This window comes from Lytechinus pictus, chromosome 1 (assembly GCF_037042905.1).
Source record: "Lytechinus pictus isolate F3 Inbred chromosome 1, Lp3.0, whole genome shotgun sequence".
Lineage (NCBI taxonomy): Eukaryota > Metazoa > Echinodermata > Echinoidea > Temnopleuroida > Toxopneustidae > Lytechinus > Lytechinus pictus.
In genome coordinates this window covers 21,327,954-21,400,042 of record NC_087245.1, presented here as the reverse complement: position 1 = coordinate 21,400,042, position 72,089 = coordinate 21,327,954, and the positions used below count along the sequence as shown (strand labels likewise).

Below are 72,089 nucleotides of genomic sequence, written 5' to 3'. Positions count from 1 at the left end.
ATATGTTTTGTACACAACCATATCGTGATACGCAAAGGTAAAAAAAGGTTGTTACTTACTCAGCGCTGTAGGGCTCTCTTCCCAAGCGTATCATTGTGCGCTCTATGACTATGTACTGTCCAATCTTCCCCTTGTACATGTACATGTATATAGTATCTTTGCTTAAAATCAGAGATAGAATGATTGTGGTGATAAATGCATTCATTTATTGCATTGGATACTATGGACGAATGGTCAACCTTCCAAATTGCCAGTTGAAAAAAACCCTCTTCAAAAACATGCTCAGTTAATACTACATGAGAAGGGATTTTTTTTTATAAGGGGTATCTCACTGAGCGGCGAATGATTAGGAACATTGGGTTGCTATTATTGGCGAATAAAAGAGAACTTACGCGATATTGTCTGTTTGTGGAAAAAGAGATTCTGAACATGTTCAAAATTTCTTTGTTTCAAGAAAAACTGTTTACTAACTTTGTTTTAAATTTTACAAACCTTTTACAACCTATTATGAACCCTGGCAAAATCTAGCTATGTTGGCAAGCATTTGCTGCTCAGTGAGATACACCCCTTTACTTGGTTTCAATTTTCATTATAAAAGAGAAATTTGTTTATAAGGCCTCTGCCTTTAACTGATCTTTAGCTACATCGTTACCCTGCTATTTTCTTTTAAAAAGGGTCCATGAATGATTTTCTTAAGTTTTTACAAATATTTTTGGCTTCCCTGTTGTTATTTGGTAAACGGCCAGGGCTCTTATATGATGGCCAGTATCAGATATCTGCTTTTTATTCCATTAATGGAGCAATGTGCTTAGATTTTAGAAAGCTACAATGTAACTGGTACATGACCATTTCCTAGAAGCAATCGTACTTCAACTTAATGCTAGTATATTGTCATTTCATTTGTAGCACAATGTCATCACTCATACTCATCGCCTTACATCATCCCAATAATAGCATTATATAGCTTATCTGCTGCCCTCTACTGGTGCCTTACAGTTAGGTGAACCTCTGCCTCGAAATGTCACCGAGAAGTTGTATATTGTAATGCACTGCAGCTGCAGGAGTGGTACTCACTCGTATTCATGCTCTGTAGTGCCAGGCAGTGCATGAATACACATAATCAAAGGGCCTCGCGCAGTGTGAGAATGCACATAATTGGACAGCTAAGTGTAATCACATACAAACACTATATGTGGTCCATATGTACTCACAAGTGTGGTCAAATTATGTTAAATTCAAATTCTTTTCAGTGTTATGCATCTTCACTATGTATTAAAGATTAGCTAGCCTGAAATATGATTTATGATAATCTCATCATAATGAATATCTTTGCCACTGCAGCTGTAAATGATAAATCATTATAAGTAGGTCTATATCAGTATTGAAATTTTTTATTTGTAATAAACAAATCAGACCAGTAGAGATAGAGAAAACAAATGTTCTTTATCAGCTGTAATCATTCAAATTTGCATTCTTATTCTATGATGATACAATTTACTAAGCCTCATAAAGATGGTAATTTTAAAGAAATTTGTTGCATCGATAATAGTTTAAAATTATATTTCACATGTTTTTAACATATAATAAGCTTATGCACAGATGTTCCTTTTTAACGTTTTTTAAATAGCATAGTTATAATTTGATTGTCAGTTTTACAAGTCATATTTAGGATGACTTTTATGAAAAGTAAGAGTTGTATAAAAAGAAATGTTTAAAATCTTACATATAAGCAAAGAAAATTGCCAAAGGTGGTTAAAATTAACTTCTTGAATCTGAACCAAGGTGTGTAGAATATCATTTTACAGGGTCTCTTTTCATTTTTAAATGCAGATAGGAGTCTCCGATATGCATTCATACCCTTTAAGCTCCATGCAAGTTCACAAATTCCCCTTTGTACGAAGAATGGGAATTATTGAGACCATCTGAGTCTTTAACAGGAAAGTAAAGGATTTCAGAATGTTTCCTGTAGGAAATTGTTGTTATTAAGTATTTATCCCTTTAGTCGCACTTAACATCAAGACGTAGATTCAACTCATTTAATCAAAACAGGAATGTAGGTTTTTCCAAAGTACTTGGAATTCTAGATTTTTTAGACACACTATATTGGGCATTTACATATGAGGCGCCGAATGTACCAATATTATATAGAACAATTATTTGTTATATAATCATTATTTATTAAATAATAACTATTATTTATATATAATTTACATTTTATTTGTAAATAACTACTATTATATAAAATATCATTTCTAATTATTTATATATAATTCCAAGTAATACTTCATTATTTGTAAATAATAATAGTTCGACATTCCATTATTTATAAATAATGATTATTTGTTTTTCATTATTTATAAATAATGATTATTTGTTTTTCATTATTTATAAATAATGATTATTTGTTTTTCATTATTTATAAATAATGATTATTTGTTTTTCATTATTTATAAATAATGATTATTTGTTTTTCATTATTTATAAATAATGATTATTTGTTTTTCATTATTTACAAATAATGATTATTTGTTTTTCATTATTTATAAATAATGATTATTTGTTTTTCATTATTTATAAATAATTTGTTGAGTTTTCCATTATTTATAAATAATGATTATTTGTTAAATAATGAAAACGTCTACTTCATTATTTATAAATAATTTTTTCGAGTGCACCATTATTCTCATTATTTATAAATAATCATTATTTAATGTTCGAGTTTTCCATTATTTATAAATAAAGATTATTTGTTAAATAATGAAATATCTACTTCATTATTTATAAATAATAATTTTGTTTCAATATCCCATTATTTATAAATAATCATTATTTATAAACAATTTTTACAGTTTGCCATTATATACAAATAATCATTATTTATATACAAATAACCATTATTTATTAAATAATGCCATTATTTAATAAATAATGGCATTATTTAATAAATAATGGCATTATTTAATAATGGAAAACTCGCTATAACATGCAAATGTGGGACCGCCCATGATATGAATATTCATGATGCGATTTCCTTTTTCGTGATTTTTCTTCACAAATTTTTGTCCATTTCCTCGTCATAATGACATTTCTTGAAGCAATTTTCTAGGGATATGGTCTGATTGTAATATTCTTCATTTTCTATATAACTTCGTCTTCGTAGAAATATCAAAAAGTGTAATTTTATACGATTTTTCCTACAGTTCACAATCCCCATAGGCGCGCGTGTACGGTAGGGACAACCGGTGAATCGACGGAGTGCTCTTCATCGAAATACTACGTTGGTTGGTCCCCGGAAGTGGCGGGCGGAATTTAGCCCGAATCCTCGATGGAAGTCGATCAAGTGCATATGAGCTGAGAGAGTGAAATATCAGTGTACTTGTACAGGCCCTTCTACTTTTTATAAATATTTCTTGTTGCTTTTTTTGTTAAGTTAATTTTTCCTGGTGTAGAGATAAGTTTCAGTTCTAATAATGCACTTCAAATACATTTTGGAGTGTCTGTTTGAGGCGTTTGGGGCGATTTCACCCTGGCCCCAAAATGCTCGCAACGACAATACGGGGGCATGATGACCCCTAAATTTTTAAAAACTTATTTTTCTATTGAAAATTATCACAAAATTCACCAAAAGTGTGCACGAAAGCCTTCGTATTTCACTTTTAAAACTCCGAAAAGTGCCCAAATGACAAGCTTGGTCGCTTCGCTGTGTCGCTTTCAACTTGAGAACGTTTACGCGTCTGCTTCCCCCCCCCTCCTCCGAAAGAAATTCTGTATACGGCCATGCTCTAAAGAGCCTGGCACATTGATTTATGTATACTTTCATTTTCATTATTTTTATCTCATTATCAACATGGCCTTACGCAGAATTTTTTCCAGGGGGGCCGGGGCCGGAGCATGACGCGCGTAAACTTTCTCAAAAAAATCTTGAAAGCGAGACAGCCACGGGACCAAGCCCAAATGACAAGCTTTGTCGCTTCGCTGTCTCGCTTTCAACTTGAGAACGTTTACACGCGTCTGCCCCCACCCCCCGAAAGAAATTCTGTGAACAGCCATGCTCAAAAGAGCATATGGCACATTGATTTATATGTACTTTTCATTTTCATTATTTTTATCACATTATCATCATGGCCTTACACAGAATTTTTACCGGGGGGGGGGGGGGGGAGCAGCTAGGACGCGCGTAAAGTTTCTCAAAAAAATCTTGAAAGCGAGACAGCGACGCGACCAAGCTCAAATGATAAGCTTGGTCGCTTCGCTTTTTCAAGATTTTTATGAGAAAGTTTACGCGCGTCCTGCTCCCCCCACCGGCCCCCCCCCCGGAAAAAATTCTGCGTAAGGCCATGATGATAATGAGATAAAAATAATGAAAATGAAGTATACATAAATCAATGTGCCAGGCTCTTTAGAGCATGGCCGTATACAGAATTTCTTTCGGAGGAGGGGGGGGGGGGAAGCAGACGCGTAAACTTTCTCAAGTTGAAAGCGACACAGCGAAGCGACCAAGCTTGTCATTTGGGCACTTTTTGGTGTTTTAAAAGGGAAATACGAAGGCTTTCGTGCACACTTTTGGTGAATTTTGTGATAATTTTCAATAGAAAAATAAGTTTTTAAAAAATTAGGGGTCATCATGCCCCCGTATTGTCGTTGCGAGCATTTTGGGGCCAGGGTGAAATCGCCCCAAACGCCTCAAACAGACACTCCAAAATGTATTTGAAGTGCATTATTAGAACTGAAACTTATCTCTACACCAGGAAAAATTAACTTAACAAAAAAAGCAACAAGAAATATTTATAAAAAGTAGAAGGGCCTGTACAAGTACACTGATATTTCACTCTCTCAGCTCATATGCACTTGATCGACTTCCATCGAGGATTCAGGCTAAATTCCGCCCGCCACTTCCGGGGACCAACCAACGTAGTATTTCGATGAAGAGCACTCCGTCGATTCACCGGTTGTCCCTACGATACACGCGCGCCTATGGGGATTGTGAACTGTAGGAAAAATCGTATAAAATTACACTTTTTGATATTTCTACGAAGACGAAGTTATATAGAAAATGAAGAATATTACAATCAGACCATATCCCTAGAAAATTGCTTCAAGAAATTTCATTATGAAGAGGAAATGGACAAAAATTTGTGAAGAAAAATCACGAAAAAGGAAATCGCATCATGAATATTCATATCATGGGCGGTCCCACATTTGCATGTTATAGCGAGTTTTCCATTATTTAATAAATAATGGCATTATTTAATAAATAATGGTTATTTGTATATAAATAATGATTATTTGTATATAATGGCAAACTGTAAAAATTGTTTATAAATAATGATTATTTATAAATAATGGGATATTGAAACAAAATTATTATTTATAAATAATGAAGTAGATATTTCATTATTTAACAAATAATCTTTATTTATAAATAATGGAAAACTCGAACATTAAATAATGATTATTTATAAATAATGAGAATAATGGTGCACTCGAAAAAATTATTTATAAATAATGAAGTAGACGTTTTCATTATTTAACAAATAATCATTATTTATAAATAATGGAAAACTCAACAAATTATTTATAAATAATGAAAAACAAATAATCATTTATAAATAATGAAAAACAAATAATCATTATTTGTAAATAATGAAAAACAAATAATCATTATTTATAAATAATGAAAAACAAATAATCATTATTTATAAATAATGAAAAACAAATAATCATTATTTGTAAATAATGAAAAACAAATAATCATTATTTATAGATAATGAAAAACGAATAATCATTATTTATAAATAATGAAAAACAAATAATCATTATTTATAAATAATGGAATGTCGAACTATTATTATTTACAAATAATGAAGTATTACTTGGAATTATATATAAATAATTAGAAATGATATTTTATATAATAGTAGTTATTTACAAATAAAATGTAAATTATATATAAATAATAGTTATTATTTAATAAATAATGATTATATAACAAATAATTGTTCTATATAATATTGGTACATTCGGCGCCTCATATTTACATGGGTTCCTTCATCCGCTTACAAGTGGAAATGTACATACGTATGATTACTACTAACTAAAATTTGATAAGAGTAATTTAAAAGCTTGAGAGAAGAAAAAGAGAAAAGGTGGAAATTGGAAGAGTATACAAGGTTCCATGTTCGGTGACTTATTTTGTGAGCCTTGTAAGAGTCAGCATTTTACCATATTATTTTAAGGAATCTCAATATATATGGATTGATCAGAATTTGATCAGAACTCTTTTCACAAAATCCTGACTTTTGCACTTGTCCTCTTATGGTGTAAATACTTACTACAGTTAGTAGAAAGTTAAATCTCTCACAATGAACAAGATCGAAGAACAGTGTGTTTATGATGTATCAGCCCCCCCCCCCAACTGTCCACCTTCATTTTTCTGTACCCATTCGGTTTAGAGGTCTTTCGTTTTCTGCCGGTACTCTCGGTATGTAATTTGATCCAATTCATTGGCCATTAAATTAACATGAAGGATAGTTTGTAAACACATACATGAATCTGCTGTGTATAGCAAGGTTAATTTCATAGAGAAGGCAGACTAGGGGGGCACATAAAAGGGTGACACCTAATCATTGGGCGTATGTCTACAAGCATAATACAGCATGTTCCCTAACACGAAAATGGAGCGTTTATGGTGCACGCTACCAATGATTCACCCATTAAGAAATAAGTATTCACAAAATGTTGACGACGATGATGTTGGTGATGATGATGATGATGGTGATGATGGTGATGATGATGATGGCGATGATGATGGTGATGGTGATGATGGTGATGATGATTATGTGATGATGATGATTATAATAATAATAATAATAATAATATAGGTATATTTACCCAGGGTAGCCACTTCAGTTTCAAAAACTGTTCTACCAGCGGGCCCTGCTATTATTATTACCCCGGCTTTAGCTGAGCTGCCTAGGCGCTCAAGCATTCAAGGAATTTCTTCCTACCGGGTACCCATTCACCTCACCTGGGTTGAGTGCAGCACAATGTGGATGAGTTTCTTGCTGAAGGAAATTATGATGGTGGTGATGATGATGGTGATGATGATTATGTGATGATGATGATTATGTGATGATGATGATGATGATGATGATTATGTGATGATGATGATTATGATGGTGGTGATGATGATGGTGATGGTGATGGTGATGATGATGATGATGATGATGATGATTATGTGATGATGATGATGATGATGATGATTATGTGATGATGATGGTATTTTGTCAAAAAGGTACAAGGCCCCACCCCAAAGTGACAACCATCTTGTCTTCTGTTTTTTGTCACTGAAAATCAACTGATTCAAAAGGGGAAAAATTGTCTTATTTGGAAAAAAAAATCCTTAAATGCATCTGAGCTATGATATAAAGTCATGTTTTGAACATGATCAAGTTCTTATGTCTGATGAAAACAGTAATTCTAGGTTGAGCACTAGTCGCTTACATAGAAAATTGCTAAAATAATACAAGTATGTGTACATAATTTTTCTATCTGCTTAAAACATGGAGTGTAGATGTATAGGGCCTAAACCTTCTTTCTGAATACCTTTTATCTACTCTGAAACAAAGAGTTGTCATAAGCCATGCAACAGTTGAAATGCAGAAATATGCTGAACCTACTAAATTGCAAAACTTAAATCTGTAATAATATATATCTCTGAAATATCACATTTATTAAGTCATGGTGTCTGATTTCTATAATTACACGAAAATAGCTTATTGACTAATTATCATTTGAAGTGGTTTGAAAGGCATGTTAAAGCCCTAATGATTTCATTTAAAGTCCCAATTCTTTCAAGGATGAAATATATAGATATTTGAAAATTTCTTTTTCAAGTATATTTAATTGTCTCTTAAAATTGATGCAGGATATAATAGCTTTCAAAATCAGATATTCAGATTTAGAGATGCATATAGCCAGAACATTTTGTTTGCATAAAATGTAATCACATTGTTCTTTGCAACACCCCCATTGTATGAAATGGTACTGCCTCAGTGAGACAGGCCTCAATTCATCTCCACAAACCCACTTAGTATGCACGTTATCAGCCGCTGCAATTCCTCATTACCTCCACTATGTGATGCTCAGTAATTCTGTATGCATTCAACACACACACAATACACACACACACACACTCATGCACCACCCTTTCAATTCTCTATCCCTTTCTCCCACGTTTTCTCATTTTCTGCCGGTTCCTCTCATGCTCTCCCTCTCTCTCGTACACTCGAACGCATACTGTCTGTCTCATACATGGGGCATCGATGATAACTTGGTGCACACATTGGATCTCCATTGCTATGTGCCATCATCGGGAGAAAGCTGTTGACATGATTAAATTCATAGAAAAGAAGATATTGCTGATGCCACTTTTTGGAATGATATCCAATTCCACTGTGTGAAAGTTGTTTTTGGCTTGGAATTTCTGTCCACAAGATTCTGTATCAGAACGAGGGAACCGCCTCTTCGGGGGAAAGGTGGTAGATTGGGGGGCAAGTGTGCCTCATGGGCATGGCATATGAGATAGGAGTACCCCGTCGTGGTTCCTCACGAATCACTCGCAAGAGGACGATACCTGCGCATTGGAAAACCCAAGGGGAATTGGAAGCCTACTGGTGCTAGCTGACATGTGCATGTATAATGAATGGAGTGACACTGCCTACGAACAGCTCTGGCATGAAGAATACATTCACATCTTCTACAGATAATTTGATGCGATTGTGGGCTCAGTCTTGCAACAGGGTCTTCAGCTCAAAGACACATAATTTCCTAATCCCAGGTGTACACCTACTGCTTGTGACATTAGTAATTTATCATCATCATCCTCCAACAAATTCCTTGTAACCGTTGCCGGCATTTTTGAGATCTTGTCAACAAGGTGAACTCAAGCGCAACATTCTTTTCTCTTTTATTCTGACTGTACCATTCCAGAAGATATTACATTTTTATTTTGAAATGTGCTACAGCGTTAGTGGAAAAGACTTTCATTTTATGGAGATTACATTTAGGAGGTTACCTTACATGAACATATTTTGCAGAACATCTCTCTCTCGTGACATGTCTGCAGCTTGATTAATTATTTCAAAGTGAAATAACATATGACGGATATTGACCACACTACCTGTGACATGTCATCTCCCAGACAGCAGTGAACTAACCTGAACCTAAGAAGTGAATATACATGTAGAAGGCCTCATATTCCAGTAGATACTTTTCAAGAAAAAAAGGCATTAGTAAATTATATTGCACATCCTCCAAAGAAGCTTTCATGACACAAGTGCATCTTATCGAGAGATAAAGAAGTGCAATTGAATGCATTTAAGTTATATACACTATAGAAAAGCAAGCAACAGATTTCTTTTACAATTGTATATAGATATTCATTTTGAATTTACTTCCAAAGTTTTTGCCTATGCAATTTATGTTTGTTTCTTTTTATTAAAGAAATTTGCGTGTATTTTTTAATTTTGAGAAAAAAAACATTTTTTGGTGCCTCATGATATATATATATTTCTTTTAATAGGGATTGATTTTGAAAAAAAGAAACAATTATTATAATTTTACTCTGCTGCTTGTTGATGTCTTTGTTAATCTTCCACTGAAGCAAATCATTAGGTTTTGCATTTGAGTTGATATGTATATCTTCTCATAAACAAAGACTGTGGCTTACATGTAAATGATGCACGTAATCACACCAATCCAGAACTTAAGTTCCATTAATTTTGCAAACTGCACTATTTCATGTTCATCATTCTGAGTAAAGTGCCCAGAGAACTCTTTGCATACATGCACAAATTGCAGACACCTGTGAACTCGCTGGAAAATAACTCTGAACACTGATTCCTCAGAGTTTTCTGGAAGCTCTTCAAAAACTATACTTTAGGCTTTAAAGCCGTTTGGATCAGTTTGACTCTGTAAGGTTCTGGATTATTCATCTAATCTAGTAGATATGGAAAGTGATACATCTATGCTGGAATAAGGAGACATTCCAAAACAATATTCTGGTTGTGTACATCACAATGACATGGGCAAAGCGAGACCGTGGATCGTATTCATCTGTCAGTCAGTTTGATCCCGATTACCACATGTCGACGGACGAGGTATGTTCTTCTATACTTAAAACAAATTCAATAATGCATTGTTCTGCTTAAACTGAATACTGTATTTATTTCTTTTAAACATCACTGACACTGAATGTTATGTTTAAGAAATCACTTGAGTTGGAGTTTGACTGCCCTGAATCTATCTTTTTTTCCCCTTCCATTAATTTTACAACAGCACATATTACAAGACAAATAACTTGCATATTCTCTTTTTTATTCGCAAACAATGATATTTTGCATTCAGCACTAAATATTGTAACAAGTTATCTTTGTAAACTTTTATTGGTTAGAATGGAGAAACTAAATATCGTCAGTAATTTTCATTCGGAATGAGAAAGGCGATGAATTTGAATTTCATGTATTGTAATGAAGGGATTGTCAAGCTTAATCCTCCCCCATATATTTTGATATCCAGCGCAGTCTGCAAAAAGGAAAAGAAAAAGATAATTTGTTGCTGTTACATAGTAGAAGTACATGTATGTGAATCTACAATACCCAATAATCAATCAGCTTTAGGTTTAATGAAGTTTTACTTTTGAAATAACCATTTTAAGCTTAAAAGCCGTCATTTTACAACAGACTATTCTAATTTGAGTAATTCTGTATGGAATTTTACCCCTGCCTCATTTCTGTTGATGATGAATATACCGTGATTAATTGCACAATCGTAAGTGCAGTTACTCCTACACATAAACAATAATATTGCTTCGGCAATAACGAGCTATGCCAATGAAGGAAAGAAAATCAATGATTACGACACTTCTGTTGGAGATACACCCATAGCCTAGAGTTATGAGGCTGTAATCAACAAAGGGGAGTATGTATTCATGGTGTGTGCTTGTGATTGTTTTGCTGATATCTTTGCAATGGCTGCTTTTTGTATTTGATTTGCATTACGAAAGCTGGTTGAACATGAACTTGCAATAAAACCAGGTCATTCATATGTATGATGAAAACAATAGATCGGAATAACCCTTTAAATTAATTTTGAGAAAAGAAACCACTCAAGTGCTTTGTTTTGTTTTATTGACTGCTAATTCTTGGGCTTTTTGTATTTATAATATGTGAAAAGATTGAGCTTGTTCTTTGAAAAACCATCTGCAGATTATACATGATATGTTTAAGGGTAATATTTACACATGAATCAAGATCATCAAAAAGTAAACACCAAGCATTTACACAAGAAATAAGTATTGATTGTAGAATTATGTTTTTGTTCACACTATTTTAGGGATAGGTTTATGATGGTGAATTGTGTGTCTAATCACACATATTTCTGAAACATTTGAAAAGTAGTTTGGAATATATATGTATGATCACAAAAAATACTTTCATTAGTAAAATTGGGAGTGATGCAGATGCAAAAAATCTAGCACTTTCTATCTACAATGTAGTTGTCATTTTAGAGGTGCACTATATATCATCCCAGACCCAGATGCTGTTTGTAGTGGTTAGTGCATTCAATGAAGATTACAAATTAAGAATTTTTTTATCCAAAGCATACAAAAGATTTCCGACTGTATAAGGCGATTCTATAAAATGCTGGTTCCTCTTATTTTATTCTCTCAAAGTTCCAAGGGGTGTTTTCTGAATGTTTTGCAGAAGAAAATGTCTTAGACCAGTGTGTGAATACTCTTACTTGTTCCAAGCAAGGATTGTAATTACCTTCATGGATGATTTCCGTTTAAAGTCTGCTTTGTGACAGCTCGCGTACGAAGCTAAAAACCAGGTGAAAGAGTAATGGGGTGGAAAAATGACAAGAACTGATTGCTTTAACAGACCAAAGAAATTTGAGATAAGCCAGTCATCCCAAATTTTGCGCTAAACAACAAAAAATATGCGAATCGGAATGGGTCATGATTACTGCAGGAAACTTTTGGAATTCATGGAACTTTATGCCGTTGGAATTATTAAAATTTTATGGCACTGAATGGTGTATCAAAAAAAAAGATGTGTTAGATGAGTAATTACTATATATATATATATACAGTGAGGAGAGATTATAAGAGTTCATTTGTGTGTATGTGTCAGGTATATGGCGTCATTCATAATGAGTGTGTCTGCTATGGTGACATGGGTGTTAGGATAGGAAAAGAAAATCTGACTCATGGGGTTTCAGACATGTATACACAGCTTATGGAGATGGAACTTGAAAGAGGAAGGGATGGGTACATGTAGGTGTGCGTGGGTAGCAGGAGCATCCGCTAATTTTGGTGTTATTAAAATTTAGGGGCTTACAGCGTGAAAGCTTTAATCTAATTAACAATTTTAACCAATTGATATAATAAAATTCCTTCTGAAAGATTACAAATTCACATGAAAATATAGATTTAATTTTTTTCAAAGAGTCTTTATTTTTGATTGGGGGGGGGGGGGTGATGGGGTTATTTTAAGGATGGTTCATTTGATGGACTTTTAAAATTATATTTGGTTCATTTTATTTTACTTGTTTAGCAGTTTTAGTGTATTAATTTGTTAGCTGATCTGTGGAATATTTCATGAAAATTTTCAGCACTGATAAATAATCATTCTCTGGCGGTTGTCATGGTTATTGTCAGAGGCCAATCCTTCTCAACCAATCCATGACCTCGAATTAAATCAGTAGTGGCAGTCGTTGCTGTAAAAATGATGATGTACCCCCTCTCCTAAACATGATCATAGACTTTTGATGCAGTAATGTATACTTCATCCACTTTAATTTTATAAATACATAGATCAGTACATTTTAATTGGCATTGATTGAAGTACAGTCTGACCTCTCTTATTTGGCCTCCCCTTATCCGGATCTTTCTATTATCCGGATGCACACTTTCAGAGATGTCTTTTTTTTCAATCTAGTACGTAAGGAAGTGAATTCTTAATCTAAAATCAAAATTCCTACGCAAACTCTGATTTTGATTATATGCATTTTCCAATATAGTCTACAACCACATTATTTTTTATGAAAATATCTTATCCAAATCACCAAAAGAAAATAGACAGGATAATTTTCCAGTAAATCAGGGCACATGCACAGCGGATTTTTTTGGGAAAAAGAAATCAACACGTCTCGCTCAGGCCTGGTCTTACATTTTGAAAGCGCAATCTATCATGTTTGAGCCTACAGTCAACATAAACAATGGCTGACTTTGCGAAGCTGTGATGATCTAATTTTTAAACTCAACTTCATTGAGTCATTCTCTTTCTTTCAAGGTATGCTCGATGTATTCCTCAATCATTTCAGCAGGTAAATTATCCACGAGTTTTGGCAACCAATCAATTACATTATTGTAAAAAGAACCGCCTATAATTTGCACTGACTGCAGTGCAATACTGTCTGTGTATGCCCACTAACAATAAATTACTTGTACCATTGGGGAGGCAGCTAGATGTATTTATTAATATTGGTTCGCCCAGATCTGGATAGATCCCTTATCCGGATTGGTGCTGGGTCCAACGTGTCCTGATAAGAGAGGTCAGACTGTACATATTACCTCTATAATTTCAGGTGGAAAGTCACCATTAAATGACATACAGACAATTGTATGATCCATGGAATAAGATGGCATAATGGTGGTTGTTAAAGAAGAAAAAAGATAATAACATAGAGGCACATTTTATCTTTTTAGATGTAATATAATGCAGTATTTCCAGCAGGTAGTAAAATGAAAGAGTTGAGGGTATGATCAAATGTCATTCCAGGGTCTATGCAAGCTGCGCAATATGTGTAGATCACCTTCAGTTCAGTCAAGAATGCATGCAAAGTAACATTAGCTAGAAACATGAGGCGATGGTAATGTCTGATTCTGGTTACGCCTCTGTTATATCCACTAATATTGGCTGACAGTATACGAAGGGTAAGCTCTGATGCAGGTATCCTTGAATCCGACCACAATGTTTAATTATCATCACATCCAATCTAATGGCGAGGGATGGGCCGCAGAGACTGAATTCAGACTCCCCATATAATGGGACAGTACACTCATGATTAACATAGCGGCAAGTCTTGTATTGCCATTACCTCTTCCCGTATCCAGGATTAAAAGAAAATTACACAGTCAACTCAAGCATTACTCATGATTATTTTTTGCTGCTAGTGTGTTAAAGAAATTTACATGTGTAGTGGTACTTCTAATAACTCTATTGTGTTATATTTCTGGGGTTTTTTCACTACATTGTTGTGCTTTGATTTTGGGCAACTTATCTCCATGTTTAGCACAATCAATTTCAGTCTATCAGCAGTAAATTAACAATTTTTTGTAAAGTTTGCCCATGTGCAGACCCCAAAGGGGACTAGTAAATAAATATTAGGTAGCTGGTATTTTGGACATATTCTCAGGTTGTAAATATTCCCTTCAAGAATTAAACAAGGCCTTGATAGCAATGAGAGTGCTAATTCAGGTTTTAATCCTCATCTGCATGCATAATCAATTATAGAAGATTATCTTATGAAGATATGAAACAACGTCCATATTTCACCATGTTTTCTGAAATGTGAATCTTTCTCTTCTTCTTCCATCAGTATTTCTTTAAAACTACAAACAAAATCTGTTAGTAATGTAATTTACTTTTTTACATTTCTTTATCATTTCTCCGCCAATTATGCTACAAACACAATTTCCGATTTCATTACATCTTTTCTTATCACCTTTCTATTACCTGGCTACTGCATGCCTAAGAAATATATGGCTATATATACATGTAGTTACTGATAAAGTATTAAAATGTTGAAATTAGGAAATCAGTGTGTGTGTGTGTGAGAGAGAGAGAGAGAGAGAGGGATAGAGAGCAACAAGAGACTATGAAACTTTGTTTATTCGGAGTAAATTTCTGACAATTAGCGGAGACATTGAAAGCAAGCTTGGCAAACCAATATTAGAAGATGAATACCAATGTAATTGAAAGAATTTGCATAATGATGTCAAGACTAACTCTGTGATGCGTGATGAGTGGGTTCAACAGACTACTTGCACGTGTCTGAGTCACATGTAGTCTCCTGTCATTTTTTCCATCAAGAGTTTTATTGGGTGATTGCGAAGTTGAGCTAGAGCATGCTAAGGTGTGGTCAGTTCCCTTTTTATAACGACTAACTGATTTATTCCCCAGGGAATGGAAAATGTGCATGTAAATATATATATATGTTGCCAAGACTAAATGAATCAGTTGACCAGGGTAGTAATAATAATACTCGAGTGCATAGCACCTCATATTGTCGGTGATTCTACAAACCAGCCTAAACCTTGGCTGGTCTCCAAGACACGATTTTCAGATAATCGTGTTCAAGGTTTGGATGTTTTTAAGACACCCATAACTTTATGTTTAAAAGGAAGCTGAGTAATTATTCCTACCAAGCATAAATTCCATCTTTTTATAATATGCAATATTTTGTTCATAATTCAGATTTACTTTTTTCTATATCTAAATTGAAGTGGAGGTAGGCATTCTAGAAACTATTTATTTTTATGAAAATACGGGTTTAGGTCACATTATTAAACTGCATATCTTCAGGAAATTACTGTAGTGTAGAAACAATGGTTTAGGAGGCTTTGTAAAATCAAAGGAGGGGATAATCCAATTTGAAAAAAATTATATTCCTCTCCTTTCCTTAATATTAATTCTTATTTGAAATTTGGTAAGTCATTAGAGTTGAAGACATGCATAATACAAAAAGCTAAATTTTTAATATTGACCGACAATTTTACCGATTTATGCCGGTTTGTGAAATTACCAATGACATAGCTGGATAATAGTTGTTATTATGGTAATATTGCTATTATTTTCATTTTAATTATTATTGTTTTGATTGCTGATGCCCAAACCCTTTTTACCTTATTGATGTCAGAAATAAGATTGATCAAATCTTGTTCAATATATTCAGATTACCCTCTGATCAAGCAGTAATCACATTATACATTTAGGTTATTGTATTGATAAACGGCCATAGTTTCAAATTGTTTCAAAATAATATCTTTCATTTCTGATAATACCTGGTAACATTAAATAGTGTGGATGTACAGAAGGTTTCACTTTCCAGATCATATTTGTGCTATTGATTTCTTAGATGTAAAATTGTGTTTTGTTGATTTATCCATTTTTCACTCTTAAAGATTAGAGTTAGAAGTTTGAAATTAAACATAATCAAAAAGCCTGAAATTCTTGCATGTATAAGCTTCTTTATAATTCTTTTCCTTTCTCATTTAGTATTTCCTGTCTGGATTATTGCTTTCCACCTCATTTCATAATAAATTTTCTAAGAATGGGAATCGTTTATGCCTGATTCTCCCTTTCACGGTCTCTCAACTCGAGACATCATGTATTATTCAAATTATTCAATTTGTCAGGATTAGAGTGAATGTATTTTGATACATTTTTAATTCCACCTTGCTGAAATTGACTATTAGTTGCAAAATAAGTTTCACTACATGTATGCATAATCCTTTAAGATTTTTCTATTTACATTGTTTGCATCATCTCCATTATGCATAGGCTCGTCTTGTCCTATTTTGTCTTTAAACCAGTTCCCATTCTATTTTCAATCAATGATCATTAGATACTTTCTATTCCATTATTCATTAGGTTTTGATATGAAAATCTTGTAGAACTGTAAGACTTTATAAGGTTTTGATATGAAAATCTGTAGAACTAAGACTTCATTGTTGAATAGATGCAATAGATGTATAGGTAACATGTTAATTCTTAAGTAATCAGAATATGGCTAATATTGAAGGGAAGCTTGGAAAAGATATTAGTAATTGTCTCATTGTGCCTAACAGTGAAAAGTCCATGTACAAAATGAATTTGAAAAAGAAAAGAATGCTAGTTTCTTTAGAAAGAAAACACCAATTATGAATTTACAAGAACTGTAATCCCACATGATTGCCCATGAGAGGTATGAATATGATGAGCATTTATGAATACAAGTTAAAACACTTATGGATAAGATGATACAGGTTCCATCACGCCATTATCAAATGTATTTAGTTTGTAGATTTGAAGTATTGGCGTCATTGATATGAAAACACTGAAGTCAAAAACTCATGGGCATGAATATTATGATCCATCTCTATAAATTCAAATGATGAAATTGCAAAATCATTTGACATGGATAATAAAGGAGAGATAGGTCCTTTATGAGTTGTAGGATTAGTTTTAGGACTATTGGATTTGGATGAAAAAAAGTAATTCATATTTCATAGGAAATCTTAACATCCAGGTTAAATTGGGATGTGTTTGAATGACTGTTCTACTTATTAAAATTCATTTTCTAAACAAAACATGAAGAATCAAGTGATCCGGTTCCTAATCTAAACCATTAACCTACAATGACCGTGTACATTATATAGGGGAATAATATGTTCAATAACAACACATCTGTCTCCTAATCCTGTTACTAGAACAACAAAAGCTAAAATGTGTCAAATAGGAAACCATTTCTGCACCTGTTTTTAATCTATTTTTAGGGGAGATGGCTTGTGTTTTCATATGGCCATATTCATTCTGTATAAGCTTATCTGATTTCACACAAGGCTTTGAATCTTGAATTGAAGTAGGGTACTGACCATACAATACATTTAACCAATTGGCTACTGCAACCAGAAGGTTCCTGTACAAAGTTTTGGGAATGAAGGAATGCGATAATAAACTGGCCAAATTATTATATATAAGGATTATCACTTAGTGTGCTTCATAATCTTTAAAGCACTCCATTTAAAACATTTTAATCCCATTCACTGGCTTGCACTTCCCAGGACAACTTGTCTGATACATTCAATGAACACTAATTTGTAGCAAAGAAATGTGTTTATTTTCAAGACTTTAGGTTTGAACCGTGGTTGCATTTAAGCAACTTTACATTGGTTGTAAATTGATTGTCTTTGAAAAAGGCAAATATTAATGTTAAAATCAATTTAACACGGCCAAGAACTTAATCATAGTTCTACAATGGGTCCTTTACTGGTTTAGATATGCATTGCATAAAATTCATATTAACGTATTTTATTTTGGAAACTGCACAGGGGGTTCGCTTGAAAATGGGAAGAATAAGCTTTTAAAAATGCTTTCACCCTGGCCAGCAGTGACTCTCTTCTGTGTTTACGGTATGATTTGCAGTTTATGCTATGATTTGCAGTTTATGCTTGTGATATAAGCTTAAGAAAATCAGTTTAGCTTATACCCCACATTGGATTAACCTCATAATATTCTTACTCTTATTGTAATGATAAGACGGTTAGCAGAACGAAGAAAAAATTTCTTGCCGATGTGTCCTTGATTGCATATAATTAAGTTGGACGCCGGTGACCCAAGTTATTTGGAAAGCATCACGAAGCGCATGAGTCATGATATAAGATTGGCACCTCCAACACCATCATGCAGATGAAGAAATGATATGAATAAAGTTCTTTCTATTCAGCTATCAGTGGTTTGCAGGTGTAAACCTTCCTTACTGTGGCTACTGAAATATATGTAGCCAATGACCAGACGTAATAACCAATAGGACTTTGACCTTACTGGAGAAAATGTGGGTTCAGTGTTCTGTGTGCTCTAACATACCAAACTATTTCATTCAGGTGTGAAAAATAAACATATTCCTTTTAATTCAAATGGTAAAAGGTTTTGTTTTGTACACATGCACATACACACACATCCTTTATACATATTGTTGTATGTTTTTTTTTTTACTCTTGTATGATTGTATGAAGTAGTTTAGAGATATCACCAAACCAAATATAACCAATTCATTTGTCACTCAGTATCACTAAGAAATCTATTTCAACAGGTTGACCAAATGTATCAATGTTCACCTGAATTTCTTTCATGAAACTGATGAGAATTGCTATCCTAACATCTTGTTATCTTAGAGGAAATGTTGACTGGAGCTTGGAATCTTTGACTATATACAGTTTTAACGAAGCACTGGTTTTGCCATGTAAAAACCAATGACACTGTCTTATATATTTAAGCATGATAACAATGGAAAATAATTCAATTTCTAATTTTTCATCACTAAACAGGAAAATCTTTTGTGTTCACTGAATACACTGTAAGGAAAGATTCATTCATAATGACTGCCTCTTAAAAACCTTTTGTGACCTATAGAGAATAGATCATACACTTGTCATCAAATTTTGAAAGACAGAGGGTGTGTAGAAACTCATACAAAATGAAAGATGTAGTTACCATGACAATGGATGAATCAACATAGTTGGCAGTATATTGTGCTGATTTGCGGCATCTAACTGTGAAAGCAGGATCCTTGACATTAAAAAAAGCCAGTTTGCACATGTAGAGAGCATGTAGAAGTGGTTTGTCAGTGTTATAACACTGCATATTGTGATTTGTCATTGTGTGGTGAAATAAAATAAAAAGTTGCAGAGTTTGGTAGCAATTTAGAAGTTCATTCACTGCATATAATCCCATGAGAGATTACACTACTGAAAACTATAGTTGGATTGACAAATCTCATTAAACAAACTCTCAATGATTAGAGTAAAGCTTTGTTTTTACTTATTTTGAAATATTAATGTTTTAAGTAAGTTAGCAAGTGCTCTTCATTTAATTTGAATACCCAAAGGCATCATCTTCTTTGAAGCTATCAATCAATCATATAGATTTAGGATTGTATATTTTGTTATTGTGAAGAAAGAATAATAATATGAAATATCTAATACATTATATTTAAAAAGAAAACATAAATACATTAAAGCAATGACTGCAAAAAAAACATTATTTGCTGTGTTCACTTTATCTCTTTCACTGATACTGTAGAACATGTTGTACATGATAATAGATTGCCATACAGTGCGTCCCAAAAAAAACTATACACTTTTGAAATGGCTGCCAAATAAAAAGTATATCACTTTGGGGGGAAAGACTTATACATATGGAAAGCCGATAAAGTCATCTTTCAAATTACACCAAAATGTTGGAAAACTATTCATGCTTGAGTGAGCACTACCCGCTTAAACAAAGGGTATGAAAATTAGGGTGGGCAGGAATTAGCCTTTCGGTTTCTTTCAGTTTTTGAGAGGCGAGTCCCTTGGAACTTGCAAACTTGAGGGTGTTCTGATGAATTGATGGTCATTCATTATCAATTTAAATTGTTAGAGCAAATTTCATGAATTATCAAATTGAAATTCCATGCATGAGTGAGCATGAATTGCAATCTTTAGTGAAGCATTTTAACTTACAATGTGGGTCTCAGCAGTGTGTTCATAGGAGTCAGGAGAATAGGGGTAAGAAATGACTTCAGTGTGTGAAGTAAGCTGATGGGAAAAGGGTCAACAGAACGTTTAGCCTCCCTCCTACAGGTCCGTCCCTCCCCCCTCCTGTTGAGATTGAGACTGATTGCTATTACATGTACGCATTAAGTGCAAAGCGGACTGTCAATTTGATAATAAATTCTGAAAATTAGATCATCAACTTTTATCTATCAATCATTCAATCAACAATCTGTTAGTAAATAAACTCAATCAATGTCATCAATCAAATATTCACCTTTATCAATACATTATCAATCAAACATTCAGCTTTTTCAATAAATGATTTCATAAATTATCATAATTAGTCAAGTTCTTAATAAATCATTCAATGGAAAAGAAAGACCCATCAACCATCAGTCACTTGGCATTTTAAGTTTTAAATACCAACCAAGAGAAAGAAAGGGGTGGAGGGCGGGGTGAGTACATGACATGTAATTTGTAAGAGAACACAAAGAAGAATGCCCCTTTAACCCAGTCTTACCCTATCTCATCCCCTTGCATGTAACAGGTATCATCACATTACTCTGACTCTCACAAGCACACTTGCTAAGATCCACATAATAAACGAAAAATGCTACACTAAAATTACAATTCCTGTTTACTCATGCATTACATTTCAATTTAGTAACTCGTGAAATTTGCTTAAGAAACCAAAACGGATCTCCATTTATCAGTAATCTAGCATAACACCCTTAACTTTGCAAGTTCCAAAGGACTCACCTCAAAAAAAAAATGGAATTAAGGCTAATTCCTGCTCACCCTAGCAAAGGCTAGTCTCTCAGGAGGGGTGAAAGGGGTAGAGAGAGAGAGAGAGGGGGGGGGGTTAAGTGTTCTGTTGACCCATATCCCGTCAACCTACTTCCCCCACCTAAGTCCTATCCATATTCTGACTTCCATGAACACATTGCTGAGATCCACTTAAAAAGTGAAAAATTGTATTTCATGTTCACTCATACATTAAATTTCAATTTAATAATTCTTAAAATTTGCTCTAAAAACCTAAATTGATAATGCTTGATCATTGATTTATCAAAACATCCTCAACTTTGCAAGTTCCAAGGTACTCGCATCTCAAAAACTGAAAGAAATTGGAAGGCTAATTCCTGCCCACCCTAATTTCCATACCCTTTGTTTTAGTGTGCAGTGCTCGCTCAAGCATGAAAAGTTTTCCAACTTTTTGGTGTCATTTTAAAGTTGACTTTATAGGCTTCCATGTATGTAAGTCTTTCCCCCCAAAGTGATATACTTTTTATTTGGCAGCCATTTCAAAAGTGTATAGTTTTTTTTGGGACGCACTGTAGAAAATACCCTGTGCCGACTCCTTTATCCACAACGCTTATGACGCAGTCATACTGACAAACCAGACTCCACTCCAACCAATGCTATTATGTTATTTCAAATGACCTACCTTCAGTTGGTTTGGAGTCTTGATTCATTGGTGTGACTGTCGCTATGATTTTACCAGTTTAACTGGTAGTACTAGCTTCCGACTTCTGGCAGAGACAGGGAACTGGGGGATGAATGGAGAAATCATGTTCATCTGAACCAATTTGCACGAAACCTTTTAGGCTATGCAAACACCCAGCAGTGGAATATTTCTTTAAAAATCAATTTGTCAATTCATTACTGTCACGCTTTGATCAAACATACCAGACAGTTCATTGTCATGTCATTTTACTTTCCTTTCCACAATGGACTCTCAGTTCCGCAATAGAATATTAAAAATTCTGCATGTGTCATTCAAGTGAGCGAGATGGGCATTTTATTTCCCATGCCATTAATTGCTTAGACATTGATGGAGATTCATTTATGTCTCACGGCGCAGCGTGCGTTAATTGATCTGGTGTGTTGCTCTTCTGACAATTAAAAGTGAAGTTTAATTGATATATTTTAATGTAAAGCTTTCTTAAAATTGCATGTTGTGGAAATTTGGCAGCTCCACTGCTCAAGGGGAATTATGACTCTTCTATGCATTGGACGTGCACCATGTACTGCTTCATTAAATCAACACGCATAGTTTGTATTGATTTGTGTAGACCTATATAAAAGCAAATCCATTAGGGTTTGTTCACATGATATGATAAATGAAAATATTATTTTGTATGTATTTCTATAGAAAATGGGATGTGAAGATGAATCTCCAATGGAACATATATCTGAGTGTAAATCTATCTGCATGTACTGGTATTTTATTTAAAAAGTATATAACCCAGCATACATTGCAATTGACCTGTCTGTGCCATGCCATCTCCAAGCAGGACATTACCTAAGCAGGAAATTACGCAATATTATGTGTTATGATGGGTGATTTAGTTGACATGTGACCAGTTTAGGATGGTCACATGATTGTTATAATATCCAGCATTGAATTAATGAGGGTATCCATACAAGTGCCTCCATGCAGGCAGGGTGTAGGTTCTGTAACTCTGATTTGCCTTGCCATGTCATGATAAGATGATATTAAATGAAATGACCGAAGTTATTCTTTCATTTGCATGGCTTGTATAATAAAATCTTTCAGTTATTTTAACATCTAGGCCTTGTAGCATAAATTGATGCCATCGCTATTTACAATCAATCACAATCTTTTCTTACACTGTTTATCATAGCCTTTCAGTTCTGAAGTGATCTATTCAAATGATTGTATCATTTTTAAAGCACGAAGTCATGTCAAACATGATAACCTTTTTTGTACTTGACCTAGTAAGATCAACTTGTATAAACCATACAGTGCATTGATTTTCTGCTGTATATAGAAGCATTTTGTTCATGAGACCTTGGGCCATGCATGTCGCACGTAATCTTTCTCATTTCACCTACTATGTCTTTCTCTCTTTCTCCCTGGCTTCTGAATTCATCATGAATTCATGGTCGCTGTTTATGAGAGAGCGGACATGACGTGTTCTGTCATTATGAATGATCCCTGTAATGCGCTAGACGAGGGGCGCAGGCAACATTCGTTTGGGTTATTACAGCACCGTTACCAAATTCCATGCCGAGGTTTACAGGGAGCAAGCACAGCCCAGCCAACGTGCAAGTTCTGATTATTTGTGTGAAATCGTTGCCTGGCTGCCAATTTATTCACTGCCTCACCACGGTGGTAGACGGCTCATCTGTAGACTCCCCCTGTGTCGAACACACTTTTTTCATAGCCACACTCTCCCCCTCTGCAGCCGGGGAACAATCCAGCTTTTATATACTTCCACTCACTACCATACACACTCGTGCACACACTCAATATAGTGGTCTGACTATGCGTATAGAAAAACACTGTGTACTTGTACCTCACACTGTCCGCCATTTTCTTTGACTCTATTTGCATGCTATATTTAGCTGCTCTATTCGCTGGGTTCTTTCTCTCAGCTTGGCCTCCTCTCCCCTTTTCTCTCTCGCTCTATGTCTCTTGATTCTTGAATTTGTCACTCTGTCTCTCGATTTCCCTCTTGCAATGTGCGTCATCTAATCTCCAGGCTCCCTTTTATTACTGCAAAACAGTATATTAATGACTATATTTATTGTGGATTGAAACTCTTGATGGTACAGATGGTCGAGAAAGTGTTTGATTCGAAGTTAATGTCCCTGGTAGACAAGACTTTATTTATTAAATCTTAGATTTTCAAAATATTTACATATTTACCCCATTTTATTTCTTTGATTTATTTTACAGATTTATCAATTGGTCCCTGCGTGTATTGACTGCCTTTTAATTAGAAGGCAACTTATAATCTAAATGTTGTTTTAGGTGAACAGCCAGTGTAATTCATACATTCATTTACATGTACTTCTAATTCATAATAAATGTATAAAGAAGAATAATCTGTCTTCATTATCACAAAATCTGCAGATTTATAATTTTCTCATGAAGCCATAAATATATGAAGCATTTCATAATGACCAGTAATTATATGATAGCAATATTTTGATTCTATTTTTATCAACAAGTCTACATCTACTATTGATATACATGTACCAATGGAGAGGTACACAAGTTTCTTTTAGTTAAAGTAAATCATTCAATTTGCAGAGTGCCAATATATTTTTTCATCATTCATTTACAGAGTTTAAAAACTCATACATGTATGTAGGCATAGCTTTGGTAAAAATGTACACAATTGCAAGGTTTCTTTACATGATGTTCCTTACATGATTAACCCAATCAAAATGAACAACGAAGGGGCCTTTAAAAAAAGATACATTGTAACTAAAATGGAACAGTACAGTAATATATGTCATATTAGCAATTACAAATTAAGATGAATTTGATATTATTCATCTATTTAATTGCAACTGGCATGAGCGGTTAGAATTAGTAATACCCTTTTGTAAAAGTGATTTTCTTCCTCATTATTTTTACACAAAACTGTTATTCAACTGGCTTTTTGTATTTTGATAGTTGATTGAGCCCTCGCAAGAGATTGATAAGGCTTTGTTCCACGTATTTCCCTTGTATTTTTAGTATCATAGTGGTATATATTTTTTTATTAATGACAGAAATTTTCATGACTAAGTTCACATCTACCCTTGATAACTTTAAATTCTAGGAACATACGAGGTTGAATGAATTACTCTATTCAGTTCTATTCACATTAATGTCAGTATTCGATTTAAGTTTTTTAATGTCTATACAGATGAGTTTACTTATTTTTTATGACTTAGTAAATGTATTTTTATACATGGCAGTAGCCAGAAATACACTTGCATATTATCTGGAAAAATTAAAAACAATATCTACAAAACAAAGCAAAGCAAATTAGGAGATTAGAGAAAGATAATGAAGCATAGAACAAAGGAAACAAAGTAACTAGCAGTCACTAGGTTTCATTTTTGGTGTGGCAGTCTATATCTATGGAGAAAAATTAAGTTTACATTTAATTAATGGAAAAAATGAGTTTACAACAAGCAAAAGTAAAATGTTAATTTTGAATTGACTATCATATATGAAATGAACGAGCCAGATAAAAACGTGACAGTCAAGCTTGGCCCATTATGATCTTAAAGTTCATTGATAGGAGAAAAATAACACTTGATATTCAGATTTCCTATGATATAAATAACCCTTTAAACCCTTTATATTCTTCCTCTTGCAGCTGTACGACCGATAGCTTGTGAATATAATAAATGTGAATTTGAAGGAGCCATGATAGTGTTAACCTGTAATGGTTTTACACCAATGTACCGTCTATGTGGCTGGGAGCAAACACAGTGCTACTTGAAAATTGATTTTAAATCAATGGCGAATCCAGGCAGAGGCAAAAGGGGCATACGCCCCCTCAGTATTTTGAGATTTGCCTCTTAAACAGCCAAATATAGGTAAATTGTCATCTGCGCCCCCTGTATTTACAAATTTGCTATTTGTTCCTCATTTTCAAAATCCTGTATCCGCCACTGCATATTGTGGTAATAAAACTTATATCTATCACAATGAAGATGATTTACATGTTATACGACTGATTTGATGTTTAGCACGATTGCCAAATTATAGTATTTGACTTGAGCATTTTATTTTGTTCCTTTGCACTCTTGAAACATATTTATTAACTAGTTACAAAATGAGATCAATTGATCTATCAAGTACATCATGGAATATTGACTGTAAAAATAAGAATATTTGCTACTTTTTATTACTTAGGTAGTGCAGGTAATACTGTCATTTTTTTAAGGGAACTCTAATTAAGGTTGGGGAGCTTTTTTGTTGATGTAGGCCACCCTTCACTACTGTGTTGATAAGGTGATACGATATCAACAAAATATATCAGTTCACAAGTTTCATTAACTGGAAATCAAGCCAGCATTAACTGACATCTGTTTTCCCCCAACAGCAGAGATACACAGATACGAAAAGGATGTCATACAAAATTGAAGCCTCTCCCTAAAAGCGGAGGTGACGTCTTCGCCGTCTCAGGTAGCTCAAAATAAGTTGCGGGAGAAAAGGAAGTGTTTTGACCAGAGTGCATGAAGGGCTGCCAAAGAGGGCCTAGTCTTTGCTCTTGCTATTGATATTTTAGGCGGTCCTTGGGCAATTTGATTTAATCTGTATTCACCTCCTGCCTCGTTGGTAACCATTATTTAAACCCATTATTTTGGAAGAGTGGTGATATATTTAGAATATAGGTCACAAAATAGATGAGCCTAGGGACTCTAACATGAGGAAAACAAGCCCTTTTATCACCTCATGCATCCTAATTTCTAGCCATTGTTTTGTTTGCCAACAAGTGCAATTTGTTCAAAAGGATGTAGGGTGTACTGCGATATGGCGCTAAGTTAATCCTGTGTAGTATTTAAATGAATATTCTTTTCTGTAAAACTTACATTTCCCCCTCTCGATTTACAAACAGAGCAAAACAGTGATTGGCAGACTTGAATGTACGTTTTGAATACATTCTGGTACACGGTAAAGCATTCTTTATCATCAAGCTTAAAAATCTTTATACAGTTTAGAATAATTTGATATTTGATATTTAATTCTATAAGTTGAAACAGATATTTTCAAGAAAATGTGTGTTTTTTGTGATGTGTGTAGTACCCTTTATCCGATTCCCTTGTTTTGTAATTTTATCCTTTCCCCAAGCTTCTAAAAGTAAAGAGGGAAAAACAGATACTTAATGTAAAAAATTGTATATCAATAACACGAGTATGTAAACAAAGATATATATTTTACTAAGAAATATATTAGGAATGAAAGGTTTCCTTTTGAATATTCTCTTAATTCTCTTCTCTTAATTCCTACTGACATACATTTAAAGGAGTGAAATTTTCTAGTTGACGTATTTGATTACATATCAGCCTTGACATGTGGGTGTTGTGCTCTCTTTTTAAACTGTTTTTTTAATGGTACTGAGATAAACAAGAAGACAAATCTTCCCTGTAAGTATTCTTTGTATATAAAAAAAAACCAAGTTAAGCCTCTGTTTTATAGCTAGTAATCATTACATCTTTTTTTGAAAACCAAATGTGTTTATGGACTGTGAATTTGATTAGAAGAAGATACAAAGAAAATGCCTCCCAGACACAATTAATGTGTGTCTGTGCATCCTATTCTCTTTTGTGAACATAACACACTGTTTTCATACCACTGATGGCAGTGATGTTGATGTTGGTAATATTGTCTTTCCTTCTACAGAAAAAGAAAATATTCTCTGAGATTTTTGTCTGTTGTCTTAGCAAGGCAAATAAGTATCTTTTTTGTTTGCATTATTCTGATACATACATGTATATATCCCGATTGGTATGTGCTACTGTTATTCACCTACTGCAAGATCGCCATTCAATTCCATTCAACTTCAGTTTAATTGAGTTGTGCCCAGGGTATGATACAAAGTAATTCAACCAAAGTCCAAATTACTCATTCATTCAATATTCTTGATTTTATTTATATTATTCATCTTATTACTTAGAAATCAATAGTGTTTCTCACAATAAATGATCATCACATAAGTTTCTAATTCTAATGCAGTATATGACCATGTAATAATTGGTGGTTATAGCATGGCTAATTGTGATTATATTTTCAGATTGATCTCAATGAAGACCACATGCCTAGCACATGTTCTGTTCGTAGGGCAAGGAGATTGTTAACTCTGTAACATCTTTTAAAGTCGTAAGGTTGTAAAAGCATATATTATAGCTCAGTTAATCCCCTTATATCCCTGAAGATGCATACATGTACAAGATAATGCACTCATATATGCAGGTACAATGTAGTAATGGTCAGGCCTAAATCCAATAGGGTTGGTCAACTCTTCTGTTGTCTATTTATTTTGAAATATTTTAAAATGATATAGGAGGCCTTCCGGTTTTGCTTAGGATGCCATTTACATGATAAAGTGATAAGGGGTACCAGCATTCCTCGTCTCTTGCTTGTACATGTAGCTCTAATGACGATTATGATACCCTGTTCTTGTGCTGGAGCACACATACATGTAGGCGTACATATCTTGCCTCTTGCTTGTGGTACTTGATGATAAGGATATCCTATTTCTTATTATGATGTTTATCATCTTGTAATGCAGTAGCAAAAAAAATATATATATACTCAGGTGTTGTGGGCAATTGAGCCCCAGAGATGTCCAAAGTAGTATCTCCCCCTAAGTTGCAAAATAACTTCTTTAAATTTAGATTGCATTTAACACAGAAGATTGTTTGAAATATATTATTAGATTACAATATGAAATAAATAGAAAACTGGAACTAAAGAATCCTCTCTGTACATGAACTAATTTTTCCATGTGATGATGCTTTTCCAAAGGACTTTGGACTTCATACCCCAGTTTTGCCCCCCCCCCCTTAATTCCTACCAAGATCTCATTTTACACACCTAAAGAGACCCTGATCTCTCAGTCATTTAGAAGAATGAACCTCAACCGTTCCAACTTGCGATTTTTTTTTCATTTTTCTTGATGAATTTGCTACATGGGATATGTGCCCCTTTCCCTCCAAATTGAACAAAACACTCTTTCTTTTCATTCGAAGTTAGGTATCCTTACATGTACCAGATGTATCCAGCAGCAACAGAGTCACAGAACTGTCAGTACACAATGTTTCACATTGAAATTCATACTAGTACCCAAATATTGAAAGCAAGCCATTGCATCGTTGTTATGTACATGTATTCAATCGAATAACGACTTGAACTTCAGAAAGTCAGATGAAGATTAACCTTTCATTGGTAATTAAATATTAATTATCATTACCGATAACACGGAAGATAAATGTTATTACTCAATATCAAAACTGAGAAGGTGCATGTGTACAAGAGTGTGTGTGGGATTTGTGGGGGTGTTTTAGTGCGTGGGTGGAGGTTAGATTGGGTGTATGTGTGGGAGAGTGAGAGAGGTAAACAATTTTCCAGTTCAAATGATATCAAATGCTAAAAAGAATTTTCCACCCATCCAAAGCATTTACATTTCAGTCAAACTCAACCCCTTTTTATTGTGGCAAGCCCGAAATGAAACAGAGATGGAGAGGGGGGGGGGGGTAAGAAGGGGTAAATGAAAGAGCAAGAGATGGAAATAGAGAGAGTAAGTAGGAAATGGCAAATAGAAGCAGGAAGAGTAAAAGATGCATCAGACACTAACAAGAAGAAATATATTTAGGTTGGTCTAATGTTAAAAAGGCGTTTTTCAAGTACTTGGCAGGATGAGATGAAGGGGAAAGAGGAGGACATTATTCAAGTGAAGATAGATTGTCCTCCCTCTGTAAGGCAAAGCCTATATTTGATCCTAGAGGCTATCATTACCCTTGCAGAAATACAGCTCTTCATTATTCAACAAATTGTCATTGGAAGGCTACTGCTTGTGAAACCATCCCTCGTGACCCCTTCCGCCCCTCTCATCCTAAGTCCCACTCAGTTTTTAGCCTCGGCTATTTTTAACTTCCACCAAATCTAATATTTCCTCCTACGCATCTGACTTTCGTCTGGAGACAAAAACAACACGTTGCTGCAAAACTGTGTGTCCCATGCATGACACCATCCTATAACAGTTCAATTTCTGTTTTTTTTTAAGCATTTCATTATAAAACATTTTGAATGCTTGGAGGGATAGTTCTAAACTTAGGTTTAATCAGTAGAGGCCAGGAGGGCTGGGGGATAATGTGATCGTGCTGAATACAGGAGATTTAGATTTCAAGCATTATTCCAGGCTCTTCAGTGCCATGCTTGAAAGTTAATGAATCTCTGAAGTGGAATGTTTTCCAAAGAACATGCCATTAGTTACAGGTTTATTTAACATTTTTGCATTGTTTTTCTTGTAACACGACATTTGCTACTGCAGCTAATGCTACTCTGTTAATTTCTCTTATTGATGAGAGTTATAGGGTTGTGATGGGGTTTCTGGTTCTGAGTGATGTGAGGATTAGGATTAAGGTTATAAGTTTGGGTTTATGTTTGGCTGCAATCATATGTGGGATTATTATAGGTTAAATTGTTGCAGGATCAAATGTCATGGAAAATTTTGACCCTGATGCCATCAATATAACATATACTTAATTCTTCACATAAGATTTTTATTCTTATATTTCTGCCCACACAGGGTTGAGGCCAACTTCTACTTCTTCCCCCTATACATTTAATTCACGTTTCATCAGTGACATCGATCTACTGCTTTTCCCAAATAAATGTATTTTATATTTAGAATGTCAAACTTCTTGGTCAAAATACTAAATGAAAAAATTAAGAAGACCTAGTATTTTTATTGACTTTAATGGTTTATACAGCAACCACTTGATGATATATAGGCTTTCACTCATCCAATAAGATCCCATAATGTCAGTCAGCCAATTAACGTGCAAGGCAACGAGGGGAAAGGCATGCATTTGGGTATGATACTCACAATTGAGACTCCATTCTGGCATTTTCAAATGCCAGAAAAGGTCATTGTTCTGATCTTCCGGCTTATAGAAAACAGACTCTGCGCCTGAAAGGCTTCTTAATGGGTGATTACGAACATTATGTTCCATTTGTTTCAAGCATTTCCATCCTCGGTGGTGGTAAAATACCGAGGCTTTCACAAAGTCATATAATATTTTATGCCGTTGACTGAAGTGGTGGTCTACTTCGGTGAATAAGGGGTACTTAAATAGATATATACTGTCTAGGGGTTAGAATTTCATTTTACTCATTTCCTTAATGACAAATTATTAATGAATTAGTTTTTAATGGTGAAGGTGATATTTTCAAGAGCTGAAAATCCTCAGCTTGTAGTAAAAATGAAATAGTTGCTATTATTTGACTTACGTATCTTGTTTTTTACTCTAGAGGTTCGTCTTTTTGTCCTTATAATGGTTTATTTAAGTTTCTTGTTTCCAGCTTGTCAATTCACTCTAGATGTCATGTATATAAAAAGAAAACAAAGACCAGGGCTCCGTAACACAAAGATTATCAATGAATCGCTAATTTGAAAGAGCGATTCTGATTGGTTCCTAGTCAGTCTACTGATCAAAATGTGCATGCAAGGATGATATTGATAGGCCATGTCATTTAGCGATTAATCGCTAAACTTTGTGTTACGGGCCCCTGGAGTGAATATTGACCATACTTGTGTCAAAGTCTTATATACAGATTTGAATTTGAATATTAAATATTAAAATATTAAAGTAAATTGAAATCCTCCACTGTCAATCAAGACTTGATTTAAATCCCTGTAACTAGTGATATTCAGTTATGATAATGGAATAATCTTCATCTTTATATGGTATCAATATTTCATCACTTGTGCCTCCACGAAATTGTTCAAAAAATTTAAATCAAGATATTTTATGTATTTTGCTCAATTTTGTAATTCTGAAAGTTAAGCATACCACTCTCTACTTGTCATATATTTTCCTAAATTGTACTTATATGGTTATATTTTTCAGGGTTCTGAGGATTCAAACTACGGCCGGCCCTCTGATTCAGACCTGTCATTGGATGAGGAGAGAGAAGCTTTAAGAAGAGAGACCGAAAGACAAGCATTAGCACAATTAGAAAAAGCTAGGGTAGGTTACCTACATGTAACATGTTTGAATCTGTATATAGCTCTGACACATAAAAACATATATCCAGCAGTAGGAGCAATTGCCAGTATTGATCTTATGATCTTAATAACTTTATTGCTTCTTTTAATGTTTTTCTAATTTTAAGGATTAAGATTAAGGTTAATTTTCTATTCAATTCTTGACATTTGTGACGTATGCATGAATGAAAATTTAATGCATTTTGTGCATTATCTTTGTCTTAATTTTTATGGCTTGGAGGGAAAATTTTGAGGAAAGAAATATGTGCAAAAGAGTTAACAAGAGTATGCTGTAGTTTCAAATCATGCATAAGGCTCAGCTTTATAAACCAAGTTATCCCAAATAGACATTATGTCCAATTTGTTCATGAGAGCTGAGATGCAACTGTGCTTTAGTGTATCATATATGATACCAAATGTCTTGCATAATTGAATGTTTCTTCTTATTTCTAAGAACTCTTTTCTCCAAGTTTTTTAAATGTTATTCTTTGAAATATGTACGGAAGGAATTAAACAAAAAATCCAATTCATTTAAGGTTCATGTTCTATGATTATTTTTTTTCTTCAAATTAAGGGAAACTGGGTAACATGCCTATATTCATGTAACATCAGTAATTAGTAATTGTGCATAGTGAATTTTGTTATTTATGTATATGTGTCTTTCTTTCTTTTAGACAAAGCCAGTTGCCTTTGCGGTACGAACAAATGTAAATTATGACGGTTCTATAGATGACGACTCCCCTGTGCAAGGATGCGCAATATCTTTTGAAGTAAAAGACTTCCTACATATAAAAGAGGTAGGTTGGATTATCCTTTAAGTATAATCTATTTTACTTTATTTTTATTTTTAGAAATGAAATTATTATTTGCAATGAACTATTATTAACAATAAGTCCCGTAAAGAACATAATTTTGTTTCATCAAATTGATATAACATTTTTAAAACAAACAAATATGGAATGTGAATGTTTGAAAATTGTTTTGTGTTGAATATCTTCTGCTGGACTGCCTGCATTCTTTATTTCCTCAGAGTGATGATATTAATTATAATCATTCTAGTTTTCATTTAGGTCCTTTAAAGTATTAAAATACATGTATAACTATTCAAAGGGTGAATTATCTCATGGAGCGAAAGAAACGTACAGCTCCAAGCCAAATATTAAAATATGAATTGTAGTTTTGAAGTTGAATAAGAGTTGTTCTGAGGACAAAACCCTGAGGACAAATATATTTATATGCTTGATTGTCTTTTCTTACTACATAGAAATACAACAATGACTGGTGGATTGGTAAATTAGTAAAAGAAGGAGCCGATATAGGCTTCATTCCTAGTCCAGCCAAGCTAGAGAACATGAGGTTACAGGCTTCAGGGACAAGAAATAGACTTGGAAAGTGAGTAGCGTTCATGATCACAATGATTTTATCTATGTTCTTTACTATCATCCCGATTGAAAAAAAAACATAAAGGAAGTTACAATTTTTATGAAATTGACAGTTCCTATGGTCTCACACTATTGGCTTTCACTGTCTGATTCTACTAGTGAAGTGAATTGGAGACAAATATTTTCTTGTAAAAAAAAATACTTGAAAGAAATTATAGGTTATTGTAGGTATGATATATGTATTGAGGGATGGGACTGCAATTAGCTCATAAGTTTGTCTTATATTCAAAAGTGGGGGGGGGGGGGTAACAATAGCCCTGACAGATGACATGTAGTTAATGCCAGGTTCTTGATGTTTTCACTAACGTACTGCTCTTGCAGTAAATGTAGGTTTGGGGTATTTTTAATCAACTCTGAAAAAGCAATTGTCTTGATTTGCAATGATAAGGACAGATAGCTTATTCTGGCATTAATTGGTTTCCATAGCAACGTTCAATTTTAATCAGCAATACTAATATTCTCTGTAAGACCCACCCTATTTTTAAATGGGGATATTCACCTGGGGCCCATTCCATAAAGGCTTATAATCATTGTAAATTTGCAATTTTGTTAACTACCATGGAAACTTTGATTCTGATTGGCTGCTGAGCCCTGCTACCATAGTTACCATAATTATAATTCAATAGAGGAAAAAGCGATTTGTATCAAAATTATTCCTTTTTGTGTCCTATATTTATTAAGCTATACACAAAATACATGTTTCATTATCAATATATTATATTTATATTTATGTAGGTGTTTGTCTATTTGTGTTTGTTTATCTGTATAATTTTTTTCTGTGATGTCATTGTCCCTTTTACTCTGTGCATTGTGAAATGTGTTTCTGTATTGTCTGAAGTATATTTTGGTCCACATCTTTTTTCGTTAGGGTTTTCAAAAAATGAAATTATTTGATGAACTCATGCATAATAGCTACCAACCATATACAAATATCTGAAAGGACAGATAGAGGAATTGTATAAATATCCAAATGAAAAGCTATTAGGATTTTTCTGCTGATATTACTCTGTCAGTTTTAGGGTTTTGATGAAAGAGATATGTAGGTACATTGAAACAGCCATTATCATTCCCAACCATGATATTCCCTAACAAGAATTTCCACTTTTTTCCCTATTTTTTGTACCACAAGGGAATATTTGCATACAGATTACATGAGGAGGTAGGACTTTTTCCTCATCAGTAATTTGACTCTTTCTGACTTTGAAATAGAGTAAAAACTGCAAATTTTAATGGAGAAAAGGGAAATTTGCTTCATTGGTTCCTATGGCGTGTGAATGTGACAAATTGCCCCTTTGGAGTCACCCCCCCCCCCTCCCCCTTGCCCCAACCCTTATGAAATACTATGGTCTCTTTTCAGCGCTGTGGTGGTTGCAAGTAAATAAGAGAAAAGTAAAAATGGTGCCAAATGCTCCCAGTTGTCATATGTTTTTGTTTATTTTGATTCCAGTTTGCTGTATCTTTAAGTTACCAAATGTACCTTTCAAAAGTCATTTGAAATATGTATTCCCCATTCGACCTGCTTTTCCAAATTCAAATTGCAAGTTAAACAGGTTGGTGAAAGTCTGTTTCCCTCTTCCAGTTTCTTATTTCCATTGTATTTCCCCCACGCTTTCTTTAAGTTGGAAGTAAAAAAATATAATTAAAAAAACAATTGTTTGCATACGGGTAATTCTTTAGATGTAAACTATTGTTCTGTTTTTCTTGATTCCAGAATCTGCATGCACTTACCCTTTTCTTTGCATATAAATGGCATGATGCAAAGTGATAGTTTGATTGTTTACTGCATATTTTTCCAGATTTGCTATCTAAAACACAAAGTTATTAAGTAAAATACCAGGTGATGTTAATAACTGAAACATATTGAATCATTGTCATGGAAATGAATTCTCCAATTATAAGACTAAAATTCATTAAAATTTACTCTATGATTGAACACTTATAGCTTCATAACCCTATGGATTTAATCAAATAGTTTAGAATGCCGCAGTTCATTTGTAAAAATCGAAATAAAGTATAAGGATTGATATAGACTCTTGATTATACCTCTGCTTTTAAGTAACAAGAATTTGATTGAATTCATGGAAGATGGTCACTATACCATATTTATGAATCAAAGTATTCAACTGAATCACTTTGATGAAACTCAATAGGGTTCAGAAGCTTATGATTTTATAGAATCAATGAGTTCACTAGTTGTCTGTGCCTCATTGCTTGCTGGAAACCAAATAAAAGGTCTGATGTCCATTATACTTTCTTCCTCTTCAAGCTGAGAGTAAGCTTTATATTCATTTCATAAGCTACGGACACTGGACACAGATGCTCAATGCAATATTATTGCATTATGCACGATTGTTTCTGTGCATTGCACTGCAAACGTCATACAGTGCACCGTTTATGGAATACAGACATATTAATGAGTGCATGGGACTGTTCGGATCTTAAAAGGCGCAGCGGGAGTGTCCGTTCTCTGAGAAATGCTTTTAGCTTGAGTGGGAGTATAAATATTGGATGGGATATATTTATACCAATTCTAATTTATGCATTGTCCTGATGGGTTTTCCATACTACTCTCATTCATTCAAGAAGGTTTTTACCGAGCTCATATCTTCAGTATGGATACCTAGAATACATCCACATTGTTTTTATATTTGTTTTACATTCATAGGAATCGCACACTATACAGGTTTTTTCAATGAATTCCCTGACCATTATGGCTAAAAGTTCATGTCATATTCCTCTGCATTAATGATTTTGAAATGTGAAAATTTTCAGGGTTTTGTTTTTCCAACAGATTTGATTGTATTTTCCATTAAGGGGTTATCCCTTTTCTACCAAATCTTTTTTAAACATTGTTCCTTAAAGTTAGATTTTTAAACAAATAATGATTATTTGTTTTATAGCTAGATTATTAGTATTTCCACACTACTTTAAATTATTGTCATCATCATCATCATCTTGAAAAACACAGCATGCATCTGTACACTGTGACATTTGAAATTATTTACCTTCACATGATATAAGAACATTTATTTGTATACCTCTTCACATCATGCATTTGATCAATTTCATACAGTCAATATGTGATTGATATAAATTACAAAATTAAATGATCAGTTTAGTTTTAATGTATGTAAGGTAAATGTGTAGGCAACATACATGGCCATGAAAAAGTGGAAGATCTTTTATTTGACTTGACAATCAATGCAGACTTGACAAATAGTCTCCTATCATGTTCATTTCATTTTAGCCTTAATAGAAATGGGGGGGGGGGGTGATGCTGTTTTCTGCCATGATTACATGTAGAAGTGCCGATTCAGATTTGAATGGAAGTAATCTTGGGGGAATAAACAGGGCTTATTTTTCTGTAAAAATTTTATTCAATGTATGTTTATTATTGAATTTGCCCATTTCAAATTCCTCCTTCCTCCTGAAGCGTGACTGATTTTTTCACAGCCCTAGGAATCCCATTTGACCACAATACATGCACTTACATTTATGTTGCCAATACATGTATACACAGTTCATTCGAATGAGGCATTCCTGGACAGTTTCCAGTTAAAACTATTGGTTAAACATTGTTTTTTACTTTTTAAAGATATTTAATATGTAAAAGCCCCCCCCCCCCACACACACACAAAGTATATATATATATATATATATATATGAACTAAAGGTTACAGAGGATATTGCTACCCAAGTGGATTACTTGATGTCAAGCATGTTACAATAAATTGGTTATTAATTTTTTTTTTTTTCAAGGATTCACTTTGGAGTATATTGCTTTCTAACTCCTATTGTTCAAAGCATTCGTTTCTTAGATTTTTAATGATTTATAGAAATAGGTTGATTTCTTTCGTTTTATTTGCTTTTAACCCTAATTACATTTGATTTGGTTTTATTTTAAGAAATAAACCAACCATATTTATGTGTGGTGCTATAATTTTGTTGATTTACTCTAGATTTTGTTTTCTGGCATATTGACAGAATTTGGTTTATCATCTTGATGATAACTAACTGATTTATTTTTTTACAATCCTTTCTTCTCCCACACCCTTTTTGTTCTTTTGTTTTCACCCCACCTGCTAAACCTTTGTATTGAATCTGCATGTTTTGACTGAAAAAATTGGATTTATGGTTTTTCGCTGCCTTGATGATTTTGCAATTGCTTTCTATTGTGATATGTGTTTGGTAATGCATGTTTCATTTTCATATTTTTAAATAACTATCTTCTGTCACTGGACACAATCAACATTGCTTGATTATGATGTTGTTTGATGAAAACATTATCTCGTATGCACTATGTCTTTGTCTGTTTTGAAAATTCCTATCATTATCACTGATCTCATGACATATTCAAACTCATAAATGAATTGATCATTATTTGATGTTTTGACTGCCTTGTTCTGGAATGATTGACCTTATTTGCTACTTGATTGGGGCTGTCTGGGGTCGTCTACACCCCCTCTCCTACCCATCCACCTTGAAATTTTACCCCAATGAACCCACTACCTCCCAACTATTAATAATTTCCTTGCTATCTTCCTCTATCTTGGAATAATTTACATAATTTCTCTCAATACACCAACAATATTCCAATTACTTTCCATCCTATTATCATTTCATAACAAAACCCTTTTGTTTGAACACAAATTTTCTGTTACCGTATATGTTTAAAAATTATTTTTTTTTAACAAAACTTACGATTTCATAAAAATCAACGCTTTTCCCTTTGATCAATTTTGTCAATTAACTTTTTTTATTTTACATTTTATACAAAACTTTCATGAAATCATTATTTTTTAATGAGACGATTTTGCCTTTTCCTTCCATTTGCCATGTTTAATTGACTTTACGTGTAACTCGTACTAACGTCAATTTTTATATTGCTGTGAAAATGAATCTTGCGTGTTATTTTTTTGCACGCCCCAACTCATCCCTTAACTTTTCCTGATATCCTTAATTCTAATTTATTCTAATAATATCGCTATCATCTATCTATTTCCTACATTTCTTTTCCTATTTCTCTTTTCTCTCTTTGCTGTCTGCTTTTTTTCTGACGTGTTATCTCCACTTACTTAAACATATAATTTCTTCCCTTGTGCTTGCCCTCGCGAACCTTACCGATCTGTGTTTTGTTTTTACGGCTGGAACCCTGTGGTAACACTAAATTTTGACCCATCCATTCTTATTTACCAACCCCCTTTTATTTAACGTGTGTTAACCCACTTATACTCTCATCCATCCTTACATTTTACCCAAATCTAATTTTGAAAAATACACTGATCATTTTACCTTTTATTAAATTAACTAAAATGTAATTAACCTGATCATACCTTAACCCCATTTAACCTATTCTCACATGACATGGTCATTATACTCATCGTGTGTGTGATATGCTTACCCCCCATCACACGGGATACCGGTCATACCATACCCCATTATACACTCTATGTTACCCCTGAGTAGCAGTACCACCATGACGATCCCTTCCTCCCCCAGTAGCAAGGGAAGCCTTTCCAGCTTCCCGGGCCTGTCGTTCCTCCAGAACAAGGCCGCCACACTCCCCCTTAACGCTAGTAAGACCAACCATCATTTGGCTTCCCCCCGTCACAGCAGGTCCACCAGTGGTCTCAGTTCCAGCTCTAACCTCGGCGACTTCCCGACCGGACTACCTAACTCAAAGTCATCCAATTCAAGAGGTTCTACTCCCCCAACTCCAGGTGAGCTATTCTTTCAAACCAAGTTCACTGATAAAACTGAAATTTTAAAAGTACACCACTGGTTTCCAGAGGACATCGTTAAAGTAGTGGTCACACGCCAGAACTTTGCTGGAGCGGTTAAAAAAATCATCACCGCTGCTTATCGTTCACCACCGTTTAACAGAAGTTGGCCACCGTTACAGCAACGCGGTATACGCTCGGCCAATGCTGATTGTCCCTCCTACCGCTCCAAAAGATTTGAGCTGCACAAAATATTGCGGGCAATTTTCCACTCCCGTAAAAGTCACCCCCACTCCAACAACGCCCAGTCAAAGTTTGGCACCGCTAGACGCAAGTTCCTGGACGCTTGGGTCCGCTAGGCCAACTGAAATCTTGCAAGCTGGACCACCGCTGCGGTGATTAAATGTTGCACAAACTTTGGTAGAGCGGTTGTATGCGTTTTACGAGGGTACACAGGATTGCTGGAACGGTGTCTGGCGTTGAGGCAGCGATCCATTTCGATGATGAACTATTGTTTGGTTTGGTGGTGGTTAAGGTATAGAGGTGTCACCGCTAAACCAACGCTCGCAACCGGCTTCAGCGGTGCACCGCTAAGGCAACGCCCGTGTTTTCAATTTTTTTTCTCCATTTCGTGCGCGGTGATGAGCGTTGTCGAAATGCGACCCCCTCTCCCTACTGTTCTGGCGGTGTGATCACTACTTAAGCATCTTGCTCCAGTGTTCAATTTATGGTGTCAGTTGAACACCTATCAATTGATGTCATTATGACACATTTGGTTACTTTAACATTATGTGTTCAAACAGCAGAGTCAAATATATTAAAAGCTAAAGGTTTACAGTGTTGGGAATCTTTAGTGCTAAAAGAATTAGGGTACAATTCCTTGCAACATTTTATATTAGTCAAATCTTCAGACATTCCTGCTGCTAAGGCACTTAACATTTTCACAGCGGCTTTCTCCGGAATCTCCCATTTTTTTGTCTATAATGATATAATGAATGAAAAGATGGCAATGCCTCTGGTAAGGTGCTCATTGATCTCTTTTTATGCCACTATAACTAGAAATGTCAATTATTTTAGATATCTAACTCCCCTTTTCAACTTCACCTTTAGGAATTAGCTTAGCATTTTTAAGACTGAAGATATCGTGGGAAAAAAAAATCTTTTGGGCATTTTATGAAAACGGAATGAAATCATCAGCAGGTGATTGATGAGACTCACTGTAGCTGTTAAAAATTGGGGGAAAAAGCAAGACAACCTTGCTTCACAGCTATGCAGAAGACCTTTATCATTTGTGTGCATATCATACATGAATACATTTTAGTAAAGGTTTCCACACTTTACAGCTATTCCAATCTCATGTCAGACACCTAAAGACTCTAGAAGCATGACTGAATAATTCATGAAGGCAAAAGCTGCTTTTAGTTTGGATGGATTCTTCGGCAGAATAAACATGCAGGCATTGCTGTCAAGCTTGCACAAGATATGAAAGGTTAAAGAAGATTCAAATCTTTAAAAGGGGATTTTCCCATCCTAATATCTTTTCTTGCGCAATGAATTAGCATAAATAAGTTTCGTTCAAGGCTTCAATAAATGTCAGTTCCAAACCTGTTTCTGCTAATCTTGATTAGCCTTTAAAACCTTAGCAAAACACATACGGAAGGAAAAATGTTTTCTGGAAATTGACAGTGGTGAAAAATAAATAATACTGGAAATGATATTGAGTCATGATGACTGTGATGATGATGATGATGATGATGATGATGACGATAATGTTGCTTCCGATGGGGAATATAAAAATACTTAAACTGCAAAATGTATCCACTCAAAGCACACACAATGGATTGATTAGCAGTTTAATGATCCTTCATGACATTTACACAATCCTTCCATTTTTACCCTTTCTTTTCTCTCTAAAATATTTTCAAAAACTGTTTTTCCTGTGGTGACATTTCTGAAATGTCAGTTATAAGAGTGACTAGAAAGCAGCAGATTAGCAGAGCCTCCTGGGGTAAAGCAAGACATTATAAGAACATGGATACTCATTGGAAAAGAATGTCAGGTCTTCTTTCCACCCTTCTTGATTTTACCATTTTGGCTTTCTCTGGTTTCTTGTTTTTCCTTGGGCTGTCAGGGAGAGCAGATGAATGCAAATGATGCAAGGATTCCAAACTTTTAGAATAACTTGACAAGAACATTCAAAGATCAGTTAAAGCGACACTAACTGCATATTGCATGATATATTGAGAAATTTTTTGCATTAAAAATTGGGGACCCATGCCTGTATGGTAACATAAAGAATTATTTCTAAATATATAAAGAATGTGAAAATGTCATATTTCATCAATCATACAAAAGTAATTAATATCACTCTGAATATTGCTATCTGCATCCATTAATTAAGCTTCACCAACAGTACAATTATAGAAATCGAATAGGTACTAGCTAGAACCTGAAGTAAAAAAAAAGAGTATTTTGTATGTTGGCAATGTCCACCCTTGCCAGTTAAATGAATAAAGCAGTGGAACAGTAACATCCCTGTGGGACACCGTAGGTATATCCTTCCAGAGGTATGACATGTAAATCGATATAGTAATGAAGTTATTCTCTTTTTTACAGATGGGGACCAGAACGGGCTAGAAGAGGACACAGGCGATACGCTAAGTCGGTCAAGAGGAAGCACGATTTCGCCACAGCCTAAGGAGAAGCGTAAACCATTCTTCAAGAAGGTTTGTATCCTTTCCATGAATCTCTCTGGTGTTTTTTTATTCATTGTGCTTGGAATTTAAACAAGGCACCTGTAAGAGCACTATAGGTGTGTCATGCCAAATTTGTAATATATTTTCGGGAAATCGGGACCTGTGTTTTGCATCACAATTCAAATATGATCTTAGCAATTTTTGTCAACATTCAGGGGAATAATTGTGAAAGTCATGTGAATTATATATTTGGCAACTCTAAAGGAATGTATAAAAAAGTCAGATTTTTTTGTAAAACTTCAGTAGCTTTATGCCATTCCTGAACCTATTGCTGGCACCTTTTTAAATGCACTATTCTATGAATGTCAAAAGACACCTCAATTTATTAACTTCACAAGGTTTTCAACATTAATCTTTCTATGGGGTTTTACATCTCAGTTAGGTATCACCTTATTAAAATTAATTTTAAGGTATCATGGTTAATTGATACCAAATAATGATTGTTATTACCGTATACTTATAAATTCTAAGTATCTTTTATCTCCAGTTTTAGAAAGAACTGAAAAGTTATCGGAACCAAATTAAATACATGTAAATATGTCAAATTATCCACCTTGAGAATAAAGGCACGTGTCCGAGATCATTTTGCATTGTTCTGAGGATTTATGCAAAAAGAAATGAAAATAACAATTATTCAAAACACCGGGGCAGTTTTACAACAAATAGACCCCTCTACCCTTGGATGATATAAATGGTGTCCCACTTCATTACTGTTATAGCTGTCATCAATTGCGCCTGACCCGATGTGGCTATAGAAATGAGGGAATGTAAATTGTAAAATTATTACTAAAATTTTACAGATATATGATAAAGCGAACAAATCTTTACATTCTATAAAGTACTGCTCATGAAGCAGTCAGGAAACTGTTTTGTCTACATAATTATAAGTGGAGTATTATTCGAGGAGGCTTGATTTGCGAGTGCTTACTCTGTCATTTTGTGCAGGTGTACTCCAGATAATGTTTCATAAAATGTGAAATTCAAATGGGGTTGATACCATTTTTTTTCTTGTAAAAGTTGAGAAGAGTTCAGTAGTCCACTATGATTTTTATCAGACTTTTGTTAAAAGATTATTTATAATTTTCATTGCGATATATATTATTGTTTTTAGCGCATTATTTCATTAGAATTCACTTCGTCATCCTATAACATTTATCTATGGTATTTCTTTCAGACGGAAAATGTTCCTCCATATGATGTGGTGCCATCAATGCGACCTGTTGTACTGGTCGGCCCCTCCCTCAAGGGTTATGAGGTCACTGATATGATGCAGAAAGCACTCTTTGATTACTTGAAAAGAAAGTTTGAAGGAAGGTAAGTTATGTCCCCTTTCTACGCACCTTACCTCCTGGGGTCTGTTGTATAAAAGAAAAACTCAATGGCGTAATTTTGTTTGCCAGAGTTCTTTTATTATGGCAAAAGTTTTGTGCAACATACAGGCCCCTTGTCAATACTTCAATGATAAAATAATAAAATCATGAAATGATAATATGATAGCTGAAATGAAATACCATACTACCTGCTTTGTATTTAGGGAATGAAACAGGCATGGATGCTTCATTCGTACCAGCAAAACTGACTTTAGATAGACAAAAGCTTATACCTGGTATGTTATTTTCAATGATATATGATCAGTTGGTTTTGAATTAGTTTTGTCAGTGTGATTACAGTGTTACACATAAAAAATATGCATTGAGTACTACCTAGCCATATGATGTAATCAGTGTGTGATGTAATCTATCAATGAACAGTTTTTGAAGCATTATTTCGTCTTATGTTATGTGATAAACTTTATTATGATAACCACAGGTGCATAGAAAGTCTTTGCATAGGTCATGGAATGTCATCAGCGGTCAGGGAAATTTGACAAAGTTGCATATGAACTCTGATCACATGTTATTTTGTTTATTTTATATGTATTGTTTTTTGTATTTCTTTGATCATCAAGGATTTGCATCACACGTGTGACAGCAGACATTGCCCTTGCCAAGCGGTCAGTTCTCAACAATCCTAAAAGTCGGCAGATCATTGAACGGTCTAATAGTCGCTCATCCAGTATAGGTAAGGCCTTTGAGAGAAAAAAAAGTGCCAGCTTTTCTCCTGCTTCCATGATGATGTCACAATGGAGGTTAACACCAGTGAAAAGCAAATTGGTGCACCAAGGCATGAAAACAATAATTTATCATAGCTTGGCCATTTTTTGATGATATTCAAGATTGTGTTGCCCCCACTAGAATTATCAGTAGTTCAAAGAAAGACAGAGAATAACGACCCCTTTTAGAGGAAATGTCAAGATGAAAAGTAAAAGAAATGAAAATGAGGTCCTACCCTAGAGTGGGGGCGGAACCAAAAAGTTATCATGCTGTAAGCAAATGATTATGTAGGAAGGCATTCAAAATATACCACTTCAATTTGATATTTATTATGTACAAAATGATTTATGATGTCTTTGGAAGTAGATAGACAAACGGTTGGGGGAAATATTGAGGTGTATGCATAGTACATGCCAGGGTTGATCTTCACAGTTCATGCATTTTGTTGAGTATTTATTGAGTGCTGCCAGGGAGAGTGAATAACGTGTGAAAATGTAATGAATAAATGAGGGAACGCTAGTCGGGTAGAAAAAAATGGCATCATACCCAATGCATATCAAAATTAACAGAGATACCCCTCCCTGTGTCTTTCCTTTTCCCTCTTAACAATTTCAAATAAAATAAACGGAAAAGATGCCCTTCACTCGCCACCTATTTGGAGCGTCATTTTATTTCCATTATCGCTTAACGGCCTCTTGATTTCACGGGCTCTTATTTCTAATTGTAAAATGAATAACGCAAGGCCATAACCAGTGAGGGATACCAATGCACAATGCCATAGCAGGTCCAATTAGTCAAATTTGATATACTGTTAAAAGAGAGATATTTGGCTGGTTGAGTGTGATAGGAGGTCCTCTTTGAGGTCGAAAGAAGATGTATTTACATTTCAGAATGGGATGCAAAAGAACATTGGTGAATAGCAATAAAAATAATGAAAGCTTATCTTTGTAATTTTATTTTGAAAATGATGGCACATATTCATTCAATTTTCCAAGATACATGTACAGTATATATTCTATATCTGCATATTGGAGTGGAGATAGTCAGAAAAAAGGCCATTTCAAATCGGTTATGTAATGGTTAAGTTGTAATTTAACATTTGGAAAAAAGGGTTCCTATTCATTCGATTTTTATTTGATGTCCAGGGGATTTTTGTGTGAGAACTCCTACCTTTTATATTATTGTTAATTATTTGCCTGGGAAACAGATACAAACATATATCACCAATTGCCATGCTGTTTTTTTACTTATTTCAATATGATAAGATTGAATATCATGTGATTTGCAAAAGAGAGTGAAAAATTCAAGCTTTTCTGCATTAAAACAACATGTTGAATCTAGTAATTACATGTTTATGGTTGCCGTTCACCAGCCCCTTAAGCATACATGTACCGGTATGTATGATTATTAATTATGTCAGCTTTTCTATGATATGCATGTGTAATACTACATGTATAATCAAGATCCAAAGCTGTGTACATGTATGCGATATTAAAGTCCATGGAAGAAAGGAGGCACATGTGGAATTTTCCAGTTCAACCTATATGTAGGTCACTCTGTTTGAAATATATGCCATTTAATATAGGAATATTTTAGTATACATGTTTACATATTGTTTATATTGTGAATCTAATATTTCCATGCATATGTGTCATGGTATACTGGAATATATTTAATTAACTTCCTATAAGCACAACTCACTCATTATTAAAATGGTAATATATTATCCAAAATTTAGGGATCCTCCCCCTCAGTAATATTGTCCTATGTCAGTACCATTCCATAGAGAGCTGCTTATATTAAATGGCATGTGGATTGCATTATGAATGCTTTGATTGCTAGAGTATACAATTTGTGGATTAGCTCAAAGGCGCTCAGTTGATTGTAATTAATTACAGTGTGTTGATGAGAGAAATTAATTAGGAAACCATTTTTGTTCTAATTTTGGAGAAAAAAAAGTGGGAGAGTTTTAATGAGGAATAAGCCGCAGGTGTTTCATTAGCATATTGCTGCTTTTCATACACCATCGTACATTTGTTTTAATTTATGTCAACCATTTACTGCATTACAATTAGGAAATAGAAATTATTTTGCTTTTCCTGATATATTCAGAAATTTAATCCATCTCTAATACAATACATGATAGGTATGTTTTAATTTATGACATTCAGAATCATTTTCTTCACATTTTTGTCATCCATTTCTCAATTCTTTTCTTTCTATTTTGTTTTTCCAGCTGAAGTGCAGGCGGAGATAGATAGAATATTTGAGTTAGCGCGTAGCATGCAGCTTGTCATCCTGGATTGCGACACCATCAATCACCCTAGTCAACTTGCTAAGACGTCTCTTGCCCCTATCATTGTCTATGTCAAAATCTCTTCTCCAAAGGTACATATTTATGACAAAACCTTTTTTTTCATAATTTATTATTTAAAAGGGAAACCATCATAACAATAAGCGCAGGTTACCTCTTCTAAACCAATATGACATAGGATAACATAAAATGAATACAGTACGGTAATAAACAGAAACAGACATAAAACAAGAGACATGCACATGTCAATTGAGCTGATTTGATTCATTATGAATTATTATGGAGGGGGATACGCTACCTCTTGCTTTAATTTGTTATGATTTTTTAAATAAATTCACAATTGAACTTACATATTTTAATTACAGAAATTTACATATAATGCAAAATAAGTGTAAGGAAAATAAATTAAGTGCAAATTGACATAAGTACTTCCCGATTTTATCTTCACTCTTGATCAAGAACTCTGAAAAAAATATATACAAGTTGATCTTTCTATTTGTTACATGTAGGTGCTTAATAGCTTGCATTTTATAGCACCATGAAGGAAAATCAGTTTTTACACCCTGAATTGATAAACAACAAAGCAGGATTAGAAAACAGAATAAAACGTTCCTTGAGATATTGTAATCTTTTAATGATGCACTGTTAAAGCTATCAATCTTATTGTCAATTCAAAGATTAAAATGTGATTGAATAAAAACTGAATATTGACCTGAAAGATTATTGCCCTTTTAGCCCTTGATTGATTTAATATTCATTGTACTTCAAAATGAGGATGTTAGCCTGGGCTTCAAGTGTATTGTTGTACTGAGCTTAATTGCTGTCTGTCTTCAAAGGTCAATGAGATCGTATCAAATGAAACACATGAGCTCATTTAGATTATAAGTTCATTGACTGTGAATCAGAAGATTGATTCAGTATGCAATTATGTGAAATTATATCCTTTCACTGTAGCAGGTGGTATCATAAGCTGAGAGTTTCAGAAGTATTATCTGTTTTGCTTAGTTTTATGTAGATGTTGATTATTCTTTAAAAATTGAAATTTGATCAATTATTAGTTTCCATGAGCAGCAGCAATCACATAACTTAAATACAAACGTTGAATATGATTTTAGTCGATTCAGAATGAACTGAATTCATGCACATTTGCCATGCCTAAAATGTGCAAGTGTTGTTATAGTGTGAAACATTGAATTTTTCAGGCTGCCTATAGTCTATTCATAACAGTAATTATTCAAATTTAGGGGGGGGGGGTTAATCAGGATATTTGGCATGATTTGCAAGTTTTAATAAAAACAAGAGATATGTAATATCTTTAATACAAAAAAAATGAACTTTTTTTCCATTATCACTTTTTTTGCTAGTGTTTTTCCTGTTGGGATAAAAATTGTTGGATATAAGTATGAGATTGTAGCCAATATTAACACTCATTCATTCATGGCACAGCAGAGCCCAGGAACAAAATTCAGCAACAAAACTTGACAATATTATTGTGTACAATGTCTATGGGACATGGGGTATCAGAATATTGTTGTAGAGGTCATACATATTTTTTTTTTCATTGCAAGGGGACAAGTAAATTCCAAACTTCTGATTATGAATGGTGGAATATATTCCTTGAAAGCACTGATTGCTGGAAAGCAGTAGCTGGAGCTAAAGCCAAGTAATTTGCTCTTTTGAGTAAGCAGCTAGATAAATGGAGCATTATAAATGCTATATAGGCCTATAAATATTATGTATGTGTCTGGTTTTTTATATTTCAGGTACTACAACGGCTAATAAAATCCCGCTCAAAATCTCAGAGTAGAAACATGAATGTACAGCTAGTAGCATCCGACAAACTAGCTCAGTGCCCTCCTGTAAGTATTTCTAGTCTTTATTCTTGTGAAGATTTTGAGATTCAGTATCCTTTTCATGAATGTGAGGTTGAAGTATTCTTTCCCATTAAAATCCCTGTTTTGATTTCAGGTTAGAAGAAAAGAAAAATGCAAAAAATTGTTGAAATTTATTCCTATTTGGATATTGTACATAGGCGAAAGAAAATCACTACAAATTAATTATTAAAGAAACAGTTATTCATGTTTTATTTTATAACATGTGTCATTAATTTTATATTCCTCATTATATATTTTGTCATTTTGAATAAAGTGTTATGAAATTAAGTCCATTCATGCAGGATATATTGAAGAAAAAAGAAACAATTACTTTCAATGGTCTAAATGATGATAGGATTTCCCATATTTGAAGCACATTGGTTGTAATGAATATGAAGTTAAAGTTCTTCAATAATGATTTGAAAAAATCAATGAACATCTCAAGATCTTTCTTTTCTACATTATTAAGAAAGTTGGGTATAATTTCTCCCACGATATTGCATCGACATTGCGGTGAAGGCTTTTTCAGATGGTTATTGAAGCCTACAGCAATTGATGTAAAATCCCACCAGTTTAGGACCTACTTTTCTTAATTATGATTTTTTTTTTTTTTTTAAATTTTAACAAATGACATGAATCTCTTTTATTGATGAATCTTTGATTGAATTGGTTTCATTGACCCGATATCTCACATCCTGTATTTGTTGTTTTTGTTGAAGGACCTCTTTGATGTGATATTGGATGAGAATCAATTAGAAGATGCTTGTGAGCACATGGCTGAATACCTAGAAGCATACTGGCGGGCCACCCATGGGCCAGAGGTAGAGGTCCCCGCCAAGGCAGGCCCCCAACACAACTCACCAATGCATAACATTCTACAGCGGGTAGGCTCGCACCGCAGTCATTCAGAGAAGCAGGACAAGAAAGCGGACTACCACCATCATAAACGGGGCAAGGACGAGAACGACGGAAGCGACCCCAACGAGCCTTACGAGAGCGGATACCGCAGTGATTCCCGTGAGCATCCAAGCGATTACATAAGGGATGACAGGGACGCTCGCTATAACCAGAGGCCCGTCTCGCCCACAGACGGTAGAGGATATTTTGATAATGATCGGAGGGATCGTGACAAGGATAGAGACTATGATTCCCATGGAGGAAGGAAACATGTGAAGGGAGACAGGACTCGTGATGTCGAACGAGGTCCTCATGATAGAGGACCCCGGGATAGGCATTATACCGAAAGAGATGCGGTCAGGTACGAGAGTGAATACCCGAGTAGACAAGAACAGAGAAATCGCTATGCAGACAGAGAACGTGATCGCTATGATGATAGGTCAGGTCAGGTCAGCGAGCGTGGGCGGTATCCGCCGGAGAGGGGGTCCAGCTCTCGCGGTGGACACAGTCGGGAGCACGAGATCGAGATGGAGGAGATGTTTGGCAGACGAGGTCGCGAGGGTCCAACATACCCTGAGCAGTACCATCAACGGTACCAGGACTCTAGAGAAAGGGTACGGCGCGATGCCTCACCGGGTCCTCGCCAGCGCATGGGGCGTCCCTGACGCTGACCTCCTGCTTCCGCCTATCACGGTGGTCTCATTTTATTTTGGAAGTTTCATCAATGCCAGTAGAGCAACCTAACTCCACGTGGAGTTGATATCTCGTACTGCGAGCATTGAATTTATGTGTTCCAGCCAAGTTGTACTCTCAACACAGTTCCTGCAGCAGTTGTAGTAGTCCAGCCTTCTTTCTACTACTTTTTTCTATGAAAAAAATGGCTGTGTATGTTGGAGTTGCCTGATTTCTGATAGTTTTTTTTTTACGCTTCTCTATAACTTCAGATCTTTTGAATCAGAGCATTCTGCATATGGTATCGCGTGATCGAGAGAGGTAGCGCATTGAATTGCTAAAGAAAGCATTTTTGGTGGCAGCAGCTTGGTGTTGGGTCTTGACAGTATCAACCAGTGGTCATTTGAGAACCACTTGATAAGAGTTAGGAAAGAGATCGGTTTATTATCCAAGTGACCACTGCAACCAAATGACATCTATTTACTAACCAACGGTGTCAAACTTTTGATGGATTTTTGAAAAGAAGATGATTCACCTCAATAGAATTCTAAAGAAGTTCTGGTGAAATGGGAAGTTTGTGATCTATCTCTCTCATTCTCTCTTTTCTCTATCATTTTGTTGTTTCCAAGTTTTTAAAGATTTATTCAGCATATTTTTGGGGTGATCAAATTTCTATACTTCTGACATTTAGACATATATCATGACTTGACTACTTGGACAGAGCTCATGTTAGGTAGTGTTTGACAAACTAACAATACTTTGAAAGTGTTTTGAATATCATGAAGATAAGTCAGCACACAGTGGCTATGTGTAGTATACACAGAAAAAAAAGGAGTAAACGACAGAATTGTAATTCACTGAATTAGAAGGAAGTGAATGTATTTGGAGAAGGGGTTTTGAACCACCACATCGTCAAAATATTTGACGATTGGTTGAGATTTGACAGACCATCCTGTGGGTGTTATAATTAACCTCTGCAGGCAGGGTTCTTTGTATCACATGATTTATGATGCGGTGATCACATGATCAGTACACAGTGGTCACATGACCAGTCTGTATCAATTCCATTTTTTTCCACGGTTGGTCCGCAAGCTTTGTAACTTTTGTATAGATGTGTGAGAAATGCATGCTATAGAAACAAATTTGTTTTGCTTGAGCTTGTATCTCAAAAATGTAGAACAAATCTTTGTCGTTTTTCCCCTACGATTTCACCGTATAAAATCACACTTGTGTGTGTTTTGTAACTATTTTCCACTTCTTGAATTTAATTTTTTTTTGGTCTGATTTCTGTCTGTTCCCATTGATCAATTCTTATCCTTTTTGTATCCTGTTTCTTTTTTGTGGTTGTCATGTATTTCTGCCCTATCTGTCTTCAAATATTTTCCTGCGAAACATTCATAAACACAGAAGAATTGTACATGTTTATAATATTATACATGTTTGTGCCATGGTCGTTTAGTAGAAAGCACAAGATTCTTCCATACCTACGACAGTGTTCTAAAACATTCATAATATGGTTGAGATAAGAGGTCCAGGATTGGTGTATCTTTGCATGATAAAAATTACAATTTTATCGTTAAAACAGTGTGTGCATAGTAGAGACAAGAATCATATATATAAATATATATACATATAACATTTATTATATCATCGCTAGTGAAATATATCAGTTTTATCAATGGTTTGGGTGATTAACTAAACAGTAAAAGACAAACTATTAGAGAGATGGTTTAGATGTTTTGAATGCTTGCCTCCAAAGTGAGGCCTTTTGCTATTCAGATGGATAACCTGTTTGAAATAGCTCTATGAGATTGAGTCTCTCTTCAACTTCTGAACAGTATAATATTATTATCCAATGGAGGACTAAATGACATAATTAAAGATCAAGAGATAAGTTTCACCACATCATCTCATGACCCATATTTTGTAGGTTATGCAAAGTTTTTACCCAGCCAGTCTGAAGAACCAATTTACTTTCCATTTTAAGACTCTAATAATGCAAAGCGATTAAGAGTTTATTAAATCATTAACAATGGAAGGGGGTAAGGAGGACAATTTTGAAAATATTGTATTCTCAAAGTTTTGTAATTCATTCCATCACAAAAAGAGGCATACTATAATCATGACAGTACCATGGATCATGCATTGGTAACTTTAAATTACTTAACAGGATTAAAAATCTCTGCCCCACTGACTTATCTCTGCACATAGACTTATCCCATGAGTAGTTTATTGAACCATTTTCAAAATTGATTTAAAAAATGTGTCCATTCAGTGAAAAACCTCATTGGAAGGCATATACCGTACCAAATCAGTCATTTGAGCTGCATATTGAAACTTCATAGAATGTGCCTCTCTGAAAGAGTGAATCTTCCTCTACCATTTTGCTAAAATATGAAGTCTTTAGATCAAATGAAAAATTTATGAAAGCATTCTTAAAGGCCATTTCTTCCCAAACTGCTGAGTTTTAAGAGATCATGTGAAGAATAAATGCTTGATGCTTGTGAACCAACATTTTCAAACCCTTTTTTTCTCCATATTTTGTAATTCTCTTTCCAAAATTTTATGATAATTCCACCAATTGCGAAAAAGTATTAACCCTGGTTCATAAGCTACATACCACAAGTCCAGTGGTTAAGGTCCTTAGAGAGACCAGGTAATGAGGATTAATACCTTAACAACCAACTTGGTTTAGAACCCCGGGTTCCAGATTGCAAGACTTCTACCACTTTACAGGTGATCAGAGCTCTAGGATTTGTTCTTTCAAACTCAACTTAATCTCATCTGAATGGGTGTGGGTTTTGATCTGGTCTGTCCCAAATTAATTAAAAAAAACTAAATTGTGAGGAAGGGTGAAGTACTGAAATGATGATGTCTCAAAATACTTTCCTTTTGCTTATCAGCATTTTTGTATACCATGTCTCGGTGGAGCATGATGAAATCCAAAATTTGATGAGAATCAGTTTGCAGGGGCCCCAAAATATGGTCATACATGAATGAATATCTTTGATGAATTGAGCATTTGTATGGTCATTCCTTGGGCCACCGTGAACCTGATCCCCACTACAATGCCTTTTAAAATGCAACATACAATTGGAATCCTGATTTCGGATGTCACAAAGTCATAGCCCGTTTTATTGTAGAACAAAGATTTTTTTTATTCACTCCTTTTCCCCACTATTTGTTTATTTATTGATTGATTTATTAATTCCTTCATTCGTTTATAACTACCTATTTATTTGGTTTTCATTCTTATTAATTTCATATAGTCATAATAATATTCCTTTCTCTTATTATACATACACATTAATAACATATTATATTATTTCATATTTTACTTCATGTAACTCTTTGGTTTATACTTTATCGATATTACCTCCTGGTTTCATACAATTACACATTATAAAAAAGTTAAACAGTTTTGAAATGAAAATGTTTCTAGTTAAAGGATCATGATGAACTTCAAATGTTAATGGAGAAAAATCTGATATACTTGCCAATGCCAACCTTGTCCGCACAAAAAAATAGGAAAATTATAAATGAAAATCTAAAAAAGGGGGATCAAGTCCATAATTTTCATACACATTCTATTGACTGGTTAAAAGAAAAAAGATACATTGTCACTATTGATTTTGTTTCTTAAAAATAGCGACAATCTCTTGCGACTGATGGTAAAATTTAAAATCTCTTAATGGGTCTTTGTGGTGGTTTTGAGTGGACTTTCTCTTGGTCAGTGTACTCAATCCAAAATATACTATGATATATCTGATCACAGAAGAATTTGCAATTTGACTTGGTTTGAACTTGCTGTGCAAGACCTGTAAATTGAATACCAACAAAATTTCTATCTATTAAAAAATTATCTAACATGATGTAGATTCGGCACCTCCACAATGTTGTTGCCTCTTCATTATAGTTCTCTATTGGATATACTTATATCTATATGTTTATATATTCATATCTTCATATTCGCTATATTTACATGCATATGTAAACATATAAGTATACGGTAATTATGAATTTAGATTGCGTTGACTGGAGAAGTAAATGTATTACAATTGTCACTTTTCATGTATTTGTTCTGTAATTGAATGTAATGCCTCTAAGATGGTCTTTTAACGACAAGACTCTTTTTCCTGGTAGCTAGTGCTTGTTGGATTTTGTCACACTTTTCTACGAAATCTGCTACAAAATACAAAAAAAAAGAGATGAAGGAAATGGGAAATGTCTCACAAAATGGTAGCTGTAATCAATGTTAGTGAGATCCAAGCCATTTAATGGGATTGAATATTGCCCGATATGGTAGTATGATATGGAGGGTAGAATTTTTTTTTAGAAAGTCAACCTACTACCCGTCATATTTTTCATATTATCAGACATTTGAATGAAGAGACGATATATGTAGGCAATCCATATTCTAATAAAAATATTGAATGGCTTCTTCTTAATTGAAACATTGAATCTGGCCATAAAGATCATTTTAGCTGGATTAAATCAATGTTACAACTATTGCCACTGAGCAGTGATATCATCATGCTCAAGAAAAATGTTCATGTGCAATTTTTTGAGACAAACATTTCAATATTTACGAGTTTCTAAAGTGTCTAATCAGAGAAAAAAAAAGTATGGTCGGTCAGAAACTGTTCCATTGTACCGCTCTTCATGTACTCTTAAGAAGCATATATAGGAAATACAAAATGCTTTCATAAATCTATGCATTAAAACTTTTAAAGATTTGTTTATCACATTAACTATATGAAAGAAAATTATGATTCGGTTTGTATTCAATATACGTTATCATCAAATAAACTGGAAAGTGTTTAATCAGAAACATATATCGCTATTTCACATTATATATTAAACTGATAATATATTCTAGAAATCAGGATAAGGTGGTGAATATGAGTGGACTAATACCAAATGCCCATCTAAGTAGAAAGTCCAATGTAGTTCTGTGTACGATGTAGTAGATTAGTATTCTTGTGATAAAGCATAATGTACAATTATCAATATAAACTATATCCAACACTCACTTTCTACATATTGTAGGCATGTGTTTGTTAATATGTATCATATATTTACTCAAAAGTACAATTGTATACACTGCTCATGCTAATTGTCTGTCAAAAAAGTGACAGTTATACCTCTAAATTTACAAGATATACAATTCCTGACTTTGACAGAAGTGGACTATGGTATATACTCGGTTGTACTGAACTTGTGTAGGCATGGGCGAATGGACTTTTAAGCTTCTTTTTTTTTTTTACTGTAAATACATTATATAAAAGTGGATTATGGTATTTACGAATGCACAAATATTTACATGCATTTGTGAAGAAGGTAGTTATTGTATACTATATAGACATGGGTGTGATATATATCAATGCTATCAAGGGATTTTTTGGTCATTATTTCAGTGTAGTGCTTGTATATGAATAGGCTTAGTATACACATGTGGCACTGTCTCTTTTAAGCAAGCTCCCAAAAGTTGTATTTTGACACAACTATTTCTACTCGTAAAAATATTGAATAATGTAGAATTTCATTTAAGACTTTGCTCAAAGGCAACCATAGCTGATTGAAGAAGGTATTTTATATGTACGTATTGTGCTGCGATAGATAGAGATGACCGAACACACGTTCATACTGTGTGATTTTAATCTCCGCTGTTCTTGTTGTATAAGATTAAGAAAATGGGGTAGATACACACTACGCCATATTCTTCCAGCATGTGTATATATTGAATATATCACAGAAAAAAAAAGACTGTGTCATCTCATTTACATTTTTGTATTAAAAAAAAAAAACAATTTGAGTCTCCCTTCCTTTACCTCCCCTGAAAAAAAGTGCACCAATATTCCTGTCTGTCTATTAAGTGCCATTTTATTTTGCTAATTTGGGAAAAACAGAATGATATCACTCTCCGGAAGCATCTGTTTGAGAAGAAATTATAGCTCGTATTTTTTCATTCTTTTTACAATTTGATGCAATTTATCTTTCAACACTGGATGTTGCTAATGCTTGATTTGTGTATGAGTTTATATATATGTATATATATTCATATAGCTATATATGTGTATATACATATGTATACATCAAATGATTGAGCAAATTTGTTTTCTAAATACATAAGATAAATGTCTATAATATTTAATTTTGATTATATTTACTGTTTTGACATCAAAGCTACAAAAACTGGGTCAGTCATATTAGTTATTTGTAGTTATTATCTTCCTTTTTATTCAAGAGAAGACTGCGGCTAAAAGCTTGTGCCTTTGACACCCTATTGTATGTTATAACATTGTGCAAATGCTAAATTTGTGGGGAGGGTTCCTCTCCGATATGACTCTTTGCGGACGTCACTTCACCGAGAAGCCACTCGGGGTATAGAATGAAGTGTGTCATTTTTTTTTTGCCAAACACCGGACTTTTACAAGCCATACCATTACGGATTGTTTTCAGCAAGGTATTTTTTTTTCTTTTCAATTATTTTTTGTTCTGTGTGTGAGTTTTTCAGGAGAAATTTGAAGGGAAATATTGTTTTTCCTCCAGTTGTTGACTTTTGTTGTAGAATGATGACACTGTTCCCTTGTCCCTAACCCGACCCTAATCCTGTGACATGTATTCTATTAAACTGCCAAGATGTGTATTCTTAACTCATAAACTGGCAAGTAATAGTAGTCAAGTGGGCCATGAACCTCAATATCTTTGCTTAGGGTGCAATAGTTCCTTTGAAAAAAATCATTGATCAGTATTTATGTGATCAATTCACTCTTTAAGGTGAGAACAAAAAGTAACTTGATGTTTTTGTTATGTTTTATGTTTGTTTCTTGTTTTTCTTTGTTTATTTTATTTTTTTCTTCAAAACAAGGCCAAAAAGTAGCCAACAGTGCCTGGATTGGAATTTTGCTGGGGTTACCACGGTCTTCAAAAATTTCATTTTAAAACAGCGGATAATACCCACTTGGCATATTTGTGTACAATACCCCCTTTCTTGGCTTGTTTTGTTGGTATTCCTACCCCCTTCCCCCCCCCCCTCCATTAATGGAAGTAAACTTTGCTCTTTTTTTCATTAGATATTGGTGGCACCATCAATCTGGAATTGAAAGCTATATTCTTGTATCTCCCCCCCCCCCCCCCCCCCCCGTGCTTCAATATATAAAGCAACTTCCTAAAACTAATCTATTACATGTAAATTCAATTTCTGAAGTTTACATTCAACAAGAATTGCAAAGGTATAGAGGCAACATAACTCCCTTAAAAATTAAATATTACAGAACATTTAGTCCAGTATGATTCCCTGTAAGTCATCGGGTCATAATTCAAATGGACTGAATACATATTTATTTTATTTTGTAGTTAATTACCAATCTGTGAACAGAAGTACATGATGTACGTGAATTTTCAATGAAACATTTAAGATTGGAATGAAATGGATTCACCAAAACATAATGTTATTTTGATGAATCAAAATTAAATCAACAGAATACTTGACAGGGTTTTTTTCATTAACTGATCGCACCTTATTAATATGGGGATGAAAAGAAAATGTAAAATTAATTGGTAATAAGAATACATGGTGATGATTTCTTGCAGTCATGAAATGTAAAATAGACAATATTCTTATTACTCAAGGTACAGAGCATGTTATTTACAAAATGGTCATGTAAGTCATTTATAATTTTGATTAAACTTGTATGCTTTTAAATAGTCAAAGTGCACCATTAGTTATTAATTTTTGTATTCTCTTTGCACGTTACGATTCCACATGACAATGTGTGCGCAAGTCCTGCGCTCATTTTGGTCGAGTATTTTGAACGTCGACTGTTAGAGCTCTCCCTTTATTGTTGATGTGTCACGTCTTTTGTGAGTTCATTCCTACGTGTTTCCAGTGTAACGTCATTTATTAACCATGTTATCACGAAGCAGTAGATAAAAGACAAGAAACAGATGTAGTAGCATGCTGAACGGATGTTAAGTATGCTAACAAAATCGACATATTCTATAAGACAAGTACATGTAGTTTTGACTCGGTGAGATGGACTGAAAGTATACTGTATCATTGTTATATTAACTATGCTATGTATTATTATTAACATTATATCAATATCATTGATACTATTATAAATATGTAAACACACTGACGCTGAATGATACAGTGTTGTGTACATTAGTACCATGATATGGCAAGTTTATCATTATCCTAGGTATATAACGTACGGCACAGCATTTGATTCTCATGAATAAATTATGGACGGAATGTAGTGATTTCTTTTACAAATAAACATTATATGCCTACAAAAAACATGAGCTGGTGTTTTGTTTATTTGTGTGTTTAACTGAGGTCAAGGGACTATGCATGTAAAACGGAGAAGTAGGCTAAGAGTATTCTGTGCAAGTTGCACTACTGGATGGGTGATGGATGGAAAGATAATGAAGTGAGAGAAGGATTGGGACTTTGGTAGATAGACAGATGGGATGGAGTGATGAACTTATGAATGATAGGAGATTGCTCAGTGGACAGGGATAGATGGATGGATGGATGGATATACATGTATATATAATGTATGACTGAGTCAATAGAAGGATGTGTTATTATTTGTTTTGCGTTTAACTTGGGTTAGGGGACTGCATGTAAAATGGAGAAGCAGGTTATATTGATACTGTGCAAGTTGCACTACTGATGAACTTTTGGTTGGATGTACAGTGGACAGGACAGGGAAGGATGTATATATAATGTATGGATGAGTCAAAAGGAGGATGGAGGGATAGGTAGATGGATGGATGGATGGATGGAAGGAGAGATATTTGGATGGGTGGAAAGCTTGGTGAAGAATTGGATTGAAAGTGTGATAAGTGGATGGATGAGACGACATTTGTACTGGCCGCACAAAAGTTATCACTTAAATGCGCTAACAGAGGCCCTGTTACAACCAGTAATGTCACGGTGATGCCTGATGTCACAGCACGTTATTTACATTATGGATCATCATTTGATATCGCAATCCAAAACACATGACTTCCACTGGGTGACTGGTCCTCTGTTAGTACTAAAAACATGTCTGTGTGGCGAGCACAGTTGGGAAAGATACATATGGATGGCTAATTGACAAAAAGACGATAGAGGTAAGGGCAAAGATATGTTTGGACAGATTGATAGCTGGAGGAACAAATGGTTAGATAGGTGGATAAATGAATGTGAAGACGGTTTCATTGATAATTAAAGGGAGAGATGTTTGGGTGGGAAGTCATATGGATGACTGGGTGGATAGAAGGTAGATGGATAGATGAATTGATTGATATATAACCAGAGGTGCTGATTCCATGGTTGATGCCTTTTGTTGAGGTCACCTGTATCTGGCTTACAGAGTTATAATTGATTCAAACATTGATTTAAACAAATTCAGTAATTGAGAGATGGAATCAAGATCGATCTCATTCTGAAATTCAACCAATCATAACGCCTTGGATGGCATGGCCTTAAATGATGAAGATTGTAATGACCAATGTCATCAAAATTCACCAGTAGTCAATGCTGCCAATCAAATTGACAAGTAATCAGATAAAACATTTCCCAAAAAATTAAGGGATCTGCTGTGCTTCATATGATTTCCTGCATATATAATTTAACTACGGACAGTTGGTATGTACATGTACAAGTTTATGTCTTGAATCATTACTTCAATACAAACCTATGTGTATATTGTAAGGAATATAAAGGATGGGGAGAAAATGGGGCCGCTGTGGTTAAGGGTTCTTCACAAGAAATGAAAGAGCGCTCGAGAAATGGGAAAGAGAAAATTGACAAGAAAAAAGAAAATAATAGAATAAGTGAAAATGAAGGAAGGGTAGAGGGTGGGGAATATAAAAATGGAAATGGGGAATAATCATTACGGTATTAGGCAATCATGGGGGGCAGGAAAATGAGGAGCAAGAAGTGAAGCAGAGTGAACAGGATGAATAGGAGAATAAAAGAAGACGAAGAGAAAGATAGGGAGAACGAATAAGAGGAATAATACATAGAAGAAAATGAAAGATATACAAAAAATGATATTTATGTTGTTGACAATGATGCTGCTGCTGATAAAGATAAATAGGATATTAATTTCAAAACTATCAAACAAAAGAACAGTCCCTTTACATGCAGTTGTTAAGGGGCCACAAACATTTTGTGAAGGTTTTGCAAGGATGCAAATGAAAAAATGTCAGCATGAGACAAAAGTAAGCAAAACCTGTGCTTTAATGTTTGGAATCTTCTCCACTGGTTTGAAGGGGTCGCTTAGAGTCACAAGTAATTTAAAAGTTTTTTAAAACTTCTTCTGAACAAAGAGCTACTCTAAGCAACCTAATGAACAATTAGAAAGCATCTGGACATTAAACACATGTTTTATGCACTTTTGTCACATAAAATTAAGATCGCCGTGCAAATAGCGCCTTACCAGCAGCAGGCGCTGTTTGATCAAGTACATGTACAGTACTGGGGCCTGTAACACAAAGCTTAGCAATGATCGTAGAACATTGTTCTACGATTGATTCCATTGACTATAATGTACAATCAATCATAAAAATCAAGCATAAGATCAATCACAGAACCCAGAGCATCATATCAAAACCCAGACACCAGGGCCCCATTGCATAAAGGTTACTATTATGGTGACTTTGCCATCCCATCAAAATCAAGGATTCCAGGCAAGATACCATTGGATGGCAAAGTTACCATAATGGTAACCTTTATGCAACGGGGCCCGGAACACAAATTTAACCACAAAAATTCAGTTGAAAATTGTATTTATTCAAGAATAACTCTGGGAAACGATAACAAATTACATGTATACACATTACATGTGATTACTTTCTCTTCACGTCAACAAAATCCCTGTTAACAATTATAAAATATGAGTTGATATCCCGCAAAATTAAGACCTACATAATCTATAAATATTGCGCTACTTTGCAGATTTGCACTGAAATATGTTTGCGATGGGATATTCTAATTGCTAGCACAAGTACTCTCCAAGATTTTTTTTCAATGTTCTGTTCATTTTTATACAACCACTACAATAATACAAAAACATTTAGGCATGCAGTAATACATGTATTCCTATTAAAGGGAAATCCATTCCAAATAAAAAGTTGTTTTTAGAAGAAAAAGAAAAAAGAAAAATCAGACAAGTTGATAGGTGAAAGTTTGAACCAAATCGGACAAATAATAATAAAGTTATGAATTTAAAAAGGTTGTACAAATTGGTAATCACTACACCAATGGCGACTTCAAATTGGCCGCATTTGTCATGTCATGAAGTAAGGACTACTCTTCCATGTACTCCGATACAAATAATTGCTAGAATGTCATTTTTTCAAAAAATTTCTTCAAATTTTATTTTTCATTCATGAGGATATAAAACAATATACTACCTGGGTTATTTGTTATTACTGCCCCAGGGGAATAGGTAATTGGAAGGAAATCACAAATCCCTGACAAATAAGTACATGGCCTATGGGAAAGTTATCCTTGCCCCTTGTCATAATTTTCTTATCCAGTTGCCAATTTGAAATTTGCATAGCCTTGGGGATCTCAATTTTAAAACAGCCATAACTTTCTTTATTGCTCATCCCATTTCTTTCAAACTTTTGCCATTCTGGTTTTTTTTTCTCTCATTTCCCACACAACTTTTTATGACCAAGGTTGGATTCCCCTTCAAAGCATTCCCCCCCCCCCCCCCTCCCTTTCTCTTTCCGTCTGTCTCTGCACATGACACGAATGGCAAGCTTATCCATTGGGGATATATAGTGTGGCTCATATCAACAATGGTTCTCCAGCAACTCTCCTATCTATATATGAAGTCTACTACACACTAAAATCACTTAATCACTGGGCCCCGTCTTACACAGAGTTACGATTGATCTGATCAATCATAACTCTATGGAAATCCATCAGTGTCATAATTTTTTTCTACGAAAAATTTGCACAATGTCCTTTGAATGCAAAGAGAAGCACAGTGAATTTTCAAGAAAACAAAAAATGCATGAATATACATCATAGCTAGAAAATATTTTGAACAAACATGCATAATAGATGTTGATGTTGCTGGCCGTCCATAGTTACGATTGATCGGATCAATCGTAACTCTTTGTAAGACGGGGCCCAGATTACATTTAATCATGAACAATGTACAGGATTCCTGAGATGCCACAAGTTATCTGTACAAAAGAAACCCTAACATTTGAATATTTTTGAGACAGACCTTGAAATCACCAACTGCCTCACTCCTACCAATGCTAACAAGATGAGCTATTGGCCCTCAATCATTAATTAGGATTTAATTTCCCGAGGGAGGATTTGAACCATGGACTTTGTAGCATGTGGTGTTTAATTCAGCACACAGACAAGGAAAGATCCAGTAATAAATGTGCGCTTTGGTAACAAGCAATTTGGTTGCTATGATTTCAGATCATGCTTTTATAGAATTTAATCTAAAAACACCAAGGACTACACCATGGCAACAAACCATTTGGATTTAGTGCTCTTTGTAAAAAATACATATTTATGATTAGAACATTTTTGGTGAATGCACTGAATTGAGCAAATTACACCCAGGCTACTCAAGATCTCCATATTATATGGTTTAAACCTCTTTCTGGTTAAAATCCCTTGTGAATTTGGACTTTTAGATTTAATCTGGGAGTATGAAAACTCCAAGTGGTAAGCTTGGAAAGCTGTCAAAAAAAACTTTGGTGCCTTGTCTTATGATATCAACTAAAACATTAAAATGTGTGCAGACTAGATCTTTAACATCTAACTGCCTACATGCCTATCTGATATGTTACTGTGTTTAAAAATAACCTGTTTTTCCATAGAGCATGTCTAGTCTTATCTGCAGGATTCACTGTGTTGCACATTCTTTGACCTCAATCCCTCCGTTCTCCTCCACCATACTGAGAGTGGAAGACCGATGCATAAGCAAACTAGAAGATGTTTTTATTTCAATCATCAATAGTTTTCAAAAAGTTAAATGTTTTTATTGAATGTCTAGGAAAAGAGTAATCATTATTTAAAGAATTAAATACGGGCTCAATTGACTCAAGGCATTGCAAGGTAGTGTACTCGAAAGATTTTTATGCCAGAGTTTGCATTGGAACTCGTGACATTGTTTAAGATGAATCATGAGGTGGTCGATTTATGAGATCATGCCTCAAATTTGTCCGCACATTCGTTGAATAATCTCGTTTTGTTGAAGCGAATAATGCATAATTATTAGCATAAGTAGGGTGATTCCCTTCACCATGTCTGCATGTAATTGCTGCTGATCATCATTGTCTCATAAAGTCAGGATGCTTTAGTTTAGGGGTAATAAAACATAAAAGGGAGACATGTACAAGTATTGTAGGCCTGTTGTTACCATACAGTTTCTTGTAGTTTGCATATATCTTTAAGAAATCTGTGTTATTTCAAATGCCATTTGGCAATATAAAATATAAAATGCTTCCAAACTGACTGACTGGCATCTCTGCTTACAGATCTAACCATTGGTTACAAGTCAAAAATCATCCTCATTTCAATAAAGCAATACATCTTGCTCCTGTGAAACAACCTTCATAGTCCTAGCTCCCCTTCCTTATAAACATCAGAGTCAAATTATGACATGAAACATGAACCTATTTCTGAGGTATCTCAGTATACATGTATTGTAGTACATGTCAGTCAATATATTTCATGCTGCATAAGCACTGCAGATTCTTTAAACATACATGCACCAAATCAACCAAACTCCTTCCTACATAACCTATCAACTGAGATTTACTTTCAAATAACATCATACCTGCTTCTAAAGTGTATATTATGCAAAACACCTAATAAAAGTACATATAAAATATTCCCAGTTAGTTGCACAACCCCAGAGACCCCAAACTACATTCAATGGAAGAAAACTTGAACTGCACACAAGAGCCAAGGATGGATATCATACAGATTGCGCAATCTTAGCCAGTGAGGATTGTAATAACTATTTAAGCAGCAAGCTACTGAAGAGAGCAAGAAAGAAGTTGGATATGGATACAAGAGTACTAAGACCGATTGTAAGCACTTCCGGCCTTATGGGGAAAAGCGCAGTACAAGTAATAATAATAATGAATGATGAAAATAAGTATTTCTTGGCTGGCCGGCAAGTTGGACATGGATACAAGAGTACATGTACTAAGACCGATTGTAAGCACTTCCAGCCTTATGGGGAAAAGTGCAGTACAAATAATAATAATAAATGATGAAAATAAGTATTTCTTCGCTGGCCGGCAAGAAGGTCTGTTAGGCTATTTAGTGTTTCCCCCTACAACAATTATGATGTTCAATCGCCATCAGGGATCATTTACCCCCCCCCCCCTAAATGTACATCACAGCTCATGTCAGGATAACGTACGATATGGAGAAGCAATTTGACAATGGTTCTCCAGAATCCACAGACAATGTACATGTATACCCATGCACATATAAATCATCATATAAAATTACTGTTAAGATTTAATAAAATCCTCATGAAAATTTCAATAGGTCTACTAAAGAGACATCCTATATTGTGATCTTGTTGGGGGTGTCGTGGTCTAGTGGTTAAGACTCGTCTTTCAATCTGAGGGATGAGGATTTGATTCCCAGCCATGGCGTGTTTTCCTTCAGCAAGACATTTACCAACATTGTGCTGCACCCAACCCAGGTGAGGTTCATGCTCGAGCGCTAATGAAGGTAGCCATGTTTAAGCAGGGGTAATAATAACATAATCATGTTAAGCAGGGCCCACTGGGAGAACAGCTTTCGGAACTGAAGTGGCTACCCCGGGTAAAATATGATATTATTATCTTTTTTTTCCAAATGGCACTGACATGATAACAATATCATCCTTGTGAAATTGTGCTTTCATCCCATAGAGTGTGCATTTGCAAAAACCCTCAAGACGGCAACATCCACACACGGTTGCATATGGTAACTACACTTGTGAGATAAACTACTTGCAGTTACGACCTTCTTGCAGGCGGAAAAAAAATTCTAAATCAGAAGCACATGGTTTTTCAAGAGAAACACTCGCACACGTTTTAGTCTACAATAAATATTATATCCTACATAGAGTAAATCCTGTATAGTGATTGGTTCAAGTAGCATCATGTGACCGAATATATTTCAACTATGATGTTGCGTGACGTCAGACCTCGATATATTTTTGGATATACCAATATTCTGACGTCATTATTTCACAAAACTGGATATCTCGGCGCACCGGCTTGCGCGCTCTCTCTCCCGGGCGCGCAAGTCCAGCGCGATGCGTCAGCGCAGACACTAATCTGCGTTCCGCTGGGCGCGGTGGCTCGGAGAAAAGTAGGTAATTCAACAGGACTTTGCATGCTCAGCGCATAGATTTTGATTTTGGTTATAAATTATTAAAAGTAGGATATAAAGCAAATATATCAGGTGTTTCATTCGAAAGCATAGTGGGAATTATTAATCCTAGGTTGGACTGGCAAAACTACTATATTTCCCTCGGGGCTTCGCCCCTCGGGAAAAAATAGTAATTGCCAGACCAACCTCGGATAAATAATTCCACTATACTTTCTCAAAGCCTGATATATTTGTTTATTAGATACATCTGAATGACCTGACTATCCTTCACGACCGTAATGTGCATCTTTATTTACAGCTATCTAAGAGAGGTTCCTAGGAGCAGGGGCGCATGTCATCTTGCGTAGTTCATCACATATTTGTGGACTTTCATCTCAAAGTCTCGTTTGTCCCGGAGATAATGTTCAGCTGCTTCGATGTTAAGCGGGTCGTCAAAATTGAGAAGATCCTTCATTTAGATATAAAGGAAAAGAGCATGTAAAGAAAAAAAATCAGTATGTATGAAGTAAAAACAAATTTGAAGATTCTCATATTCTAATTCTTCCAGTTTAAAGTGAACATTATGCCTTTCATGCAATTTAATATGTGTATTATGGGTCTAATACTTTACTGATTTTTAGAAGATAAAATAAAAGTTTAGATTATGCAACCAATCAGCAATAAATTGGATTGTAAGAGGATGACACCCATATACAGGGCCTGTTTCAACCGACAGGCATAATGCACTTACAATAAATGGTAAGTTTGCCATTTTGCTAACACTGCTAATCAGCTATATCAAAATAAAGTTTCCAGCAGGGTAGCTACCTTAACCATAAATTCCAAAATGAAACAAGTCTCTGACTGTATTAAGAATAAGAATTTAATGAATTTCAAAAATTTATTTTGAATACATATATTTATAACTTTATTTGTAAATGATTCCTTTATTTTAATACTATTTATGCACTGGCCTTAGACCAGGGAATCTCCTACTTGTATAATTATGCATATACATGTACCTATATAAAGTCATATTTAAAGTTTATTCAGCAAATGGTTCTTCAATGCTGAGAACAAGCCATTTTCAGGCATATACCAACCTCTATGAACTTTGACCTTGATGCCTCCCTAACTCATCAACTCACCATAACTCCTATATATGCAAGTATACACATCCAAGATTTAAGTTGACCCTTCAACAAGTTTTAAGTTCACTCAAGAATAAAAATTTTAGGAACAGATAACACTAAAACACAATGTCCTAAACAACCACCTTCTGAGGCATAAACAATTCTCCCAGCTGATTTATATTTTAACCTGATAATAACATTATAAATCTACTGTCTACATGCACTTACTGTAAATAAAGAATTTAGTCCCCACATTACATCTTTCAGTGTTCTTGTTGGTGCCCAGCCAGTCCCATCCATTGAATGCTCACGTAGAAGACTTTAAACAATATAAGAGAAAACATTGATAATAATTTTCTCTTGAGGGATCCATAGCATATTGGGACATGATAGATATCAATAATAACCAACATCAAGTAGTTATTCATTGAATTCCTTCTGAGTTGGTTTCATTTCATTTCAATTATTTCACGATTCACATTCATGTGCATAAATAACAAAACATGATTTTCTGACTTGTACAATGTTCTCAAAACAAATAATCTCTGATATTTTTGTATGCCAATCATGTACATATATATCAATCTTATCCCATTGCCCCCCCCCCCCTTCTCTCTTCTCTATATACATCTACAGTGTAGACATTTCATCAATTTTCAAGGAAAATGAACTAAAAATTACTGTTGGTAAAAGTAATTACTCAGCTATAATTTTCTATCCAATTTGGATGTTATCTATCTTTCCAAAGTGAAGCAGAGAAAAGAATATTTTGACTTGATATACAACAAATTTACTAAAACAAAAGGAAAGCTATTTGCTTTACATTCCACATCTGAAACAATGTAATTATAGAGAGAAAAAGTTATCATGTTCTTATAAAATATGACATCTTAACTGATATTGTATAGCTAAATTCTTGGGTTTGCACTTATTTGTAGCACTGTGGATGAATGGGAGACGGCATAAGGCAAAAGACAGGCATCACATCATTGCCTAAGTTTATTTGCCCATTCATGCAAGATGAGCTAAATAAAAAAAAGATCAAAATATTTACTAAGAATATTCTACATTAAATCTCACCTGAGACAAATTTGACCCTCTTCTGATATGTTGGGATGCCATATCCTTGTTTTACATCGAACTTTTGGAGGCTGGTGAGACAAAACAAATAAAAAATTGCTGATTAGCAGGGACTTCATTAAAAAGACAAATTAACTAGTTCATGGAGAGATCCATTTGGAAAATCTCATACACAACATGACCAATTAACTTGTTTTTCATATAATTCAGATAAAATTATTGAGCTTCAAGACCATATCACCAACATGAAGGTGATATACTTTGAAAATGAATAATAAAAAAAAGAAAAGTATTGAAATAACTATGAGTTTGGTAATTCCAAATCATGCAAAATACTCTGCAAGTTTCATTTAATATAGCTTTTGAACTGGAACTTGATTCCTTGTTGTATTGTAGTACTCCAATTTTCAATCAACAGTTATACATGTACATGTACATGTACATGTAAAGCTGTGGGAAAGTTGGAAATACAAATAAGGTATGATATTGTTTTCATGATATTTCTAGGGAATAACATTGTTTCACTGCAAAGGAGTACTCTTCCAATGCCCTCACATCATTGAACAGCTCTGAAAATGTAAGGCCGACTATTTGTGTCATAGCACATGCTTTTCTTTGTGTAATGAATCTGGCCATTTCTAAAATGATAAACATAATTTCCGAGATTATTATACCTTTCAAACAGTTTCATTCCCTCCCATATGAAAAATCATAACAAAAACTAAATATCTTTAACCACTCTTCTATTTCCTTGGCCATTGTGTATAAAAACACAATTTTGGTATTCTTACCGCTATATTGTATTCTTCTGATAGTATGATTTCAAAGTCAAATTTTCCACCCTTCCAAAAGCCCTCTTCTGGAGATATTGTTAACACACTGTGGTGGAGCTTATGAACATCAGGAAAATGCACTTTACAGGTCTCTGCAAGAATTAAATATGAAAATACATAATTCAGTCATATTTTCAAAACACACAGAAGGAACATTTTAACATTTCTTCAATCACTTAATGCACAATATGCACAAATTCTGAAAATCAAAGGGATCTGGCTCATAACAGTTTATTTTCTTAATGTACAGTACATGTAAGCATCATACGTTCAGTACTTAACTCTTTGTGCGCTGGACCATGAACCCATCTGTACTGAATTATTTTCAGGGAGGGAAACAATCCATTGTTTGTTGAGTGTGAAATGCGAAGTTCGCACGGCACCGAGTGTGCATTGGTGCAAAGTACGCGTGGAAAGGGTTAATACTTCATCTAACTTTTTTTTTTTTTAAGTACTATAAGATTTTGCACTTACATGTATAGTTTTAGCAAAGGTTTCAATAATGTGAATTATATTTGAGTACCACCTCACATTCCAAGCTTATGATAAGTGTAGTGCCTGTAAAATATTTATTCACCTGTGAAATTTGAAATTCAGATTTCTGGATATTAAGCTCAAGTTCTTTATAATGTTTTCCTTTTTCTTTAATTAATTGGAACAAAATTTAAAGATTACATATCAGATAGCCAGTGCAACGTACAAACAAATATTTGGTCAAGATCCCACGCATAACAACTTGACATATATCAAAAAATTGCCAAAATAATCTCACTCAAACATGTTTTTATTGAATTATTCCTATCAGTCTTACCATCAGTTTAAAGATATATATTACAAACTGAAATAGTGACCATCACATGTGCAAGATTTAGGATAGCTTTGAAAGAGAATATTACAAGTAAATCTCTCCTAGCTTTTCTTTTTATTTTATCTTGTTTTTTTTTGTAGTTTGTTTGCTATAAACTTATTTCCTTACTTGGTAAGCTGGATGTCATTTCAGGCACTTCTTTAACAAGCAATCTGTCTCGTATGGAAACTCGCTTTGTTGAATTGTTAAGGTCTGTGGATTTGGAGTTTGAACCAGTTGACTTCCTGGCTGCATCTTCCTTTAATTTCTTTGACAGAGTAATCATCATTAACTGTAAAGATACAAGAAATTCATTTCAAAACGATAAACAGAGCTGCTTGCAAAAAATAAAGAAATATCCTCATTATGCATATGATATTGGAATATTTTGTGTTTCGGGTAGTTTAGTGGCACCATATACAAGTACATGGTATTTTGGGCTATATATCTTACATTCAGTTGGACTTGTCAATAAGGACATAAAAGAAGAAAGTACCTTGATATTTTTAATGCCATATTCAAAGAGTGCATGTAGATCTATATGGTTAAGTCATGGCAAGTCAGATGGGGGGGGGGGGGGGCTTGGGAGGGCTCTAGCTCTTGCCAAAAAAAAAATCATGACTAAGGCAAGGGGCAAAAATAGAAAAATAAAAGAAAAGGAAAGAGAGAAGAGTGGAATATATAATTTTCTGAATATCATGTAAAAAGATCTATCACATAATTGGGTTTTTGATAAAATGTCAAAATTTTGGCTCACTCACTTTGCTCGCTCGCAACTTTTTATAACTTTTACGCGAAAGTCGATACGCCATATCCACTCACACGTATTGCAAGGTTAGTATGCTAGACTAACCTTGCACACCCGTGTTTGGGTGTGGATTTTTAAGAAGTTGGCAAACATCGCTTCATTACAGAAGTAATGTTTGCCGAAACTTCTTTTTGCTACGTACCGGGGCTCTTCCCAGTGAGTCGCTATACTATTTTAATTTTTTTACCATTTTTATATATCAAAAACACACAAAACAGAGCAAAATTGCCTACCTCGGCTTGGAAAGTGGTTTCGCATGTCTCTTCCACGGAAATAAAAGGAAGCTTGATGGTCGCGCTAATAAAATTCACAACCTTAATTCAGCTCATCAGTAATTTAATAACTGTGTCTAAAATTCATTGTTTGCGCAATTCCTATGATTGCTTCATAAATTATAGGTCTATACACGTACACCAATAAATAGAATACCTTCAAAAACATACTTTTAGATTATTATTGCTGATGGAAATCATTTAAAGAGACAACAAAATTAAACAAAAATAGAAAAATTCTTTCTGCCTTGAACTAGACCAGCAGTGCAAGCCTTCATTTGCCAACAAATGGTCCATCAATGTCTATACAATGAAAAAACTGGACACTTTGCCGACTTCGCTAACGCATCGATTTCGATATATGAATATAAATCGCATGCCCTCTTACCCTTAGACAAAAAACTCAGAATCTGCTAGTGATGTCCTCCAAAGCTCATTAAAGAGAAGAAAAAATTGTTAAAATTTCCCCAATTGACGAATATTTGGGAAAAGTGGCTTCATATTATCATTTGGGAAGTCTCATACCGGTACCAAAATTTGATTTGATTTAAAAATAAAAATAAACTTCGCGCAATCCAATGGAAGTGTTGCATGCATTGTGCTAACCCATGTTACGATTTTTAACAAAAATGGCCGATCGAAACGGGGGTAGAAGGAGAGAACTTTTCGTTTTTTTGAGGTTCCAGTCTGTGCCCAGATGTCAGGAAACTGCCACTTGTTAGACCTTCATCCATATATAATCGTGGTAATTGTATACTTTCTGTTTTCACAATTCATTTGGAGAAATATTTTGACCATAAATCACCCTAGTCCGGTGAATATGGTCAAATACACGGTAAGCTTCTGGGCTCCCGCCCGCGCAGCGGGCGGGAGCTCTCTGGGTTAGCGTTGTGCCTGTGCATGGTTGCATGTAACTATTGTATGGGTGCGCCAACGCGCCAGCCGTTGTAGCAGGCCCAACGTTAGATCTAACTTTAGATCGGCCTCTAACGTTAGTCTTTCTAGATCTATTCCATTTCTAATTTATCATCTAACTTGACTAGAGTTAGATCTATCTAGTATTAGTAATACGTTAGCCCCCTCTTATAATTATATTAACTTGGCTCATAATTTTGTTCAATACGACGTATTCTCTTCAACAGAGTATGCTACATTACAATTTGAATATCTATAATCTAACTCCAAAAACTTCTATTAGACATTGCAAAAGAAAATGCAATATTGCGACATGCACAAGAATCGATCCGTGGCCGTGAGACTGATGAGAGAGATGTGAATGTGACTGTGAGTGTGAGACTGAGAAAGGCAGCGGGTAAGGCATGCAGCGAGCGCAAAGTGAATGACAGACTACTATACCGTATTACCGGTACCGTATTACCGGTACCGTACTCCCGGATAGATTATATTTATATTTTAGGAAAAATTTACAGCCTGATTGCATTATTCTCACTCACGTGAATTGCATAGGAAGCACACCTCTCTTTATTTCTCTGAATTATTTGCACCAGCTTCGAGTAGAATTGAAGAAGTAACATAGAACTATGGCTTGATGGTCCCTGATAAAAACATGTCTCTTGCTCTTACCAAACAAAACAAACCAAATTAAAATTGGTCTGAAGCTTATGGTATTGTTGAGTCTTCAAAGAAATCTAGAAAATAAAAATAGACAGAGAGAGAGAGAGAAAGCAGCTGGGAAAGTTGTTGGGGAACAGAACATTCGCTCATGCCAAGGTGCTAATTAGTCATGTTTATTTTCTCGATTTATTTGAAGCTACAACAATAACAAATACTGGTGAAAAATATTCAGAGAAATGAAGAGAGGAGTGCTTCCTATTTTCCAAAGGGGGAGGGGGCATATTTTCCCAATCGGACAAGCAAAAAAAAAAATGTTGTCACTAAAAAATGAGAAGGTCAATGTGTCCAACGTAAAATTTGACTCGTAAAGGGGGGGACACAGGCCGTAATGTCCCCCCCTGGATCCGCGATTAGACTGAAGTTACTGATAAGTAATAGACCTATTTAGCTTTATTTTTATAAATAAATATTGGGTATTTCAGATAAAGAGCTTGATTCCAAAAAAGGGGCTAAATCCAGTTT

The 72,089-nt window shown here is 34.5% G+C and overlaps 2 protein-coding genes across 5 annotated transcripts; one reads left to right on the top strand and one right to left on the bottom strand.

Moving 5' to 3' along the window:
- Positions 1–31,756: 31,756 nt before the first annotated feature.
- Positions 31,757–53,177, top strand: LOC129259311 (voltage-dependent L-type calcium channel subunit beta-2-like). 2 transcript variants are annotated; one of them, XM_064097968.1, is made up of 10 exons: positions 31,757–31,873; positions 32,565–32,687; positions 33,155–33,282; positions 38,949–39,052; positions 41,669–41,778; positions 42,983–43,122; positions 43,757–43,869; positions 46,138–46,289; positions 47,979–48,074; positions 48,809–53,177. In XM_064097968.1, exons 3-10 carry the CDS (start codon positions 33,242–33,244, stop codon positions 49,649–49,651), a joined length of 1,599 nt encoding a protein of 532 aa, XP_063954038.1. In that variant the 5' UTR covers positions 31,757–31,873; positions 32,565–32,687; positions 33,155–33,241; the 3' UTR covers positions 49,652–53,177. The 2 variants fall into 2 exon arrangements, with proteins under 2 accessions (XP_063954038.1, XP_054753586.1); XM_054897611.2 differs by having other exon boundaries at positions 38,946–39,052; positions 48,809–53,170.
- A 7,252-nt stretch (positions 53,178–60,429) lies between these two features.
- On the bottom strand, positions 60,430–71,602 carry LOC129268867 (NEDD8-conjugating enzyme UBE2F-like). Of its 3 annotated transcripts, XR_010293296.1 has the most exons (8): positions 71,447–71,602; positions 69,042–69,204; positions 68,024–68,157; positions 67,233–67,303; positions 66,381–66,471; positions 65,286–65,488; positions 64,448–64,763; positions 60,430–61,541 (listed from the first exon to the last, which is right to left on the bottom strand). XR_010293296.1 is itself a non-coding variant. In XM_054906372.2 (6 exons), exons 1-6 carry the CDS (start codon positions 71,525–71,527, stop codon positions 65,375–65,377), a joined length of 654 nt encoding a protein of 217 aa, XP_054762347.2. In that variant the 5' UTR covers positions 71,528–71,590; the 3' UTR covers positions 60,430–65,374. The 3 variants fall into 3 exon arrangements, 1 of the variants encoding a protein (XP_054762347.2); XR_010293295.1 differs by having other exon boundaries at positions 60,430–64,763; XM_054906372.2 differs by having other exon boundaries at positions 60,430–65,488; positions 71,447–71,590.
- Between the last annotated feature and the right edge of the window lie 487 nt (positions 71,603–72,089).

What these genes read in the sequence shown, in the direction of transcription:
- LOC129259311 (XM_054897611.2), top strand. Translation starts at nt 33,242, where the DNA reads ATGAGGTTACAGGCTTCAGGGACAAGAAATAGACTTGGAAA. An exon ending in AAAAGAAAGTTTGAAGGAAG is followed by an intron (nt 43,123 to 43,756) that starts GTAAGTTATGTC and finishes TTGATCATCAAG; the next exon opens with GATTTGCATCACACGTGTGA. An exon ending in TCAAAATCTCTTCTCCAAAG is followed by an intron (nt 46,290 to 47,978) that starts GTACATATTTAT and finishes TTTATATTTCAG; the next exon opens with GTACTACAACGGCTAATAAA.
- LOC129268867 (XM_054906372.2), bottom strand. Translation starts at nt 71,527, where the DNA reads ATGTTACTTCTTCAATTCTACTCGAAGCTGGTGCAAATAATTCAGAGA. An exon ending in AATGACATCCAGCTTACCAA is followed by an intron (nt 68,158 to 69,041) that starts GTAAGGAAATAA and finishes TAATTCTTGCAG; the next exon opens with AGACCTGTAAAGTGCATTTT. An exon ending in GAGGGTCAAATTTGTCTCAG is followed by an intron (nt 66,472 to 67,232) that starts GTGAGATTTAAT and finishes TATTGTTTAAAG; the next exon opens with TCTTCTACGTGAGCATTCAA.